Source organism: Equus asinus, chromosome 8 (genome assembly GCF_041296235.1).
Source record: "Equus asinus isolate D_3611 breed Donkey chromosome 8, EquAss-T2T_v2, whole genome shotgun sequence".
In the NCBI taxonomy this organism is placed as follows: domain Eukaryota; kingdom Metazoa; phylum Chordata; class Mammalia; order Perissodactyla; family Equidae; genus Equus; species Equus asinus.
Window position 1 is genome coordinate 16564961 of NC_091797.1, and position 72089 is coordinate 16637049.

A 72089-nucleotide genomic window follows, 5' to 3' on the forward strand; every position below is an offset into this window, starting at 1 on the left:
GCACTTTGTACAAAGGGACATGGCATTGTTCTCCTGTAGTGTACCGTTTAGAATGATGCTGAGTGCTCCTGGAAATTTTTTAGAATGCAAAAGTAGTACCAAAAGGGAGATTTATCATTTCATAAATGATTTAAAAATATTCTTTAAAGGAGAGATTGGTTTATTTTTAATTCATAAAGATTGGTGACTAAAATGATTTGCATGACTATAGATTACGGGTCATCTCAGCAAGCGGAACTCTGTGTATAGCACAGCAGAATGTATATTTTTTATTCATTGTCAACAGAAAGATAAAGTGAAGCTAAACTGCTCAAATTTTTCAAAGGCTTCCTAATAGAAATAATAGTAGATTATACTTCTGTGTCAATTTTGACATGATTTTTTTAATATCTCCGAAATTTAATAATCTGTAACAAGATCTTCCCACCACAGAGTTCAATCACCGTTATGGCGAAATACACCCAGGCTATCGGCCGTTAAGGACTTCCTAGAAAAACAGGATATTTGCATAAGCAAAACTGAAAAAGCTCGCCTAAGGACAGCAGGAGGATTCAGAGGTGTGTAAACATAGACGAAAACTGGATATAGGTAAGAAGACATTTCAGGGTGACGTACACGTGAGGCGATCCAAGGCATCAGGATTTTTAATTTGGGGAGACACATCCTCAGGGCTTGATCCTGCTAGTGAGGAAAGAGAGACACAAAAAGCCCTTGTGGTTTAGGTCAGTGCAGGGACCACTGCAAGCTTTCTCTATGGAAAGATGCCAGAGTAGAACACTGTATTTCATTTTTTGGGCTTTCATATCTAATAATTATAACTCTTGACTAATAATACTTTGAATACTCAGAACCTATTTATTACTATAATGATTGACTTTGATCAGTTATTTTATTGACCCATACGACCCTGAGGTAAGAATTATCTCTGTTATATAGATGATGCATGTGACAGTCCACATTTTCCAGTAATTTTTCAAATGAACGTATACCAAGGAATGTAGTTTGCATAATTAAAAAAAAACTTTCCAGGGGCCGGCCTGGTGGTGCAGCGGTTGAGTTGGCACGTTCCACTTTGGCGGCCCAGGGTTAGATCTCCGGTATGGACCTACTCATTGCTCATCAAGACTTGCTGTGGCAGGCATCCCACATATAAGGTAGAGGAAGATGGGCACAGATGTTAGCTCAGGGCCAGTCTTCCTCAGCAAAAAGAGGAGGATTGGCAGCAGATGTTAGCCCAGGGCTAATTTTCCTAAAAAATAATAATAAAAAAATAACTTTCCAAAATTAAGTTTTGCATTGAAGTGGTTTGACAGACATAATCAAGTTTCATTACGGAGAGAAGTTTAGAAAGTAATTTGGGGGACTGGAGAAGAGAAGCACTGTGTGAGATAGAGGGAATGAAAGTGGCAGGAAAGCTTCCCCGTGCGTCTCCTACACACGCTGGCTGGACTTTCCTCCGATGCAAACAGCTGTTAAATTTAATTCTTGCCTCTAAAGGTGTAAACTTCTTGCTACGTACTCTTAACATCTACCACAAATAAAATATGGACAATTCAAATGTTTCTAGTATAGGCTAAGGAAGCATGGTAACCTTGGCGGGAATATCAGTGGTCCATTGGATTTCATGTAATATAAGATTCACTATTTTATAAGCCACTAAAAAGAAAACAAAAATCTATGACATGCTAACAATGCCAGAACCATACTGATTTAAAAGAAGTTAAATGATGAACAAATAGAATGCATCTAAGTGTCAAATACAATAAAATCTATCCATTTTCTGGCACAAAATTTCTGCTATTCATTCATAGCAGCTATTCATATTTAGCAATGTTTGACTTTCCTTATAAACACATCACTCCAAGAAAACGGTTGGTTCTGTCTTCACTTTTTACTGCTTCCCTCTCTTTTGACCACTCCAGCAATAGAGCTCATGCCTGTTGCTCCAAACCTTTCGAACGAAAACATTCTTTGAGTTCCAGTTGAAAATAGATAATGCATTAGTAAATGTATCAAATCCACTCTCTGCTCTGAAACTGTTTAATGAGCACCAACTATGTGTTTATTGTAAAACCACAAAAATAAATATATTTGACTGTGCAAATTTTCCATGCTTACACCTGAAATTTAAGTGTAGCTGTAGAAAATTACATAACATACACAATTTTGTGTCATATAAATTACATATAGAAATTATATAAAGCATAACATAGAAAAGTGCTATTATAAATTCTAAAATATATTATGAGCAACCTCAAGTGACACCTCAAGATGTATGGTATTTTTTCACATTACTTTTTTCTGGTCCTGTTCTTTACCATGTAAATGTAAATATTTAATAAATTCAGAAAAAATTACCAGTAAAATAACCAATGTTAAGATGTTATTTTTTTAAATCACAAAACATTACAGAAAATGCCCACATACACAGCATTTAGATTTATCATTAACATTTTACTACATTTGTTTTTTCATATATCCATCCTTCCACCCATGCATTACTCCAAGTTATTTTTGATACATTTCAAAGTATTCTGCAGGTTTTTGTGGGCCTTTACAGTACATCCACGTAAAGCAAACTTTTTTTAACATATAGAAAAGAATTATCACTCCAAAAAACTTCCCTCATGTCCCTTCTAAGTCTCTCTCTACTTCTACTCCTACAGAGGCAACCACTGTCCTAATATTTGTTCATCATAGGTTAATTTGTCTCTTTAACTTCATACAAATGGAATCACACAATATGCACTCTTTTATGGAAGGTTCTTTTAGCACTATAACTTTTTGTCTTAAAGTCATGTTATTTGTGTATCAGAGTTTGTAAATTTTCTTTCTAAGCAGTATTCCATTTTATGCCCATACCTGGAAAGTTTCAAATTTTTTGGCTACTATGAATAAAGCTGCCATAAACATTCCTATACAAACCTTTTTGTCAAAATACATTTTCAATGTGGGGGGATAAATATGTAAAGATTGGAATTGATCAGTCATAGGGTAGATGTATTTAGTTTTATAAGAAACCGCCAATCTTTTTCTGAAGTGATTGTACTCCACTGACAATGTGAGAACCCCAGTTTCTCCACAATCTCACCAATGTTTGGTGTTAATAATCTTTTTCAATTTTACATTCTCATGTATATGTAATAGTTTCTCGTTGTAGTGTTAATTTTCACTTCCTTGACAATTATTGAAGTTAAGCACTTTTTCATGTGCTGACTGGCTGTATAAATATATATATATATAAAATATTTTCTCCTATTCTGTGGGTTACCTTTTTACTCTGTTGATAGCATTGTTTGATGCACAAACTTGTTTAATTCTCTTGAAGTCCAATTCGTCTATTTTTTTCTGCCTGTACCTTTGGTGTTGTATCCAAGAAATCACTGCAAAGTTCAATGTCATGAAATGTTTGCCCTATGTTGTCTTCTAAGAGTTTGTAGTCGTAGGTCTTACATTTAGGTCTTTAATGTATCATGAAGTAATTTTTGTACTATGATGTTAGGTAAGGGTCCAACTTCATTCTTTTGCATGTGGATATTCAGTTTTTCCAGGAGCATCTGTTGAAAAGACTGTCTTTTCTCCCATTGAATGGTCCTGGCATTCTTGTCAAAAATCATTTGACCATATCTGTGAGGGCTTATTTCTGGGCCCTCAGTTCTACTCCACTGGCCTATATGTCTGTTTTAATGTCAGTACTAGACTGTTTAGATAACTATAGATTTCTAGTAAGTTTGAAATAAGAAAGTGCAAGTCCTCCAGCTTTGTTCTTTTTCAAGATTGTTTTGGCTATCCAGGGTCCCTTGCAAGTCCGTATGAATTTTAGGATAGGTTTTTCTATTCGTGCAATAAATGTCATTGAAATTTTGATGGGTATTACGTTGAATCTCTAGATCATTTTGGATAGTACTGACATCTTAATAATAATACATTTGCTAATCCAAGAACACACGTGTTTCCATTTATTTATGTCTTTAATTTCTTTCAGCAATTTTTTTGTAGTTTTCATTGTACAAGTCTTTTACCTTCTTAGTTAAGTTAATCCTTAAGTATTTTATTCTTTTTTGGTGCTATTGTAAATACGATTTTTTGTAATTTCCTTTTCAGATTGCTCATTATTAGTATATAGAAATGCACTAGTTTTTGAGTTTTGACTTTGTATCCTGCTAATTTGCTGAATTCATTTATTTGTTCCAACAGGTTATTTTGTGTCTGGAATATTTAAGGTTTTTCTTTACATACAAGATGAGATATCATTTTTGACCAGAGATAATTATATTTCTTCCTTCCCAATTTGAATACATTTTGTTTCTTTTTCTTGCCTACTTTCTGCAGCTGAAACTTCCAGAACTGTGTTGTATAGAAGTGGTGAAAGCAGGCATCTTTGCCTTGCTCCTGATCTTAGAGGAAAAGCATTCAACCTTTCACTATTGAGTATGATGTTTGCCGTGTATTTTTCACGTGTTTTGTTTATTTTCAGGTAATTTCTTTCTATTCCTAGTTTGTTGAATGTTTTTATCCTGAAAGAGTAGTGACTTTTGTTAAATGCTTTTTCTGCCTCAATTAATATGATCATATATTTTTGTTTCCTTCATTCTGTTAATGTGGTGTTACAATGATCAATTTTCATATGTTGAACCATCCTTGCATTTCAGGAATAAATCTCACTTGGTCATGGTGTATAATCCTTTAAATATGCTTCTGAATTCTGTTTGCTAGTATTTTGTTGAGGATTTTTCCTCCAGTGCTCATAAGAGATATTAATCTGCAGTTTTTTTTTCTTATAATGTCTTTGTCTGGCTTTGGTATCATGGTAATGCTGACACGATAGAGTGAGTTAGAAAGTGTTCCCTCCTTTTCATTTTTTTGGAAAAGTTAGAGAAGAATTAGTGTTAGTCCTCCTGGAAATGTTCGGTAGAATTAACCAGTGAAGCCATCAGGTCTAGGGCTTTTCTTTGTCAGGAGATTTTTTGATTACTGATTCTATCTCCTTGCTAGTTATGTCTATTCATATTTTCTATTTCTTCATGATTCTGTATTGGTAGGTTTTGTGTTTCTTGGAATTTCTCCATTTCATCTGGGACATCCAATTTTTGGGCATACGATTATTCATAGTACTTTCTTACAATTATTTTTATTTCTGTAGCATCAGTAATAATGTCCCTACTTTCATTTCTGATCTTAGTAATTTTTCTTCTCTCTTTTTTCTTAGTCCATTTAGCTAAAAGTTTTTCAATTGTGTTGATCTTTTCAAAGAACCAAATTTTGATTTTATTGATATTCTCTATTGTGTTTCTATTCTCTGTTTCATTTATCTCTGTCCCAATCTTTATTATTTCTTCTTTCTACTACTTATGAGTTTAGTTTTTTTCTTCTTTTTTTAGTTCCTTGAGTTGTAAAGGTAGGCTGTCAATTTGAGATATTTCTTATTTTTTAATGTAAACATTTATAGCTATAAATTTCCTTCTTAGCACTGCATTTTCTGTGTCCCAAGAATTTGGACTTTTTAAAATTTATCTCTAAATATTTTCTAATTTCCCTGTGATTTCTTCTTTAATTTATTGATTAAGAGTGTGTTGCTTAATTTCCAAAAACTTGTGAATTTTCCAGCTTTCCTTCTATTTTTGATTTCTACCTTCATCTCATTGTGGTCAAAGAGAACTTCATATGATACCTATCTTTTCAATCTGTTGAGACTTAATTTGTGACCTAATATGTGGTCCATCTGGAAAACGTACCCTGCATACTTGAGAAGAATGTGCATGCTGTGGTTGTTGGGTAGAGTGTTCTGTACATCTGTTAGATCTAATTGGTGTACTGTGTTGTTTAAGGCCTCTCTTTCCTTACTTGTCTTCTGTCTGCTGGTTCTATCCATTATCAAGAATGGGTTATTGAAATCTCTAACTATTACTGTAGAACTATGTCTCCCTTCAATGCTGCCAGTTTTTGATTCATATATTTTGGTGGTCTGTTATTATATGTGTAAATGTTTATAATTACTATATCTTCTTGCTGTATTAAGCCTTATATTACTATATAATGTTCTTCTTTGTTGCTTGTAATCTTTGTGATTTGAAGTGATATTTGTCTGATATTAGTATAGCCACTCCTGCTCTCTTTTGGTTACTATTTGCATGGAGTATCTTTTTCCATCCTTTCATCTTCAGTCTATATTTGTCTTTGGAGCTAAGTTGAGTCTCTTGTTGACAGTATATAGTTGGATAATCATTTTTTATCTATCTGCCAATCTCTGTCTTTTAGAGTTTAATTCATTTACATTTAAATTAATTATTGATAAAGAGAAACTTAAACTTCTGTCATTTTGCTATTTGTTTCCTATATGTCTTATAGCTTTTTTGCCCCTTATTTCCTGCATTGCTGTTTTCTTTCGTGCTTAATTTTTTGTAGTGAAATTCCTTATTCACTTCCTTTTGTGCATATTTTATCGCTATTTATTTTGGTTACCAAGGGGAATAATTTAACATCCTAAAATTATAACACTCTAATTTGAATTAATAGCAGCTTAACTTCAATAGCATACAAAAATCTGTCCCTTCATAGCTCTGTCCCTACCTCTTTCAATTGCTGATGTCACAAAATTACATCTTAATGCATTGTATACCCAAAAACATAAACTAATATTTTTTTAAATGCATATATCTCTTAATTTATGTATAAAACAAAAGTGGAGTTACAAACCATTTTACAAAAAAAATTGCTTTTATAATTACCCATGTATTGACCTTTTTTGAGACCCTTATTTCTTTATACAGCTTCAAGTTACTTCCAGTGTACTTTCACTCTGTAGAACTCCCTCGAGCACTTCTTACAGGGCAGGTCTACTGGTAGGGAAATTCCTCAGCTTTTATTTATCTGGAAATGTCTTAATTTCCCCTCATGTTTGAAGGACAGTTTTTCCAGGTGTAGGATTCTTGGTTAACATTTTTTTTCCTAGTATGTTGAACATCCTAGCCCACTGCCTTCTAACCTCTAAAGTTTCTAGTAAGAAATTTGTTGATAATCTTATTGAGGATCCCTTGTATATGGAGAGTCACTTCTCTCTTGCTGCTTTCAAGACTCTCTTTTTGTCTTCATCTTTTGAAAGTTTGATTATAATGTGTCTCTGTGTGGGTCTCTTTGAGTTCATCTTACTGGGAGTTCATGCAGCTTCTTGTATGTTTATATTCATGTCTTTCATCAAATTTGGGATGTTTTCAGCCATTATTTCTTCAAATACTCCTTCTGCCTCCTGCTTTCTCTATTCTCCTTCTGGACTGATAACAACACGTTTTCTGGTCCACTTGATGTTGTCCCACTGATTTTGTAGGCTCTGTTCACCTTTATTTAATCTTTTTCTTTTCTTGTCCTCAGACTCAGTAATTTCCATTGTCTTATCTTTGAGATCACTTATTCTTTCTTCCAACTGTTCAAATCTGCCTTTGAATCTCTCTGGTGAGTTTTTAATCTAGACTACTGTACTTTTCAGCTCCAGAACTGCTTTTTGGTTTATTTTTAGGTTTTCTACCTCTTTATTGATATTTCTATTTTGTTCATTCATTATTTTCTTGACTTTCTCCACATATTCCTTTAGTTCTTTGTATGCCTTTTCTTTGTATGTTTCTTTGTATGCCTTGTGATTTTTGTTGAATACTGGGCATTTGAGTCTAATAATATAGTAACTCTGGAAATCAGATTCTCCCTCTTTCCAAAGGTTTGATGTTTTTTGCTATTGCTTTTGTTTATTGTTTTGGATTATATATATATATATGCATATATATATATATATATGCATATATATATATATATATAGTCATAGGCTGTCTCTGTGCCGAGGATCAGCCTACGGTGTAACCTTAAGTTCTTCTCAAATATTTTCTTAGCCTACACTTTTCCCTAGGCATTCATGGTCACTTTCTAATTTTCCCTGTATTGCAGTTGCTTTTGAATGTCATATTCTTTACTGCCTGGCTCCCAAAAGGGAAAAAGAAAACAATGAAGAGGATGAGAGGAGAAAAAGGGCACTAGCCTTTTAAGTTTTCTGGAGGTCATTTTAGCTGGAGAAGGAGGAGCATGCAACAACAGGATGGGTGCAACAACAATAGCCAACCTGCCTCTTTGTCTGTACTCTGTGATCAGTAGCACCAATCAGTGATCAGAGCACAGATCCCTGATATTTGGAGGACAGTATGCTTTTTGCCCACCCAGGGTCCCACAATCTGCGTATGGAAGCTGCTCCTGGAAAGCTTGCAGAGCTATGTGCCACAGGGCTAGGAATGGGGAATAGATAGCTGCTACTGTGCTAAGAGAAGAAATTGATGGAAATTAACCACAACTTACTGTCCAAACCTGTGTCTTGAAGTTTCAAGCCTTCAATAGACTCCAGAGCTCCAAAATAATTATGAGACAGATTCTATCAGTGCAGGTAATTCTTGAAATCAATCAGCGTAAGACTTTCAAATTTATTCCTTTTTAAGATGGATTTGACTATTCTAGGCCCTTTGCATTTCCATATCATTTTTAGAATTAGCTCATCATTTTTTATGTAAAGAAGATTTTTGGGCTTGTGTTTGGTTTTGTGTCGAATCTATAGATCAATTTGGGAAGAATTGACATCATAACAACAGTGAATCTTTCAATCAATAAAAATGGTAAATACCTCCAATTATTTAGATACTCATTAGGTTTTCTCACAAATATTTTATAGTTTTAATTGTAGAGATATGCAGACCTTTTGTTAAATTTATTATTTAATACTTTGTGATACTATTGTAAATAAAAGTGATTTTTTTATTAATAAACTTTTTATTTGGGAGTAATTTTGAGATTTATTTTAGATAGAACAGAGAGCTCTCATATCTCTTTCACTCATTTTCCCCTAGTATTAATATCTTACATAACCATATTACATTTATCAAAACTAAGAAGTTAACATCGGTATGTTACTATTAACCAAGCTCCAAATTCTATTCAACTTTCACATTTTACTATCGACGTCCTTTTTTTCAGATCCAGAGCCAAATCTAGAATACCGTATTGAATGTAGTTATTATGTCCCCTTGATCTCCTCTGATCTATGATAGCTTTTTAACATTTTCTTGTTTTTCATAGCCTTGACAATTTTAAAGAATACCAATCAGGTATTATGTAGAAGGTCCCTAACTTTGATTTGTCTGATATTTTCTCATGATTATACTGGGGTTATGGATTTTAAGGGAGAATATCACAGAGGTAAAATATCCTTCACATTGCATCATATCAAGGCATTCATGATATTACAGGACATCACTGGTGATGTTGACCTTGATCATTTGGCTATGTTGGTGTTTGCCAAAATTCTCCATTGTAAAGTTACCATTAGTCACATTTCCATCCTCTATCCCTTGGGTGAAAGTCACCAAGTTAAGACAATATTCAAGCAGTGGATCAATTAATCTCCATCTCCAGGAGGGGAGACTATCTACACATATTATCTGAAATTCTTCTATAAGGAAGATTTGTTTCTTCTCCCCAACTTATTTATTTATTTAATTATTCATATCTGTGTGGAGTCATGTATATCATTTTATACTTTGGGTAATAATCTGATACTATTTATTTTGTTGCTTAAGTTGTGCCAGCTTTACTTTTGTACTTTCTGGCACTATAAAATGCTCTGGACTCATCATGAGTTTCCTTTCCCCTAGTCTTAGAATCAGCCATTTGTCCAAGGAGTTCTGATTTCTTTTATCAGAGGATACTATTTAGAAACCAAGGTCTCAGTCAGGGTATGTTCTCTCACCTGGGATGTCACTGCTTCTAGGCCTTCTTGTAGATGGATTGGAAATATTTGTACGTATACAAATCATGTTGTGGTAGGCAGATTAAGTACCCATCAAAGATGGCTATGCCCTATTCTCTAGAACATGTCAACATACTATATCACATAGTAAAAGGGCCACTGCAGATATAATTAAGTGACAGAATTTAAGATAGGGAATTCACCCTGGATTATCCAGGTACGTCCAAATTAATCACCTGAGTCCTTAACTGCTGAGAATTTTCTCTGGCTGAAAGTAGAAGAGACATGCAGCTGAAGTGAAAATCAGAGACATTCCAAGTGTAAGAAGGATTCAATGCATCATTGCTGGCACAGAAATACGCACCTATATGCAAGGATCTGAGAGGGCCTTTTTGGGCTTGTTAACAGCCAGCAAAGAAGCAGAGACCTCAGTTCTATAACTGCAAGTAAGTGGATTCTGCCAGAACCTAAATGAGCTTAGAAGAAAATTCTACCCAGAATCTCCCAGTAAGAACCCAGTCACCAACACCTTGATCTCAGCCTTGTGAAACCCAGAGCAGAGAAACCAGTCAAGCAAACCTGGATTTCTGACCTACAGAACTGTGAGAGAACAAAATTGTGATGTTTTAAGTAGATACATTTTTCTTTAACAGCAAGAATAAAAAACTGGTACGTATGTATATACACATATCTATAATTGTTTTGTATTTATGTGTGTGTGTATTTTGAACTTAATATGAGCTCATGCTTTTATCTCTGACTAATACAGTGCTACAGAGTTCATTCTAGTCTTCCTCTTTGTTATTTGTAACTTCTTTTGCTGAGAGTGAGAAACCAATCTACCATCATTTATTTGTTTTACTCTGGTACACATGTAAAATAGTTTCAAAATTGTTAACCTATATGCCTGTGATAAACAAATTTACCAATTACAGGATTACATTTATGTACTTGTCTTTTAGTCTTAACCTTACCAAGTGGAAACCTCTTTTCCAAGGTTACTTATCTTTTTTTTCTCCATCTTCAGTGAGATTTGTCATATATCGTACTACAGTTTGGTTCATTTGTCTGAGTCTGCATTCCCTCCTGAGATTCCCCAACATCCTGGTTCATTTTTTCATTTGCATTTATTAAAGTTCAGTCTCTATAATGTACAAATCTACAGATTTTGACAAATGCGTAACATCTTGTATTCACCACTCCAGTCCCGTGCAGAAAAGTTCTATCTTACTCAAAATCTCCCATTGCATCCCCATAATAGTTGACCACCTCCATCTTCCTCTAACGTCTGGTAACCACTGACATGTTTTCCAGATCTTTAGTTTGATCATTTTTCAAAAGTCATATGAATGGAATTATACAATATCTGCAAACTTTTAGTAAATACATTTAAGTTTCATTCATGATTTTGTATAAGTAAATGGCTTATTTCTTTTTATTTTAGAACATTCCATTGTATAGACGTATCCACTGTTGTATGGATGTCATCAGCTGAAGACTATCCAGTTTGGGGCAATTATGAATAAAGTTGCTCTAAACATTTGTATAGAGAATTTTGAGAGAATATAGGTTTTCTGTGTACTTGGATAAACACCTAGGAGTAGGATTTATGGCTCATTTTGTAAGTCTGTGTTTACATTTACAAGAAATTGCCAAATTGTTTTCCAAGTGGCTATAGCATACCTCATTCTCAACAGCAATAACCAAAACTTTCTATGGCTATGCATCTTTGACAGCATTTGTTATTGTCGGATTTTTGGATTTTAGCCATTAGAAGAATGTAGTGATGTCACTGTAGTAAATATTTAGGAGAGGAACTGCTGGGTCATGTGGTAACTCCATGTTTAATATTTTGAGGAAACGTCAACTGTTTCTTAAAGTGTCTGCACCACTTTCCACTTCTACTGGCAATATGTGAAGTACCAATTTCTCATCATCATTGTCAACACTTGTTATTGTCTGTCTTCTTTTATTATAGCCGTCCTAGTGGGTGACACCTCAAATAAACTTTTGTCAAAGTCTTGATGCTACATATTTAGTTCATTCCACTTATGGAAACTGCCATATAAACTAATTGCAAAGCCAGTTTTCATTACTAAACCAATCAGCCATAAATACTTTATCCAAAAATAAAATCTCTCACTCATTTTCAATTCAAAAAGACATTTTCATCCTCGTGAAACCATGCCTCTTTTCAGCTCATTTTCTAACTTATACAAGTAGTGAAACAAAGAGAGAGAAAAAGGAAGGGGCCTCATCATAAATTTGTAGCCTGAAAGAAATGTTACCATTATCTTCAGCGCCTTCCTGATATTCTCTTTACTGTGATCTTAGAGGATTCTCCTGAAGAAGTGACCAAGCTTTCTCTCACAGTAGTCTGAGGATGGAAGAAGCAAGGTAATGAAGACCATATAATTCTCACCCCACCCTAGAATACGTGTAAGGGCAAAGGCTAACTCCAAGCTATGCTCTTTACAGAAATATTTACCGAGACAAGGAAAACACAGAAGCATACCATGTTACCTTGAATAAACAAGTCTTCATAGAACAATTACTTCAAATTTTTCCTTTATTTGGCACTGCAGGAGTTTTTACACCTCAGTATAATTAGGATTTGACACGCCCGAGGGGGTATGTTTGTTTGTTTCTAAGAATAAGAGTAATTGTTAAAAGGAATACAGAAAAAACCAGGAGGAGGATTAGACCTCATGACCATTCTCTTTTTCTTATTTTTTTTTTTTTTTTTTTTTTATGTATGTGCCTGCAGTCTTCTGGCAACTCAGCTGGGGCCGGATGGTCTAAGATGCCCACTCACATGTGCGGTGGTTGGCGCCGGCTATTGGCGGGGCCTTTCTCTCCGCGGGATTTCTCTTCCTCCACGAGGATAGCCCAAGCTTCTTCACATGCAGGTCTCAGGGGGTTTTGTAACTTGCTGCCCAGGACTGGTAGCCACAGTAGGCAGTGCTGCGCAGGATCCACTCCTTGATAAACGTGAGTCCCATGGGCCCGCTGGTAAGTCCTCCACCGAGTGCCACCATTTCAGATCTTCCTTAATCCCTGGGGCCTCGTCCACCAAGGATATGAGCTGCAGGAACTGGGGACTGATGTCGGACAGTCTCCCGGGGCTGACGTCCGGTGATGTCCTCATGCCAGTGGTGATGCTTTTGCCCCTGGGTGCGCCGCCGGAAAGGTTGAATCCTCATAGGTAACGGCAGAGTGGGGCCCAGAGCTCCTAGACTCGAGGTGGAGGGACGGCGGCCGAGCTGCCAGCAGCCACCGACCGGGGGAAAGTGGGCGCACTACCCACCTGGGGTCAGCGCAGTGCCAGTCGCCCAGCGCTGCCTCGCAGGACCATTCCTATTCCAGTTTCTTCCTCTCCCTAACTGTCACCCTAAACTAAGTACCACTACTCCAGGTTAGCCTTCTGCCCTGACGGTTTGAGTATGCCTCGGACAACGTATTCCAAATCCAGATTGACAGGACCATTGACCAATCACAGAGCCAGATTTCCTTTCCCTAGTCTAATCACGGCTGTGTGTGGGATGCTTAGTGCTGAGAAGAAAGGGGCGGGCCAAAGGGACGGGAGTTAGAACACACCACCTGCCCCAACGACCAGCAGCAGTAAAGTGGTTCTTCAGTCCTGGGGATCCGGGTGTCAGCCTATGTCTTTGTATTGCCAAGATGTCTCTTTCTAAGAAGTTAACTTTGGACAAACTAGATGTTAAAGGGAAACGAGTCATCATGAGAGTAGACTTCAACGTTCCCATGAAGAAGAACCAGATTACAAACAACCAGAGAATCAAGGCTTCCATCCCAAGCATCAAGTACTGCCTGGATAATGGAGCCAGGTCAGTAGTTCTTATGAGTCATTTAGGTCGACCTGATGGTGTTCCCATGCCTGATAAATACTCTTTAGAACCTGTTGCTGCTGAGCTCAAATCCTTGCTGGGCAAGGATGTTCTGTTCCTGAAGGACTGTGTGGGCTCAGAAGTGGAGAAAGCCTGTGCCAACCCAGCTACTGGTTCAGTTATCCTGCTGGAGAACCTGCGCTTTCATGTGGAGGAAGAAGGGAAGGGCCAAGATCCTTCTGGAAATAAGCTTAAAGCTGAGCCAGGTAAAATAGAAGCCTTCCAGGCATCACTGTCAAAGCTCGGGGATGTCTATGTCAATGATGCTTTTGGCACTGCTCACCGAGCCCACAGTTCCATGGTGGGAATAAATCTGCCCCAGAAGGCATCTGGATTTCTGATGAAGAAGGAGCTGGAGTACTTTGCCAAAGCCTTGGAAAACCCAGAGAGACCCTTTCTGGCTATACTTGGTGGAGCCAAAGTGGCAGACAAGATCCAACTCATCAAAAATATGCTGGACAAGGTCAATGAGATGATTATTGGTGGTGGAATGGCTTATACCTTCCTTAAGGTACTTAACAACATGGAGATTGGTGCTTCCCTGTTTGATGAAGAGGGAGCCAAGATTGTCAAAGATATCATGGCCAAAGCCAATAAGAATGGTGTGCGCATTACCTTTCCTGTTGATTTTGTTACTGCTGACAAGTTTGAGGAGAATGCTAAGGTTGGCCAAGCCACTGTAGCATCAGGCATACCTGCTGGCTGGATGGGTTTGGACTGCGGTCCTGAGACTAATAAGAAGTATGCTCAAGTGGTGGCCCAAGCCAAACTAATTGTGTGGAATGGACCTGTAGGGGTATTTGAATGGGATGCCTTTGCTAAGGGAACCAAAGCCCTCATGGATGAAATTGTGAAAGCCACTTCCAGGGGCTGTATCACCATTATAGGAGGTGGAGACACTGCTACTTGCTGTGCTAAATGGAACACCGAAGATAAAGTCAGTCATGTGAGCACTGGAGGAGGTGCCAGTCTAGAGCTTCTGGAAGGTAAAATCCTTCCTGGAGTGGATGCTCTCAGCAACCTGTAGTTGATAAAGTGTTCCTTCCTACAGCTTCCTGTCCGCAGCCTTTAAGTCAACTTGATGCTTTTACATCTCAACTTGACTTCTGTTAAAATCTACCCCTGTATTAAGACCCAGGGAGTGGCCAAGGGCTGGGCTATCAGGAACTCTTAACATCAGCACAGCCAGGCAACTCATTTTAGTTCTGTCATGCATTTGCCCAACTCCCTTTAAGATCTCACTTGAACTTTACCACGAATTGTGATTCGTGGGAAGTGAGTTGCCTATTAAAGTGAGTTGAATAAGCTGAATCTCTCTCTCTCTTTATTTTAGTCCAGCTTTGTTATTGTTTCACTACTTGAAACATGGAAATAAGACAAATCCCAAGTTGTTGAGGAAGGGTGCGGTGAAGCTAACAAACTATTAAACAATAAACGTGCCCAAATAAACTGAGAAAAGTAAGTGCATGTAAGAACTCATGGGGTACCGCTGAAGCTCTGCTAAGAGGAAATTTCTTACTAAATGTGAAAGAAGAGGAATAAAGGATACTTATTAAATCCAGGAAATTAAAAAAGGAAAGAAATTAAACCCAAGGAAGGAATTACGTGTGTGCGTGTGAATGCACAAGAGTGAATGCATTAGATTGGGAGCTACACATTAAATCCAGGTTTGAAATAAAGAAGTAATTGTTTTATTTTTAAAGCAGATTGTTTAATGAATAGATAATATAACAGCTAAATCTTATAACTGGGTTTTTGAGATAAATAAAAATATGTATGTAAATAGTTTTGTCATGGGAAAAATAGAAGTATAATACTCTTCCATATTGGAAAATAGAATAAGAGAATACTAAGAATTGAAAATGCTTATTGAAGAATACTTTGCCTAGTTTGGTAGCTAGAGCTAGTCCAGGACAATGCTGTTACTATATTAAGTGTAAAAATGCAGAGTCACTTATCCCAGCTGTAATGGCCTGTGTCCCATAGCCCGAGATCAATTCTATATATCCAACATCCTGAATAATTGAGCTTAAAAATGTAACTTTAATATACCTGGAGCCTCAGCATATTTCGAAGGACAATATTAATAATGCTGTGGTAATCCCAAGGAAGATGTAGGAGTTAAGATATAGACTTAAAAACAAGTAAAAAAGAAAACCAAAATTACAGTAGTTGAAATAGGATGATAGCATATTACTCTCTTGCATAAAATTCTGGGGCAGATAGGTTGCTCTTCTATTTAGGGAACCAAACTTTTGAAACAAATCTGTTACTCTCAAGAAGTGGCTTCCATCTCTGTGTCTGAGGTGTCTGTCCGACTTTCTTCTATTTGATAGCCAACCCAAAGAGAAAGTTAGTGAAAGGTAATGTATTTCTTTTAAATACATGACCCACAAAGTTAAGGAATTCTTTTTCACTTATTCTATTGGCTATTAGTTGCATGAGAAGCCCCATTTTGCAAAGGAGGCTTGGGAATATATTCTATCTAGCTGGATACCTTGTACTCAACTAAAAATCAATAGATTCTATTACTGAAAGGAAGTAGGGAGGGATAAATACTGGGATAAAAGTAATGGTTTCTGGCAGACTGTCACTCTGGACACCCGAGTATCCATGTACAAGTATCCATATAGCCTTCTTTCCACATAGAGAAACATCTCTTCCTCAAGAAGTACAATCAAATGTGTTGTCCAGTTACTGCATCCCACTCAAAATTGGGTATCTCTGGGTGATGCACAATCTTTTCTGTGTGATCCAGTGGAGAGCCCAACAGTCTGGTGAACTCAAAATTACAGTCATGTAATTTTCTCTTACCTCCAACACCCTGTCCATACACACCAAATATGTAATGGTGGAAAAGAAATAGGATAACTGCAATAAAAATCCCCACCTAAAAAAGCCATTGGTCCATTACAATTGTGAAACAAATCATGCTGGATTGGAATTTCAAGAACTCCCTGACCTGTCAGTGGAGGATTGTCTTGGTGAGACTCTGGTTTTGTTCTCTGGGAGGAAGTTCCTAATTCATTGTCTTTTTTTGGCCCCAAGGTTGGTTATCTGGGAAATTTTTCTATTTGTAATCTCCCACACCATCTTCTGAAGCAGAGGTTGGAGAGCTGGGCTACATTAGGCCACTACATAGCTTTCCTAGTTTCTTCCATGCTGGTGCAGTTTTGAGAAACCAAGCATTTCTTTATACATCACACAATTAAAAGCCTTTCAAGGCCAGACTAGTGATTTTCAACTTTTTCAAGAATCAAGATTTCTCGTCTATTTAGTTCCATGTGAAAGAACCTCATCCAAAAATCTCTTGCACTTATAGTCCTTCCTGCTCTGACTCCTGCTTTTAATTAATTGACTTCTTTGCTGGGCCTGCTTTCCTCTTCCTCATTTTAAGAGTGGTTAAAACTCTGCAGACCTCTGAAAAAGCAGGCAGGAGTTTGAAGGCACCACATGTAGTCTGATCTTTACCTGTGATGTCCTCATATTTTTGTCTGGAAAGTCCAAGTGAGAGGCCTTTGAGGAAAACTGTGAGCAATGGTCTTTCTCTTGCTGTTTGTGGTGTTGAGACAGTTAACTTTTTCAATTCTGAGAGAACTCACTTTCCTGACCTATTAGTCAATTTAGGTTGCAGACATAAGCAGCTTGTCCAATATTTCCTGGATGTGTTCATTCTTTGCTGTAATATTTTGCCTAAAACAGCATGGAACAACCAAAACATACGATATTCTGCCTCTGTCTAAACACTTGCTCTGTAGCTTTAGGCTCTGTGGGAATGTGTTCTACCTACTACAGTTTTACAGGCAACAGTTTTACCAAATGCTACAGCAAAAAACTGATGATCACCTTCCAGTCTTCCATGTCTCTTTACTCACCTCTTCCGACCTGACCCCTAAGTGAATGTCGTATTTTATAAGTTTTATTAAGGCAGTATCTCACTTACTGGTACCAATTCCTACATTAGTTAGTCTATAGACTGGTGGTTTTCAACTAGGGACAATTTTCCCCTGTAGGGGATATTTCCCAAAGAATGGACACATTTTTATTTGTCATAACCAGGACAAGGAAGAGGTGTTGTAGGCATCTAGCAATTGTGGCCAAGGATGCTACTAAATAATCTAAAATGCATAAGCCAGCCATCACAGCAAGAACTATCTAGCCCAATGTGTCAACATAGAAATTTCTTTCTCTCTCATGTGACATTTGAGGATGGTTATGGGTAACTACTTTTCCTGAGCTCCTCCCAGGACCCAGGCTAGCAAAATGGTTCTGCTGTCATCCGTACATGGCTTCCATCTCTAGGAGAAAGAGGGTCAATTCAGTTGTTGACGTTTTCCAGACAACTGGATAGGGAAAGAGGAATCCAGAGCAAGCATCATATCTTGAAGGAAGAGAGTGAGAAGTCACACACACCCAATTGCTTACATCTCTTTGGCCTGAACTCAGTAATATGATCATAACCTAGCTCATAAGGAACAAGGGAAATGTAGTCTCTGGCTCGGTAATCATGGGTCTAGTTAAAACCATTACTAAAAGGAAGAATAATAAAAGGTGAATTTAATACAACATAAAAAAAGGAACCTATTAAAAATTTTACAATACACTGGAAGATCCATGAATATCATGCTTTTGTTCATGGTTATCTCCAAGATAAAGAGGAACAGCTAGAGAATAACTACACTTCACGGAAAAAAGTATGAAAGAAGTTAAAATGAGTTAAGAAGACAATAACATGAGATTGAAAATAAGCTGGCAAAACGTACAAAAAGGAATGACAAATTCAAGTATTACTAGTACAAAATATTAAATGGGGTTAGAACAAGTAAATAAAAGACTTGAAACTACAGAAAAAAGAATCAATGACCTGAATTAGAAGATTGGGGAAAAAAGAGAATTCAATGCAGACTTAGAAAGTAAAAGATATTACTTTGATAAAAATATCTGTATTGAAGTAGCTTATTCCTAGTAACATTGGTTAACAAAACTGTGATGAAATAATTTTTTTAAAGAGTAGGTCCTATATTTCATGGCCTTATGCTTCCCTTAACTTTGCTTTTAAGTCATTTCACATCTTAATTAGTTATTAGAAGTCTCCTAGGGATTGTGTCAAAGTTTGTATTCCTTAAATCAATGTGTGTTAATAATAACATGAAAGGTGGGGATATAAGATAAAAAGTAAGTGTAAAATAATTGGAAAATGACAAATTAGAAAAGCATATGAGCTTATAAAAAAAAGGATGTTTCAGTTGGCATCTCCTCACCTTGGAGACTCTGGAATTCCTCTCCCTGCATTGTGGCCTGGGATCTTTCTCCAGGCAGTAGACAGGGCACCTGTGGGCTTGCCTTCTCGGTTTCCTCTCCCTCAAATGTTGTTTCACAAATTTCACCTGGTTTTTCAGTTGTTTCGGATGAGAGGGTCTATCTAGCCCCTGCTATTCCAGCTTAATCAGAAGTAAAGGCTCAAATCTTTATTTTCAAAGTTTTACACCAATACTCTTTTTAAGATCCAGTTGAGCTGTGGATATGTGAACGTTTTCTAATTTCCCCTCCCTTCTTTTCTAATATTGGCAAAGAAAATATTTTTTTTTCTGGATCAGGGTCACTTGTTTTTAATATATTTTATTTTTTAGATTCATAGTAAAATTGAACAGAAAGTATGGAGAGTTTCCATATACTCCATTTCCACACACACACAACCTCCCAGACTATCAACATCCAGCACCAAAGTGGTAGATTTGCACATCATTGTCTCCAAAGTCCATAGGTTAGATGAGCGTTCACTCAGTGTTGTTCATTCTAAGGGTTTTGACAAATGTATAATGACATGTATCCACTATTAGAGTTTCATACAGAATAGTTTCACTGTCCTAAAAATTCTCTGTGCTCTGACTATTCACCCTTCCCTCACCCCAGCAACCACTGACCTTTTTACTGTCTCCATGATTTTGTTTTCTCCAGAATGTCATATAGGTGGAATCATAAAGTATGTAACATTTTCAGATTGGCTTCCTTCACTTACTAATACGCATTTAAATTTCCTCCATATCTTTTCATGGCTTGATAGCTCCTTTCTTATTATCTCTAAATAATATTCCATTGTCTGGACATATCACAGTTTATTTAACCATTCACGTACTGAAGGACACCTTGATTGCTTCCAAGTTTCGGCAATCATGAAAAAAGCTACTATAAACATCTGTGTGCAGGTTTTTGTGTGGACGTAAATTCTTAATCCTTTGGGTAAATACCAAGTAGTGTGATTGCTGGAGCCTATAGTAAGAGCATGTTTAGTTTTGTAAGAAACTGCCAAACTGTCTTCCAAAGTGGCTGTATCATTTTTCATTTCCACCAGCAATGAACGAGAGTTCCTGTAGCTCCACATCCTCACCAACTGTTGTCAGGTTTTTTTTTTGTCATTCTAATGGGGTATAGTGGTATCTCCTTATTGTTTTAATTTGCAATTCCCTGATAACTTAAGATGTTCAATATCTGAGGGTTTTTTTGTTTTTGTGTTTTTTTGGTGAGGAAGATTCACCCTGAGCTAACATCCGCTGCCAATCTTCTTCTTTTTGCATGTGAGCTGCTGCCACAGCATTGTCACAGATGAATGGTGTAGGTCTGTGCCCAGGACGCCATCCCAGGCTGCTGAAGTGGACTGTGTCAAACTTAACCACTAGGCCACTGGGGCTGGTCCTCAATATCTTTTCATATTTTTATTTGAAATCTTTATATCTATTTTGGTGAGATGTCTATTAAGATCATTTATCCATTTTTTTAAAGCAGGTTTTTCATTTTCTTACTGTTGAATTTAAGAGTTTTCTGCATATTTTGAATAACAGTCCTTTATCAGACATATCTTTTGCAAATATTATTCTCCTGGCTGCTGCCTTGTCTTCTCATTCTCTTCACGTTGTTTTTCTCAGAACCCAAGTTTTTAATTTTAATGAAATCCAGCTTAGTGATTATTTATTTCATAGATCATACCTTTGGTATTGTACCTGAACAGTCATCCACATACCCAAGGTCATAAGGTTTTTCCTACGTTACCTTCTAGGAGTTTTATAGTTTTGCATTTTACATAGGTCAGTGATCTATTTAGAGTTAATTTTTTGAAGAGTGTAAGCTCTGTGTCTAGATTCACCTTTTGCAAGTGGATGTCCAATCGTTCCAGCATGATTTGTTGGAAAGGCCATCTTTACTCCATTGTATTGCCTTGCTCCTTTGTCTTAAACATCAGTTGACTGCATTTATGTGGTTCTATTTCTGGGCTTTCTATTCTGTCCCATCAATCTGTCTCTTTTTCTTGCCAGTACCACAGTGCCTTGATTACTGCAGCTTTTTAGTAAGTCTTGATATATGGCAGTGTCAGTTCTCTCACTTTGTTCTCCTCTTTCCATATGGAGTAGGCTATTCTGGGTCTTTTGACTCTCCACTTAGAATTAGTTTGTTGATACCCACAAAATAACTTTCTGTGATTTTGTCTGGGATTGTGTTGGATCTATAGATCATGTTGGGAAGAACCGACATTGAGTCTTCCTATAGGTGAACATGGAATATCTCTCCATTTATTCAGTTCTAGTTTGATATCTTTTATCAGAGTTTTGTATTTTCCCTGATATAGATCTTATCTGTATTTTGTTAGATTTATACCTATGAATTTCCTTGTAGGGGGTTCTAATGTAAATGATAATATGTTTTTAATTTCAAATTTCACATGTTCTTTGCTGGTATATAGGAAAGCAATTGAATTTAGTACATTAACCTTGTTGCCCACAACCTTACTATAATTGCTTATTAGTTCCAAGAGGGTTTTTTGTCATTTTTTTCAGATTTTCTAAATAGATGATCTTATCATCTGTGATTTTACTTATTTCTTCTGAATATGTATATCTTTGTTTCTTTTTCTTGTCTTATTGCATTAGTGGACTTCTAGTACAATGTTGAAAAGAAGCAGTGACAGAGGATATCCCTGCCTTTTTCCTGATATTAGCTGGAAAGCTTCAAATATCTTAGCATCAAGTTAGCTGTAGGCAGTTTTGTAGATGTTCTTTATCAGGTTGAAGAAGTTCCCCGCTATTCCTAGTTTACCAAGAGTTTTTATCATGAATGGGTGTTGGATTTGTCAAGTACTTTTTGTGCATGTATTGATATGATTGTGTGATTTTTCTTCTTTAGCCTGTTGAAATGATGGATTACATTGATTTGTGAATGTTGAACTAGGCTTGCACATCTGGAATAAATCATAGTTGGCCATGATGTTTAAATCTTTTTACACATTGTTGAATTTAATTTTCTATTATTTTGTCGAGGAATTTTGCATCCTCTGTTTATGACAGATATTACTCTGTAGTTTTCTTTAATTTTAGTATCTTTGCTTTTGGTTTGTGGGTAATACTAGCCTCATTGAATGAGTTAGGAAGTATTCCCTCTGCTTCTATCCTCTGAAAGACATTGTAGATGATTGCTATAATTTCTTCTTTAAATGTTTGGTAGAATTCACCAGTGAACCCACGTGGGCCTAGTGTTTCTGTTTTGAAAGGTTATTAATTATCAATTTATTTTCTTTAATAGATACAAGACTATTCAGTTCATCTATTTCTTCTTTTGTGAGTTTTGGCAGATTGTGTCTTTCAAGGAATTGGTCCATTTCATCTAAAGTTATCAATATTGTGGGCATTGATTTGTTCAGAGTATTCCTTTATTATCCTTTTAATGTCCATGAGATCTGTAGTGATGCTCCTTCTTTCATTTCTGATATGAGCAATTTGTGTCTTCTTTTCTTTTTTCTTAATCAGCTTGGCTAAAGGCTTATAGATTTTATTAACATTTTCAAAGAACTAGCTTTTGTTTTGTTGATTTTCTATTGTTTTTTTTTTTTTGTCTTATTGCTTTCTGCTCTAGTTTTTATTTTTGTTTTCTTATGCTTCCTTTGGATTTAATTTATTTTTCTTTTTCTAGTTTTCTAAGGTGGAAGCTTAGATTACTTTAGTTTTAACTAAACATTCTATGTGATTCTATATTCTCTCCTTTCTTTGCATATCAATTGTATTTCCTTTTTTTACTTTTCTTAGTGGTTGCCCTCGAGTTTGCAATATACATTTGCAACTTATTCAAATCCACATTTCAATAACTCCATACCACTTTACTGGTAGTACAAGCAACTCATAACAAAATATATTATATATAATAACAAATATATAATAACAAATATATTCCTAGTTATTGATAATGGTTGTTTTAAATTCATAGTCTGATGATTTCATTATCTCTGCCATATCAGGGTCTGGTTGTGATGCTTGCTCTGTCTCTTCAAACTGGGGGATGGTGTTTGCCTTTAGTATGCCTTGTAATTTTTTGGTGAAAGACAGACATGATGTAGTGAGCAAAAGCAACTGTGGTAAATAGGTCTTTAGTAATGCAGTGGTAAGATGTGGGGGTAAAGGAATTATTCTACAGTCCTATGATTAGGTGCCAGTCTTTTAGGGAGCCTATGTCCCTTGGCTGTGAACTTCACTAGTGCCTTTCTGTTTTGTTTTGTTTTCAACCTCTTTGTTGGTACAGGATGGATAGAAAGGGCTGGAGTTGGGTATATGCCTGCCCCCTTAAAGCTAGAACAGAATGAGTTGGATGTTTCCCTTCCACCAGGTCAGTTAGTGTCTGATAAATCCCCAATAGGTTAGGCTTTGGTAAAATTGTTTCTCTGTAAGACAGGCTTTGTTAAGTAGATCAGAATGCTCTGTCATATCTGGAAATGGCTACTTTCTCCCAACCTCCTGCCAGAAGGCTGAGTGGATTTTTCTCCAATCTCTACTAACAATCTGGTAGAGCTCCTGGAGGTAAAACTCACAAAAGTGAGTGTGGGCCCCTCCCTGCCCCCAACGACTGGGTCCCACTGGAGTTTTCATCTCTGAGGCTGGTCAACACTGAGCTTCCCACAGTTCCTCAATTACAGTCCCAGTTCTGCTACACTCGTACTGCTTTCTGTGGAGTTTTTTGTTGGTGGTTTTCTGCTCTGGTAAATTGTGATTCTCTGTATCTGCCTGTCTGTCTCTCCAATTTAAGGGGGCTGCAATTTGCTCTGTGACTTGACTTCTCTGACAGATCTAAGAAGACTATTTTATTTTTCAGTTTGTTCAGCTTTTTACTGGTTAGGACAGAGTGGCGACTTCTAAGCTCCTTACGTGCTGGACAAAAAGCTGAAAGTCTGGTTTTGCTTTTATTTTTGTTTTCAGATTCAAACATATTTTTGATTTCTTAACATTTCTTCAGATATTATATGATGGAATATATTGCCAGTAGGAAAATGAGATAATAGATTTTACGTCTGCTAAAAGTGTCTGTTCTTCAAACAAACCCCATCCACTATTAATTTCATGCATAGGATAATTTCCCTTAGGAGAAAGCTGTTTCTCAGTCTAACATATAACTCAGCTCTAAAACCTTTCTGTAATGCCAGGCTGTAATGCCTTACACCTTGAATTTGAGTTGAAATCTCATGATTTTCCCCGATATTTTATCTGATGTCACGGGCTATATGAGCTTTCTCATATGGAAACAAATCAATGTATGTCCAAATATTCATGTCGATTCTTCCTTGATTAAAATGATAGGCCAATAATTTATTTTTTTGAGGATTCCAAACCACTGGGTTTGTTTTCGTTTTCACTTTGTTTTCTGATTGTTGCTGTTTTTAGTTTTGATAAACAAATTTATTATTTTGTGTTAGAATAACAAAACATTCTTAAAACTAAATTGAAAAGTAAGGGAAGGAAAAGAAAAAACATGGTTATACCAGGGTTTACAGAGTATGAGCAAATAATGGTGGTGGATTTCCACCAGTTTTTCTAAAGCAGTTTGAATTTATAAAAGCAATAAGTTTCAAGCATTTCATCACAGTTTTTGTGAAACCAGATTGAGGCATAGATAAGCAAACTGAGAAACAGTGGATTTGACCCATTGCCTACAAAATCAGTTACATAAAAGCCAGCATCACAGTTATTATTTGCAAGCCAATGAGAATAGCAATATAAACACTTTCCTTTGCTTCTCATATTATAGTGCCATCAAGATTCCCAAAGGCTGTAGTGTAATTTTAAATCACTACATGGATAAACTTTGCAAATTAACTTTTACTTTTAATTTCCATTATTTCTTTCAAGGGCCACATGTAAAGTTCTGATGAGTTGTGCTAGGCCCTGGGGAGGCGGTCTTAGGTAACACACAGGTGACTCAGATGGAATGAGAGATCGAGCCACATTATGAATGCTCCCAGTCATGCAAGAGGGAATTAGGTTTGAATTCAAGGGACATTAACAATTGAGTTGCTAATTTTTAAATTTCTTTTCCTTCTCAAAGCCCCCCAGTACATAGTTGTGGGTCCTTCTGGTTTTGCTACGTGGGACGCTGCCTCAGCATGGCTTGATGGCAGTGCTAGGTCTGCGCCCAGGATTCGAATGAAACCCTGGGCCACAGAAGTGGAGCCTGCAAACTTAACCACTTGGCCATGGGGCTGGCCCCTGCATTGCTTATTAAAAGGAGACATTACTGGTCTGTCGTCATTCACGTCAGTGTACCATGTGTGAGGTAACAAATGAAAAAGTGACAGTTTTTCTTCTGAAGAGTAAAACTATTTGCTCATTGAATCATATGTGTCCTATAAATAATAACCTTGTTCTGAGAGTGGGTTAATTTAGTCACTCACACATTCAAGTATTCATTCCACAAATTTTCTTGAGCAGCCACTCTGTAGCAGACCCACTGCTAGTCCCTCACGTTACAATAAGATAGTCAATTCTCCCCAAGAGTTCACGGACCTGTGAGTAAGAGAGAAAATAGCAAATCCTTTTATTTCATTATGATACGTACTACATAACATAGATAATACTACATAACATACATTACATAGCTAACAGTGTATTATTTGAGATGCCAAAAAATGTGCTGATGAAATATGACCCCCTTCTTTGTGGGAAACTATAGGAAATATGGTTTCCAAAAGACTTTATAAGATTTTATTTAATAGAATCACACTTTATTTCAGTTATTCTGCAAAGATTTATCTGAGTTTTCTAATGGAAAAAAACTTTTACTACCAAGTTACTTCTCACCCATACCATATATATTATTTAACATGTTTGATTTACTGAAAGGCAAAAATACATGTTCCAAACACATGTAAACACCAGCCTCTTCTCCTACGCAGATAAACTGAGCTTTACAACCTATAAGGAAACCTAAGGGCAGGGTCGGTTTCATGGATATGTGACCTGTGCAGTCAGTCACACGGGCCTTACTCTCAGAAGAGCCCTTGGTTTGCTTTAATGCTCTATCATCTTGTAATCCTCAATAATTTTGAACATAGAGCACAGTATTTTCATTTTGTACTGGGCCCTCCCTGAAAATTAGGCAGACGATCCTGCTGAAGGCTTCTCCACTGAGTCCAGAGTTAAGGAGGCTAAGCTGCATCCTCAGTTTCCCTCTTCAGATGCCCCCAGGCCTCTCTAACTCTTCAGAATCATACAGAAGCTCTCCTAAAGACTCTGAAGAATTAAGACTCATAAAATGCTTCAGAAGATGCAATCTCGCATCCTCCCAAAATAAACTTCATTTGGAAACATATCTCCCATCAAATATGGCCTCCAAATGTATTAGTTTAAATGCTCAAGAAAAAAAAAATCAATGTTAGCTTTCATAATGGCTCTACTCTTGCTCTAAAATGTGTTCCTGTGGTTGCTTGCTATCTTTACCAAAAAAGAAAAAAAGGAGAGATTAAAGAGAACGTGATGCCCTTCAATGTCCCCAAGATCGGGTATTATTATTGTCTCATAATAATTCTTCATTTTCTATGAGGACCCTCGTATCTGTCCAGAGTTGAGCAGAACAGATGGTTGACTGAGAATACTTCTGTCAAAAATTCTAGCTAAATTCGGTCTAAAGCTTGTTTTTTTTTCTCTGAAAACATATATAATTTCGTTAACAAAAAGCAATTAGTGGGGCTGGCCTGGTGGTGTAGTTGTTAAGTTTGCATGCTTCACTTCAGCGGCCTGGGGTTTGCAGGTTCGGATCCTGGGTGCAGACCTAGCGCTGCTCATCAAGCCGTGCTGTGACAGCATCCCACATAAAACAGAGGAAGATTGGCACAGATGTTAGCTCAGCAACAATCTTCTTGAAGCAAAAAGAGGAGGGTTGGCAACAGATGTTAGCTCAGGGCCAATCTTCCTTACACACCAAAAAGCAATTAGTATAAATTAAATGTGTTATTCATGGGGGGTTGATTAGAAAATTGCATTTTTAGGGGCTGGCCCCATGACCAAATGGTTAAGTTCGCATGTTCTGCTTCGGTGGCCCAGGCTTTCGCCAGTTGGAATCCTGAGTGCAGACATGGCCCCACTCATCAAGCCATGCTGAGGCGGCGTCCCGCATGCCACAACTAGAAGGACCCACAACTAAAAATACACAACTATGTACTGGGGGGCTTTGGGAGAAAAATAAAAAATAAAATCTTTAAAAAACATTGCATTTTTAGGAAAGCAATAATGACCTAATAATGGTAAAAAAATTTTTTTTTGAATAAGGCAGTTTCGTTTGTTCATAGCATTTAATTTTTGTGTTTTCTTATTATATTCATAAAACCTTGGAACTACTTAGGCAGTATGCTTTCTTTGGAAGAAGGGTAATTTTTGTTAGTTTGTATGTGAAACAGGAGAAAAGAACAGGTATAATCATTGCAGGTTAACAGGACACTTCTGGCACGGCTGCTGAGCTCAGGTAGGGAAAGAGGAAGGGAAAGGAAGATGAAAGCAGTGGAAAGAGGTCAGAGGGAGCTTAGAAATTGTGACAGAATAATTTGAAGACTTTGCTGACCACTTACACAGAGATGGGGAATTAAGAATGAATGGTGATGGAGAATAATTTTGATCAATAAAATGAGGGGGATACGATAAACAGCATTTTACTATCCAGTACTTTAAGAAGCATGCCTACATTACCTGGCTTTAAATTGCATATATAAATCATTGGTCAGAAAATCTTCAGGTCTTAGACCAAGCCATTAGCAAATAAAGGCTTTGGGTGCACTGTGGAGAGATGGTTTGTCTTATCAGGAGGGAGAAGATAATATAACCTTGCCTGGTGGAGAAATGCCTAGTAGTTGAGTTCTGAGAAGCTGGGGATTAAGAATATTTACATCACACAGACTAGAGGCCTCAAGATGATGCCGTAGAACAAGGTTCTCAATGTGTCCTCAAGAGGGATGCCGTAGAACAAGGTTCTCAATGTCTTCTTCCCAGACCAGCACCACCCAGACTTGTTAGAAATGCAGATTGTTGGGCCATGCACATGACCTGCTGAACCACAAACGCTGGGGGTGCAACCCAGCAATCTGTGTTTTAACAAGCTCTCTGGTGTTTCTATTTCAGTTAAAATTTGGGAAGCACTGGTACAGAATAAGACCACTTTGAAGGGAAACAGGAATTAGTTCTGGTGACAGTCATGTCACTATCTATATGTTTTCACAGAAGCAAATCATTTCACTTCTCTGAGCTCCTTATCTGAAAAATGATATATTATCCATATGTTATCCGAGGTTCCTTCTAGCTCTTGAGTATATGGCTCTGAAACCCTGATGGGTATACTTGAGACTACTAGCTGCAATTTCCATCTAAGACTTGACAAATAGGAAAAAATGACCAAGAACTAATAGGCACATGGCATAGTGATGTAAATTGAAAGAAGGAAAAAACATCAGAACTTTGGCTCTCCAGCTATAAATTCCTTTTGTAATCTGGACTCTTACTTCTTATATTTGAAAGTAAATTTCTCCCTAATTACAATGTCTGAGGATGTAATGAAATATAAATAGAATAAAATATAATGAAATAGATTCAATTACTCTTTGCCTTATTTGAGTCATTTATATAAGAAGAAGTGAGTCTGACGTTCGTATCTCTAAGAGAAAATTGATAGTTCAGAAAATACCTGTACATGTAAGGTTTTGGTTTGTTTTTGTTTGCTGTTTAAAGCCATGATTTGGTTGTTCGTACAGACAGCAAATATTAGAGTGAGAAAGAGGCTTAGTTTTCATTGTAGACTCTCTTACATAGTTTAAATTGGTGCATTGATCATCTTTTCAATTAGGAAAAATCATCTAAAACTGGGAAGAAAATGGATTTAATTGGATAGGCTCAGAGATGACCCTTGGGAGAAGCTGAACTTGAACTTCCCCCTGCGCAATCCACATGCCCAGATGAATGGATCACACCTTGGGGTGTTTTGTTGTTTATGCAAACCTCTTGTTTTACTCTTGAAGATTATTGGGACTTTTTGTTTACCTACCCATCTCCCCTGGCTCCTGAAGGTCAGAAACTATATCTTACTCAATGCCCTACTCCAGGGCCTAGCACAGTATTTCGCATATAGGAGGTTTTGTTGATGATGCTGTGTTTTATAAACTGAAAGTATAATGCACACGATATTCAAAGGTCGATGGCAAAATGCAAGCTACACAATGAGAGCAGGAATGTAACAATGTCCACGGTGCTGCATAACAGGAACTTCATTCTCACAACCAGGAAGTCTCTTTTCCTGTCAAAAGAAACTGAATATTCCATTTAACATAGTATGTTATGGAAAAGAAATCAAGCTGGCTAGGATACAGGATAATCAATCATTAACGAAAAGCAGAAAGCTGAATTCCTACATAACCAGAGAGAAGTCATTACTGAAAGTTACAAGAAGTTCATAATAAATATTCTGCATACTTTTGCAGAGAGAAGACAAATGCATCTTCAATTTCTTGTCTACAAAATGGAAAAGATACAGTAGGGATGTGTGTGTGAGTGTGTGTGTGTGTATGTGTGTGTGTGAAACCATAGGAAACAGTCTTTCTAAAGGGCTCACCACAATGTTTGGCTGTGAAACTTCTAAATATGTAAGCACTTATACTAGGAGAATAGTTTATCTATACTACCACTCTGAAGGGTTAAGAATATTTTCAAAAGATCAGAGTTCCCTTGGAAAGATCAAGTATTTATAGGAAACTGTATATATTAAGCAAATATATGGACCAAATTCATAAACTGCCTGTCAATCCCCTGTTCACCTGCAGACTTTCACCGTCCTCGGCAAAGTTAGGTTGGATATATTCTGAAAGACTGAAGCATGCTCTCCTTGAGCTCGAGTCATTTCCTCTGTGTTTAAAGCCTGCTTGGAATGTAGAAGTTTTAATGTGTCTCGTTATTTAATGACAAAACAGACCAATCACTACTGAAGTTTTGACATGCACGATTTTCCTGTCTTTTACATGCTATCTTGTAGGAACAGTACAAGTTTCATTATTCTGTAGCCATGGAAGAGCAAGGCAACTCTTGTTCAGTACACAGCCGCTTAAGTGATATCTTGCTGTGCACTTAGTCTGTTTTTATCTGATTTTGTATATATTCCACACTGCACTTTTTGAAGAGGAGAACTATGTCTTATTCCTTTTGGCATCTGCAACAAATAAAAAAAAATTATCTTGGGGGCCGGCCCCGTGGCCGAGTGGTTAAGTTCACGTGCTCTGCTTCAGTGGCCCAGGGTTTCACTGGTTTGGATTGTGGGCGCGGACATGGCACCACTCATCAGGCCATGTTGAGGTGGCGTCCCACATGCCGTAACTAGAAGGACCCACAACTAAAAGTATACAACTATCTACTGGGGGGGTATTTGGGGAGAAAAGGCAAAAAAAAAAAAAAAGAAGAAGAGAGAGAGATTGGCAAGTTGTCAGCTCAGGTGCCAATCTTTAAAAAACAAAAAAAAACTCATCTGACACATTATAGGAGCTCAAAAAGTTTTTATTAAATGAATCAACTAATTAAATGAAAAATTATAGCTGCTGTTCCTTTTCACATGGGATAGAAACAGATGCCATTTATTAAGAATTTACTTTAACCCCTGGACTAAGCATTTTACCACTGGTATGTCATTTAATCCTTAGAGCTATGCTATAAGGTAGAGTTACCCTATTTTACAAATAAAACACCTAAAGCAGAGAGAGAATGAGCACCTTGTCCAAGGTTGAGTAATGGAGTTTCTTTACAGTGTGTTCTAACCATTAGAGAGCACTGTCCCGTTGGATCCTTTCTGAATTCAGGCAGACTAGAACAATACTTCAGAAAGTATTTCAAAGACGTCATCAGAGAAAAATTAAGAAGCTGTTTTCTTAGATGTGCATACTTTGGTTTTCCAATACTGTGCTTTTAGTTTTAGTAATAATTGATCACTTTTGTTTGTATGGATCCATTGAAAGAAAGATTTTATTTTTTATTCTGGAAGAAAAAAGGGAAAACACCACCTAGAGATTGCTGGTACATTAATAATTTTTGAGGATGGAAGCTTTGTCTATGAAAAATATGTTGCCTATTAAAAAAAACTTCACAGACTCATCCCCTTTAGGCTAACAATTTTTTTTTTATATGACTACATAACTGTGGTCAAGAAACTTATGCCTGAAATTTTTGAAAATGTAATGATGAGGATCAAGGCTGCTCCAGGGAGAGAAGTCCAAGGCATCCTGCCCTACATACCGATCTATATCATCCTGGGGCAGGGAGGTGGGGGGGGAAGCACAGGACGTCCTGACTTAATCCGATCTGATTCCTATCTAAAGTTATAGGACCACCCGATAACCAGACCTCACCTATACTACTACCATTTTAATGATTTTTTCATGATCTTTCCTTTGTTTTGTAAAGAAATAACTCACATACCTATGCCCTATAAATTTAGCTCTAACCCTCAACACATTGCAGCTCTTCACTGTCCATGGGTCCTGTCCCCATGCCAGCAGCTCTTACTGCCCTTAAGGCCTGTCCCCATGCTACTCCATGCTATTCTCTGAATAAAAGAGCACTACTGTCAGACCTTGAGAGTCCATGAAATATTTCTTTCTACTCTTTGACTCACTGAGCCCACATTATTTCTTCTGATGGCCTGTACGGAGATCTTGCTTCATTGGCTTGTGAGCTTAAAGTTCTGGTAAGTGCTCTTTTCTTCCTTGTGCCTTCCTCTTTTTCAAGGATAGATCTAAAGTCATTTCTCCATCGGGAACTTTCTCAGACAGCTGTATGAATCCACCTTTGCTATCCATGGCTACTCTATGGGGCAAATCATGGCATTCAGCTTGAAGAAAATCAGTACCTTAAGCCTCAGGGTGATGAAGAATGAATTAATCCATTCCTTCCTGACTCTGTCTCTAATATATAAATTTTACATGGGCGCAGGTCGACCACTTAAGTCATTAGGACAGTCGCCAATATCCAAAACTCCCGTGGCAGGTTTCTTTTCCTAAGGCTGGATTGGTATCCCTCCCTATGGCTCCTGACCACGCTCTGAACCTCGGGAAAGTCCCAATTGGGACTCTGGTTCAAGAAAAGTACCAAACTCTAACTTTTGGTTGAGTATGGGAACCCCTTCTTGGGAGAATGGCTCCAGGATGCAATTGAATAGAATGTCCCCCAGACCGGTGGAAAAGTCCTCACTGTTTTTCTCTATTCTTTTACCTCTGGGGCCAGTCACCAGGCACCTATTACTGCCAGGCATAATAGGGAAGGTATACAAGGGATGCACTGCAGGGGGATGCCCCCATCACCCCTTGCTATAGGAACCCCACAGGAGGAACAAAGGGTAGGATGCTGCCCTAGATTCAGGGGGGATTTTCAAGGTAATGGACCCTTTTCTTTCATCTCTCTTAGAGTTACAGTGGTCATTTTGATCTCCTTTCCAGCTTTGCAACGGAGAAACAAAGAAATCTTTAAAGAGTCAAAGGCTCCAGCCCTGGGAGCCCCAGCTTTGTGTTTCTGGGCCTGATCACCATGACAACCCCAATTGGGATGCCCTCTCTTGGCGGTTGACTCGTTGAGTATTTTAGTCACCTACTGAGTCAGTTATGAAGATAGGAGACCTGTACTCATTCTGTGAACTGTCCTACTGGGGTTGTGTGCCCTGGCATGGGAACTGTTGTGTGACTCTTATCTTGATAACCCTCTGGATGAGACGAGGGTGATGCCTGATCTCTTCTTTTCCTTTCTTTGTCTGTTTCATTCATCACCTTTTCTGTTGTCACTAAGTTGAAGTTAAGGTCAGGCTGGACCTGAGCAAAACCTGGACCTTCTGTAAAATCAAAAACTTGAAAACCTTTTGCCAGGGACTTAACTCTCAACCCCAGTGCTGGGAGTCTCAGCCACCAGCCAGTTCCAGGCCTTTGCTTCCTGCTTCCCTGGCTCTCCTTGTGCTGGCTCAGGGACTAAGTGTCCCAGGCTGAGCAGGACTTGACTACATCTTATAACCATATTGACACCTGCAATAGGGCTCTGTACCCTTCTCTGGTCCACTATCAGTTGGACACTGGATTTACTGCCATGGGGAACACCCTAAGCATCCCCAGAGACTCACTGCTTGGGTGCATTCTAACTAATTAGAAACATTTTCAATTGGATGGGCTATGTCCTAGAAACTCCATCTTGTAGAAATCTTGAGGGGTTTCTTTGTGCCTTTATGATGCAGTTGGACAGGTAGATCAACTTATAATGTCATTTGAGTTACAACCCAGTTTCTGAGAAATCAAGAGCAACTGTCCTTGGAAAATCCTTGTAAGGCTAGGAAAGCAGCTCTAGAGGCATTCAGGTTCCACCCATTCCCCTTATCTCAAAGAGCTTGCAAGTCCTCTGGGGACTATCCAGCACATCACTAATTCCTAGACTGAAGAAAAAAAAAGAGAGAAAAAGAGAAAAACGGCCATAAGTGTGCCCTTGCCAAAAAGTCTAGCATCTTGAGTGTTTTCTCCACAAATATTGGTAAAAAAGGCTCAAAACAAAATTTGGATTCATAACTGGTGAGTTTTGACAGCAATTTTTAGAACAACAGCTGTGGAGATTCTGTGTATGTGTGTCTATATGTATGTTATATGTGTGTGGTATTTTACCTCCAGATGGTATGGCCAAAATGAAGAGCTCTGTTTAATTGGCTTAAAGTAAGCACTTACACAAATTCTAAATGTAGTATAAATTAACCCAGTGTCTTTCAAAGTTAATGTGATATGAGTTAGCCTTTGGTAAGTGAACGCTTGTTTAAGTTTGTTGGTTTGATTAAAATAGTCTTGTTGTCAGAGTTGTCGGTACTTGGATATGATGCATGGAGCCTGGGTTTTCGAGTCAAATAAACTCATGTTATCTGTTAGAAATTCATCAGCAAAATGATAGCCTTACATGATAGCTAATTTTGTCTAATATCTCATGAGGCTTTCGTGGGTAATCTGAGCGTAGTTGTTGGAAACAAATGCTTTAAATAGATAAAAATGGATAAGAGTCTGTGGGTGCAATAACTGTTTTATGGTCTGTATAGTTGGGAAAAAACAGCTTCCAAATTCTTTTTGGTAACAATCTTGAGTTTTGCCAAGTTAAGTTAAATGATAAAAATCTGAGTATCTGGGTCATTTTTGGGTTGGATAGAACACTGAAACATTATTGCTAAACATATCTCAGTTATCTCCTTTTGGCTTCTTATTGCAGCAAGGCTAAAAGTGTTTGGATCTATTGCTGTAAAGTGGCATGTTTCTAGAAATTATGAAGTGTTTAGAATGCTGAGATAAAAGACAATTTATAATTGTTTACCTTTTTAGTATTTACTAGGGTGTGTTAAGGGTTAAAAGTTCTAATTAACATATATAATTAAAGTCACCGGAAATTAATAAAGAAAACAGCTCTGTATACAAGGAATTAAAATGTATAGTCTTCAGTAAAGAGAGTATAAAGAATGGAAGTACTTTTGTTCTTTGGGCTAAGAAAGACAAATTTGTCCTAATGTACTAGAAGGGAAGAAAGCAAGCATGGGACAAATTCTGAATATAAAAAGAAAGTTGTAGAAGGTTTGTGTAAGAAAATCAGAAAGGAGTTTTATGCCTGGTCAAGTAGACTAAGATTAAAGTAAATGAGTTTTAATATTAAAAATAAGCTGGTGTAGAATTAAAATTTAGTTTTCTCTCAAAGGATAATTTTCTTGAACTTTTGGCCTGCTCTAACTCTACCTAAAAGACAGAAAATCTATGTTTTGTTAAAATAATTTTCTATATTCAGAAAGAAAGAAGTCTCTTCTAAAATTTTTTGACTGTTTCTGCAGTCACTTTGAATGGATACCTAAGCATTGTTTCACAGTGAGTGTTGTTTCCTATATGAACAAGTGTTTTAAAAACTTTTGATATTTTTGACAAGCTTCTCCCTCAAAAATATTCAAATCCTGAATGAAGGCATTCTTTTGACCTGGTAGAAGGAAGAAAAATTTCTCTGAGGATTTTCAGAGGGCCCCTGAGACTTCTCAAAGAATTTGCTCTCTCTTCCTATAAGGAGGAAAATACTAAACTAATTAGGCTTATTCGGTCTATTAAACTATATGGGAAGCATTGTCAAATAAGTGGTGATAAACTTTATTATGTAGGTAAATGATATAGGTGTCTTAAAATTATATAACATCCCTAAAATTTTTATCTGTCCTGGTTATCAGTCATAATTCTAGTTATTATCTAGAAGTGTTGTATGTTACAGAAGTAGCCAAGTTTCTTTGTCAATTGCCCTTTTGAGTCTTTTGTCCATTTGCAGATAGTTGCTATTTTACTCTGATGCTTTTTGCTTTTGCAAATATATTTTGTCTTCAGAGAAATTTCTGGAAAGGATTCTGACACAGGATTCTAGAATACAGGTTTCTGACAAACTTTCAGATTGTAAAACTGAACTGGATAAGAAATTACAGGATTCTAACAGAGAAACTGAGCTCATAAAACTGCTAACAGAAGATTAAGATCAAGAATCGATTATACAAGACTGTGTGAACTGATGAGGATGATTACAATTTTTATGACTTTTGTTTGAAATATTATTGAGTTTTTGGTGTTTTGCTTTGTTTTGTCAGAATTAAGGAAATCTTTTTCTCTTTTCTCTTTTGCTAACTATGACCTATAGCAATTTGGTGAAATTATATCTTTATGAGCAAAACTGAAACATTTATCTTTTTCTCCCTACCTGATCCGTCCAGAATTTGGAAATTCTTTGTGAGTGAGTATGGTTATTTCATGGCAATATAGTTATTTGGATAAGTTCAATAAGAATCTGTTCTCCTTATAACAGGACACATTGGTTATATTACCAAGGGTTTGATTGGAATGTCATATTTGAGAGAAACATACAGGCTCAGATGTGACAAGACAGCTTTTCAGGAACAAAGATTGGACTTTCTAGAATAAAGCCACTTGGAAATACTGGCCTGGTACCCTGTTTACAGAGATTCTGGCAATCTTACCCAGTAAGTAAGGAAGCTTGCTTATCTTGCGGGTGCAAGAAACCTTGAAATATTTTGGGGGGCCTCTAGAAGAAAGGAATCTACCCAAATCTGTAGGTATTGCAGGCAAAATCTGATGGCAAGTCCTTGGTTTGGCTTTTCTGGCCTCAAGAGGCTGTAAAGTTCAATCTGAGATTCCTCACAAAAATTCCAGCAAAGCAGATTGAAGAGCCTGTATGATCAATTGCTATTCTTGTTGCGCTTATGTTGGACCAAGTTTTATTGAAACTACACTTATTTTGCAAACCAGTTAATCTTAATTTGGCTATCTTTTGTAAAAATGAGGGTGATTTTAGAGAGAAAAGTTGTTTCCGCAGAAACTATAGTACACATTCATGGATATTAGATTCTAACTTTTCTCTTCTATGAGATACATCTCTTACTAATCATAATGTCTCCTTGTGGCCATCCGTCTCTGATACCTCAGAGCTCCCTGGCCACACCAAACCTTTTCCTTCAACTCTACTGCCCAAATACTAACTAGATTTGCCTTGTCACAGGTGGATCATAAACAGCGAGTTCCTAAGGTGAAGTCCCCAACCTACCAATACACACAGGATGGACTATAGCAAATTTGGGATGAATATATTTGGCTCACTCCTACTAGTGCTCAACTCAGTCAAAAGGCCACCCGATATTGGGTAACAAATCGATCATACCTGTGATACTTGGCCTAATAGCACCTGACCTATGGGACAAATTCCCTGTAACATGTGTTCTCATATCATAGCCTTAAGAAATACTGATTGGTTTGGGACTGCCTGGGATAGACAGCTCAGCATACGTTGGTTAGCCCCTAACAGCACTCAATGGCTATATGGCTCCAACTTAGGGCCTTGGCTGCCACCTGGATGGCTTGGACGATGCACCCTAGGCTTTGAATACAAGGTAGAACTACATTTACTATATCTCCTCACACTAACCTACCCGACCTAAGACAACGCTGAACCCGTTCTGTCTTCCACTGGTATGATCACCTTGCCCCAATTTTCCTTCCCCAATTAGGAATCGAAAGTGTCATCTGGCACATAGAAGTCCTAAACAAATTTACCATATGGCATTAAATGATATAAAACATAGCCTTTCACTCCTCGATTTAGAAGTATCCCAAATGCATAAGGCAGTCCTCGAAAACCGAATGTTGTGTCTATATTCCTGACTACCATCAAAATATCTCTGGCTTCCTATCTGATATGAACTATCAAATTAAATCTGACCCTACCCCATCCCTAAATGATTGGTTGGACTCCTGGTCAGGTCTTGATCTCCTGAGTGCTATCAAAGCCTTATTCATTGGGTTAATCATGTTGCTTATATTTCTTATTATAACTTATTTATTTTGTTGTTTGTCTTCTGCATGTCAACAAAGTTTCACCTCCGAATCACTTCTCATCAAATGATTCTCTCATCTCCAGAGGGTCTGTGTACCTTGTCAGTCTTGGGTTTTGTGGGCACAAGCTTTCAGTCCACTGAACTTCCTACTTGTACCCTTATGGCCCCATTTAGGGACAGCTCTATGACCTTGTATAGCCAGAAGTAGTTACAGAAGATTGACCAGCGTCCAAAAGATTGACTCAAAGATTGACCCAAAAGATTTCAGGGCTAAATGGGTTGGGGGTGGGGTTATGATTAGGATCAAGGTTTCCTCAGGGAGAGAAGCCCAAGGTGTTCTGCCCTACATGCTGATATATATCATCCTCCGGGAGGCATAGGACGTCCTGACTTAATCCGATCTGATTTCTTATCTAAAGTTATAGGACCACACAATAACCAGACCCCACCTATACTACTACCATTTTAATGATTTTTTTTTCATGATCTTTCCTTTGTTTTGTAAAGAAATAACTCACATACCTATGCCTTATAAATTTAGCTCTAACCCTCAACACATTGCAGCTCTTCACTGCCCATGGATCCTGTCCCAATGCCAGCAACTCTTCACTGCCCATGGGTCCTGTCCCCATACCAGCAGCTCTTACTGCCCGTGGGTCCTGTTCCCATGCTACTCCATGCTATTCTCTGAATAAAAGAACACTACTGCCAGACCTTGAGAGTCCAAGAAATCTTTCTTTCCACTCCTTGACTCACTGAGCTCGCATCATGTAGTATTTTTAAACAATATTTACAAGTATTTAATACTTGAGTATAAATATTTAAGAATATATAAAACTCTACTTCCATATAGATTTCCTTTACTCTAAGATATATAGATCTTTTTACCTCTTCCTAATTGAAACCATGCAAAACACGCTATTGAGACATCAATGAATGAGCATGCCCCCAAACCTCTTCCCTGTGAAAGTGGTAAAAATGGAGAAGGGACAAATTCATTGCAAATCAGTAATTCACAGCAGGATTTTCTATGAATATTTTTTCTTTAATTCTAAGATCACCATGTAGATGAGTAGAGAAATCTAGGAGACTTGCTGTACTTTTTCACCTAGATTTCAATATTTCTTACCAAAACTTTCTTTCATTGTTCTTCAAGGACTCTCCTACAACAGCAATGCATTTTTTGACAATAGCTGAAGGATAGAAGTCACAAAAGATTGTTGGAAAATTGCCATCATTCTCACTACCTCCACTCCACAATATATCAGAATTCAGAACACTGCAACATAGCTTAAATAGCTGTTTCTAGTACTATGGTTTACTCTCAACAGAATATGTATATGACAAGGACAGATTTAAACACCTACATAGGATTTTGGTGCCTTCTTTAAAGAAAGCTTCCCCTGATACCTTTAATTCAGATTGACCCTTCATTGAGGCCTTAAAAGTTTTACATCCTGAGGCAACACATCATTCAAGATATGCAAGAGGTGCTTTTCTTTCATAAGGGGAAGGATGCAGCGGTAAATGGAAAGTCAAGAAAGAAAAATCAGCGTGAAGTTTCAGTCAACACAAACTCAAACTATAGATACATTTTCTGAAAGACCATTTTCAGGAAAGAGTACACACATGAAATTGGAGGATTCCCATAAAACTACCCGGCTCACATTTCCCTCAAAATTATTTATGTAGTCTTGTTACGTTTAATGCAGTTGAGAAAACACCACTGTAATGAAACGAATTGATCTATTTCTATTTAATTCATATGATTATATTCATGTGTATCAGTGAATGTTAATAAACTGCTTATTTAGTTTTAAGAATTTAGATGCAGAAATGACTGCGAAATGGTAGAGGAAAAACTATTAAACAGAAGAGTCTTGGACTTAGCACTTAGTGAGGAAGCTGAAAATCTATAGAGCACTTCTAAGTGGAACTAACCAAACAAAACATTGTGTTCCTCCCTCAAAGTAAATAAAGCAAAGGATTGCAGGAAGTACTGTTAGAACTAGCCTAAAAGTGGTAATCATAGAAAAAGCACAACTCTTCTCAGGAGAAGGTGAAGATCGCCTGATAAATTAGAATTATTCCCTGAAAACTGAAATAAGCTATTGCTACTTAAAGTTTTTGGAGAGTGATAAAGTGCCTAACGTAAATAATTAGTTGTACCCTAAGTGTACCTCCTGTGGTCTTGAGAATTTTATGGTGATTGAGGTTTCCAAGGTAGGAAAGAACACTAGTGCTAATACAGGCTAGATTAGAGGTTTAAGAGGACTGAGAATTTTAAATCTGGAGGTAAGACTTCCTAGAAAACCTTGCCAACAAGACGGAAATAGTTTGAAGGAATGTGATCTAGAATTATTGTTTTGCAAAAATCCATACTTATCCCTTACCCCACACAGGGAGAGTGGTCAAACTGAGAAGGTGAATCAAACTTCATTAGATATACTGGGGCACTGCAGACAGAGCAAAGATGTCAGTGGAGAAAACATAAAAAATATCTAGGAAACTGGAACAATATGTCTAAGAATGAAATCAGAGCATTTACTCCTAACTTTTCAATATTTGGGTTGTGAACGCCCAGTAGTATTTCGGAAACTATTCTTGCAGTGGCTTATAATAATATAAGCAATTGCTTCTTAGTTTGTATTCCAACTCTTGATACATGCATATCCATTACACTGTAATGACAGTAATACACACATATAAAGTCATTAATGCTGGCACCATTTCATCCCATTTCTTAGGTATGGAGATAGTCTACATTTCAGCAGTAGAATCCAAGCGGAACTATCTAAAGAAAACACTGTTCCTTCCTGAATCAACCACACTGGTTAAGTACTTGCACAATGATTTTACAGAACCACAATATTACTCAAATCTGAAAATATGGTTATGCTAAACAAAGAAACGCCACGTGTACTTCCTTTCCTTCCTTCCATATGATCTGCATTACATACCCAAGGCTGGAATGAACTAGATGGCGTAATGTCAGTTCCATAGTTTGAGCTAACATTTCTGTCTGCAGAAATGCAGCTTACTTAGAATTGTAGGTATTTTCACCCGCTTTACTTCTATCTCAACAGAAACAAAATAATCTACAGAAGGAATCCCAATAGTTATTTAGAGAGGACATCAAACTTGAACAGTCCCAAAACACCTGTAAAATTCAGCCAGATTCACTAACACATGGGAAAAGCCAGAAGGATTTATAAAATTGTATTTTTGCAAGAATAACACAAACTGTTATGCATGGCCAATAATTAATGCTTGTGATCCAAGAAATCACGAGGATGCCAGGCTGAAGGACATCCTCAACAAGTGGAACATGAATGAGGCTAGGGCCCTATTTACCCTAAATAGAGACACAAATCAGGCAATTTGTCCAGGTCTTTAGATTGACATACACCAACTACCCTTTATTTCATTTATTTCCCCACAGAACTTTCAATAACTAGAAATTACATTTATCCAATAAGTAAAATAATTAATGTCATGAAGATAACTATGTCCTGAAGAAAAAAATATCTTCATTTCTCTTTTGTGCTCTCCCACTGGTTCTTAAGATATTTTCATTTGGATGAGAACAAATCATGCAAACAAAAGCAGCTTTTTTCTCATTATAAAAATAATGCGTGTTCTTTTCAAAATGTGGAATGAGCACTATACCTTAATAACATGCTACTTATTAAACAGTACCCAGGAAAGCTCAGGATTTAACAGCAAAATATAGAATGGTTTAGTAAACTAACTCTGCGTTGGGCATTTCTTCACTAAATCTCTGATTCTACTATCCAAAAATGACAGACTGATCAAGAAAATTGGAGATATTTGTAACTTTGTGCCATACTACTGTAACCGAAAGTTTGGTGTCTGAACCCGGTGCTGCTCCAAACAACAAGAATAGAGTCTTGAGTGGAGAGGAAAGACAGCTTTACTTTCTTTGCCAGGCAGAGGGAGCAAAGCAACGGCTAGTGCCTAAAAAGAATTGCTAGCTCCCCATTAAGAAATGACTAAAGGTTTTAAGGGTTTGTGAGGAATGTGGAGAGGGGGAGATAAGGAATTTCTTCCTTGGCTGTTTGTCTCTGTGGTAGACTCTGGCGTCAGGAAGCCGAGGAGTGGGGCCTGGAAAGCTTCAGCTTTCTGGTAGTCTCTGCACATCAATTTCCCTGTAGTAGACTTCAAGGATGTGAACTAAAGCTAAAACTTTAATGTGAGCCCAGCACAAGACCACTTGGGCTTTGACAATTTGTAACTTCTATTTGGTTGTAAAGCTCAGGGAGTCAAAGGTTAAAGAAACAGATATTTACATAGGAGTGTAGCTAAAGAAGCAGGAAACTGGGAATGCCTGCTTTTAGCTTTTAACCCCATATATGCTGGGTTCACTGTAGGGGAACCGATATCAGGGCTGATATTAATTAAGAGCTGGTAACACTACCTCGACTTTGAAATTATCAGCCCCTTCCAACTTCCTTATCCCACAGCACAAGCAGTCTTCTGGGGTCAGGGGTCATATTCAACCTGATTTGGGTACTGTGTTAAGCAGTGTATCACACGAGTCTTCTATAGCCTCCTGAATAACTGTTTATTTTTTTGGCCTGTCCTATAGTCCCCATCACCTCTTCAAGAATATGGTCTCCATGGTTGTTTTAATTACCAGAGACTAAAAACATGCCTGGATATGTGCTGGGATTTCAAGATAAAGTATATACTTACTGTGATTATTCATTAATTCCACTCCATATGTAGAGGATTGGAGAGCAACCCAAAGAATTCAAATGAGTACTGGGACCCATGGAGGTCTGGCTTAAGCACTTTTCCTGGATGGCACTGTGGACTCTAGTTCATCCCAGACACAGGAAGGGGTCTTAGAAATCTTCATTCCAAAGCACAAGGACCCTGTGAGACCCATATGATAACAGGAGGAATTATTTTGACAATGAATTTATAAATATTGCCGAGCTCATTTACAAAAAGTTCTTACTTCCTTATTCCTTCAATTCATCAGTCTTTAATTTGCCTTACCATGTAATGCTAAATTCCTTTAAGCTTATTTTCCGCTTTCTCTTATTATACACAAATATGTCAGGTCCCTAATTAACTATCCTAATCTTATTTTTTTCTAGTGTCCATCTGTACCTCTGTTCTTTCACTTTCCTGTACTTCCTTTACAGAATGGCTTATGATTTTCATATTCTTTTATTTAGTTTTTTCTACCCATATGAGCCCTTTATTTTTTTTATTCTTCTATTCTTTTATTCTTAATGAATACAAATGTACTCATTAAAAGAGGCTGCAATCATCTGACAATTTCATTGAGTCTTCTGGCATAGTCATGCACCAAAATTTTTGTATTGAAATATATGTACTTTATTACGAATCACTTTCATTTTATTTCCTTATTACATTATACATAGGCTTTATAAATATCAATCTTTTAAAAACTATGTGTACATATAAGCTATGTTCGATACTGTCCTTAAACATGGGCAAGCAGTGTCCCAGTCCTTTTCCTGAGTCTCAAGAGACTCCTGTGTTTTGGAGTAAGATCCTTGAAAATATCTAAGACCCCCAAAAGCCTACCCCAACCCTATGTGTGTGGGCCTGAGTCCCTGCTACTCTTCTATGGGCTGCTCTCCAACCCTCTGCCCCATACATGGGGTCTAGATGCCCCTAAAAGCATCCCAATTGAACCTATAGGGTGCCTCAGGCTTTGTGGCAAGGCCTCAATTCCAGGTGGGCTGCCTCATGAATGGATTGCTTTCACTGGTCTGTGTTTTTTTCTTTTTTTTTTTTTTTTGATGAAGACTGGCCCTGAGCTAACATCCATGCCCATCTTCCTCTATTTTGTACAAGGGACACCTACCACAGCATGGCTTTTTGTCAAGCGGTGCCATGTCCACACCCAGGATCTGAACCCATGAACCCTGGGCCACCAGGAAGTGGAACGTGCAAACTTAACTGCTGCACCACTGGGCCAGCCCCTCTTTTTTTTTTACAGAATCAAATGATATTGGGCCACCAGAATGGTGTTTACATGCTGATTTTAGGTGACCTAAATGTTTTACACAGAAAGGGGTCCAACCAAAAGTATTTTCTCAGGGCTTTGCAAATTATTCCCTGAATTTCTTTTCAGAATAGTAATGGAGGTGTTAAAAACTTTTACGATAAAAAGTAAGCATTAGGTATAAAAGGTACAAACTTCTAATCATAAAATAAATAAATCTTGGGGATATAATGTAGAAAAAAAAGAAGCATTGGGTTTGATAGGGTTGAGAACCACTATACCAGACGAAGGGTTGCTGAAATTTTTGTAGGGAGGCATTGCTTCTTATTTCTGCAAGCTTATTAAGGATTTCAGGAGAGGTCAGAGAGTGAGGAAGAAGTTTCTGAGTGTAAAGTCTCTAAAGAAAACATAATCACTACTCTTCCCTTCACACCAGGAATCCTAGTAATTCTTTTACAAATGGGGCTGAGTCTTGGAAACAGACCAAGAGTTCTCTCTACTAAGTACAACATTGACATCTGCCAGTAGACTTTAATATCCTGGTTGGGGACCACAATATTCAAAATATAATTTGCATGTTAGTAAAATCCATGAGCGAGATCTACTTTGGAGCAATATGAAGAGAGAAAAGTAAACACATCCCTACCAAAATAAATTATGAGGAGTTACAAAGCCCACACTGTATCAAATAATTCCAAATGCAGAATCTTTCTCAAGTTTCTGTGATTACTGTAAAGGAATACAAAGGACTGTGTGTTTACCCATGCTAATGGATTGCGCTAGAAATCAGATCATATTTAATGTCCTTCCAATCATTGAAATATTATGATTCTAGTTAAGTTCTAACGTATTTCACAGTGAGGCCTTATTCTTTTGTAATTTATAGTTTCATATCAAATCCAAGATCAATTAGATACATCCATACTTGGAATTCCTGTTTAGGGCTGGCTGGAACCTCAGAAGAAAAGTGCCAAGGATGAAGCCACATTCAACCAGAGGTCTAAAGATTAAAAATAAGGAAGAACCCTCCCTCCGTGCAATTAATGATGGAAGTCCTAAAAAATTATTTACAAATAAAAGTCATGTATTTTATGCTTTTAGTATTCTCTTGAGGAGAGAGAAGTTCTTTAGTAAACATGTAAAATAATGATACTGGCCCTGATATCATTTCCCCCACATTAAACCCAGCATATTTGGGGTTAAAACCAAAACACTCTTTCCCGGCTTCCTCTCTGGCTCCCTGGCTCCAGAATCCATTATCTGCCATGGAGACAAACAGCCAAGGACAACCACCTGGATTCCATATCATCTCCTCCTCCTTCCTGCGAGCAGTGCCCCAAGGCCTAATGCAGGCTTGGTAGGAAAGCTCCGACCAGCAAGGCCACTGACTCCCCCTGCCTCTCTACAAGCAGCCACATTCCTCACAAACCTTTAAAACTCTTCACTGCCCCTGTTTCCTGGAGACGAGATGAAACGAGACAAATTTGAGGGCTCACTCTCATCTCCCAGCTGATATCACCCGAAATAAAACCTCTTTCCTTGTCATAAACCTGGCGTTCCAGTTTTTATTTGACCCCTCTTGTGTGGTGAGTAAAGAATCTATGTTTGTAGGTGGTAACAATAACACTAACAGCAACAATGACAATGATCATGATGACAGTTTTCATGTATTAACCATTACTCTGTGATGGGCAGTATTCTAAAGCTTTACACATATAAATTACTTTAATTCTCACTACAACCCTATGGAATATATACTATAATTATCCTCATTTATAGGAGAGAAAATTAAAGCATAGAGTTGTCAGCTGGTGATACAACTAGGAAAAAGAAGGTAAGCCAGAGCCAGCACATAAAGCTGTACATAAGGGTTTTTTTTGCAGCAGGAAGGATATTTGAATATTCACAAAAGTGTTCTACTTGTGATAATTGTTATTCACATAATGTTGCTGATATTTCACCTAGAAACTTTCTCTCAAATCTCAAATTTAAGTCAGGGGACTCCAACATGTCATGGAGGACAAAACATTAAATTTGGAGATGAGAATATAGTTTAACTTCAAACTTCTCCTATTTACTAGCAGTGTGATCTTGAGATATTATTTTACTTTTCTAAGCCTCCATTCTTGCAAAATGGAGATAGTAATAGTTTTCTATAACAGAATTCAAAAATTCAAGTGATATGCGAAGTTGCTTTTTACTATAAAGTGCTAAACAAATATGGATAGCCAATATCTATTTCTGGCCCTCTCATCTCATCTGTACATTTCCAATACTGTCAGAATCTTTTCATTTCTTCAAATATGACATGTGCAATATCAGATTCATCTAGCTATTTATTTAACAAATTTGTATTGAGTCTATATGTGCAGCACAGTCTAAGGGAGTGAAGAAAGGCCTATTTAAAAAAAATATATATTTGAGCTAAAATCTGAAAGATGTGAGAAAGCTAGCCATGAAGCTATTAGGGTGGGGGTGTGGAATAGAGCAATCCAGACAGAGTCCAGAAATACAAAGTCCCTAGAGTGGGAATGAGATGTCAATGAGAAGTGGTAGAATTCCCGTGTGGCTGGAGCACCAACATCCAAGTTTGGAGCTGGTACAGGGAAAGCCTAAAAGAAATTGGCAAGAAAGTGAAGGGGAGCAATGGGTGAGTTGAAAGCTCTCTCAGAACTAATCTTGAGACCCATACATATAAAACTAGTATTCTACTTTCAAATATGTCCCTAGGCTGAGGGGGAGCGTACCCTTCTAGCAGCAGAAACACTTGGATAAATAACCGAGAATAGCTAGAGACTCAACTCAAGACAGAGAAAAATTTTGAAAACTGGAGGACAGCATGTGGTAAGTACATCTGAAAATTTTCCAGCAGGCAGAAGAGAAGTTTCTTGACCCCATATAAGAAAGAAATTTGCCAAGGACAATATCACTTGAGTAAATAACATGATCTGACACCACACAAAGAGATCAGCACTAGTTATTCACATGGACTAATCTATAATTCTAATCTGTTTTCTATCCCAAGCAGGGATCCCAATATCAGAAAAACTTTACTTTTGCTTTAGATTACAATAAAGTGAACATAGGTCATTTTCAATTTTGTGTAACCTGGAAGAAATAATAAAACCCCACGCTATAATTTAACCTGATGATGGCTAGATTGCTTTCCCCCTATAAGTTTTCTAGAGATAACTGTTAACCTTAAAAAGGTAGAAATAGTAATAGACAACTTTCAGTTAATCTGCAAATTTCATATTAAAGGCAGATGAAATGTTTTCCTGAGTGAGAGGCAAGAAATACAGTTTTATAGCCACAAGGATTGGCTTCTATGGAGTCACAGATGACCTTTGAATGCCAGTGAATTATTAAAACTCACATAAAAAGGTCACATACCAAAAAGCAAGGAACCCCTGGTGCCAGGTGTAGCAACATCCACAGAAATCACTAAATGGATTTCTTTATTCCTTTGGCCTTAATTTAAGGGGGATTAACATTAGAAAAAGAGCCACATGCGTTAAGGACAATGAGCCAGCAGGCCCAAGCAGCCATCAGTTGACCTTTGAGAGAAGAACATGATGAGCTCAGGGAAGGTACATGCACAGGAAGATTAGTGAATGCTTAACATAGATTTGCATCTTTCTGAGACACAGATAGTGATATTGTATGAAGTTGGAACCAAGCCCCAGGGAAGAACAAACTGCCAATTGTTACAAACCCAAGGCTATTGTGAGGAGGTAAAGCTCTGGATTTACTGGTTCCAGTAGCATAGCTCTAAACCCCTCAAACTGGCATGATATGTGTTTAATTCCCTTCCTTCTATATCATTCACTTACTAATCCAATATTGCCATTCTTCATTCACCTATGCTCTCCTTTCTCTTCCTGTGCTTTGTTTTTGTTATTGGTTTCATTAGGAATGTGAATCGCTCTATTTTCAGTCCACCAGGCCCATTATTCCTTCAAAGTTCAGCTCAAAACTATCACATTCTTTAACCCCTGACAAATAAAAATGGCAAGCAATAGGATATATTGGAGTATATGAGGAAGCCATTTGGTATAAATCTAATTCGGCCTGACTTTTTTTTTCAAAAGGGCCTGACTGTGGCTATTGAGCACGCATTGCATATCTACTTAGACATTTCCTATGGCCAGAACAAAGGCCCTTGAGATAAAGGTGCAACTTTCCCCCACATTAGCATTTCCTTAGGGATAAGCATTTTTCCTTAGGCTAGGAACTGATTGCTGCACTCACCTCCCAGCTCACCTGTGACCACCCAGCTGGAGACAACAGACTGCCACCCTGCTGTGTTCACAGAGACAGAAGACCTACCTGCTATTTCCAACAATCGCTGTGCCGACAGAGCAGTCTCGCGACTATTGTAAAAGGGACATTTCAATCCTATGTGAAACATCCTCTTTGAGGGTATATAACCACCCTTATACCCCCACTTCTTTGGAGTGCTCTGTTCCTTTGTGGAAAGACTCTCCCGGGTTATAATCCTCAGATTTAAGCTCAGAATAAACTCACCCAAATTTTCATTTATAGATTGGTTATGGATTATTTTCGTCGACACCCCTCTCTGGCTAATTTCAACCAACTTTCTAAAAAAATTTATTTACTCTTTCAAATAAACATCCTTTATTCATTTTATTCTTTATTTGTCTCATGTCAATATACAATGACATATACTACACACAGGAAAAATGCTAAGGACTGGGGATGAATATACGTGAAAATCTAGGAATCAAGAATATTAGTGTTTAGAAGTGCTAAAAAAACAAAATTTAACTGAGCAAATATAAAGGTATAATTGGCTTTATTCAATGATTCATGAGTCTGGCAACATTCCATCTAGCAAAAAGAAAGGAGCTCCGAGGAGCTGTGCAAAATGGAAGACTTTAATAAGCAGAGGAGGCAAGAGAAGGAAGTTATTCTAGCAAAGAGCGGATTGTTTCAGACAAGATCACCTTCCTTTGTGGGACAGCAGAAGGCTTTCAGGCAGCTTTCCTTGCTAGTGTTTATCAGGAAATTCCAGACTGATCAGTTAAGATTACGCTCCTGGGAGACACTGAAACTGCGGTTACGTTAGGTATTAAGCCTTGATTTGGCAACGTGGGCCTTAGCACAAGTGACTCCATTTGGGGCCTGTTGTCTCTTTTTTTAAACAATTCCTTCTGTTTGATCAGACTCCAAGCTTATCTGAGAAATGTGAACAAAAATTGAGGCATTAGCAGTACTCCCAGCTACCACTCTGAAGTTCTCCAGTTTTTGCTGATCCTCTGTGTGGTCATGGGACTTTAGGTTTATAATTTTTAATTTGATTATTCTCTTCATTCCTTTTCTGATGTTCTAGTCTAAGGGAGATCATTTGCTTGGTGGTTAGCAGCTGCAAACTTGCATTTAGAGCCTCTGAGAGAATACAGTGTGCCAAGGAGACTACTATGATTATTACAAGTGGGATAATTCCCAATGTTTAAAGTATACTTCTGAGGCATGGTTCCCAAGACCCAAACCAATCAAATTAAATCAGGGTCAAAGAAAAACCCATTGAAGGATTCACTTTCTTAAGCCAACCAGCTTATTCAGTGATTTTATGTAGCTGAGTTTCAACCACCCTGGAAGTGTTAATCCAGGTACAGCGAATGGTGTTGACCACAGCACAGACACTTCCTTGTTTGGCTAAAGATAATCAAGGGCTATCCTGTTATCAAGAAAAATATTTGCTAGAGAGTCGAAGGATTTTTCTTTTCTAACTCAATGATGTAAATTCAGAGGAGTTGACCAATGAGGTGTCACAGTTTGTGAACACTTAGGGGTACAGTTACGTAACCTAAGAGACATTGCCTTGATATGCACCAGCCATCTAGGCATTCACAGGCCCAAGAGAATGATAACCACCGCAGGGAAAGATAAACCCTGTTGAGGCACAAACCGCTCCCACTAAGATGGCACTGTTGATGGATTCATTCACAGGAATTGTTGCATTTGCCCATTTAAGCCAGAGGTCAGTTAGGTTTTTAGCACACTTGGGAAGTAAAGCTCCTATCCTGAAATAAAAAGTTGTTCTAAATTCCTTGCAAAGATAGGTGCTCCTGGTGAGATCTTTTTGTGACTGAGGGCAGATCTGATTTAAATAATTATAATTGGGCAAGTACAGTTATAATCAGAGAAAGGTAAGAAAAAAGAAACTCAATGTTCTGGCCATAAAAGTTGGCCTCTGTAAGTGACTTCTAAGGGGAGCTGATTGTAGTTTATGGTGACATTGGGAATAGAATAAAAATTGATTATAGGGAGGACAAGAGGTTTTCTAACATCATGGACCGATCAGAGTTTTTGATGACAAATCCAGCAATCTGAACGGTTACCATTCTTAGCAATGGCCTGGGAGACACAGATGATAGTATTATCTTTGCAGGCCAGTGCTAGAATAAAGGAAAGAAAGAGAAGAAGAAACAGTTTCATTTCAGTTAAAGTTTGAAGTCTTGATCTGGCATCTTGGGTGGAAGCTCTCCACATCAATATCAGCTACTTCTCTTCATCATCAATTTAATTTGAAGGTCTCCAGCATCTGGACAGGACCAAATCTTAGCTGGCGCGTTCTTTAGCTGTGAGATGTGTACCAAGGCTCAATGCCTTCTAACTCTGCAGCAGTGTCAGTGGTCAGGAGAACTTGGTAAGCTCTCTTAAACGGGCTTTGAGGACTGTCTTCTGCTGATAACGTTTCCAGAATACTCAGTTACCACACTCCAGGGTGTGACCAACAGGATCCTTTGAATTGGGATCTGGGAAAGCTTTCTTAACCTGTTGATGATAGGCTTTAGCGTAAGACATTAAAGAATTAGAGTAGCTGGTTATATTAGTGTGAGATAACAAGGAAGGCATCAGCAGAAAGTTTTATACCAATAAACATTGGTCTACTGGTGACTATCTCACGTGGAGTGAGTTTATGTTTCCCAAAGCGGGTGCTGCAAATAGTCAGCAAGACCAGAGGCAATACTTTAGGACAGGGAAGTCCAGTAGTTTCAGCAAGTTTAGATATTTAAGTTCAAGGGTCCAATTGTCCTTTCAACCTTGCCTGTTGATTGAGGGTGATAGGGACAGGAATAATTCCAGGAAGTTTGAAAAGCTTTTATTAAGGTTTGTATGATTTTCCCGGTGAAGGGGGTGCCTCAACCACTGTAGATTGTGAAAGGTATACTCCAAGTGGGAAACACGTTTTCCAACAATTTCTTTGTCACTATGAGGGCATCAGCCTTGCAGCAGGGGAAGTCTTCAACCTCTCCAGAAAACACACACAACAGCAAAAACATATTGATAACCTATGCTAGGTGGTAGTTGAATGAAGTTCAGTTGCAGGTGCTCAAAGGGTCCAGCGGGAGGAGCTTTGAGGCTTCTGGGGACAAAAATAATTTTTCTAGGATTATAGACCTGACAGGTCAGACAGTGGTGGTAAACTGTTTTTGCAATTTTATAGAAATCTCTCCATCGATGTTTATTCATAATTTGAGTCATCTTAAATGCACCATGATGAGTGAAAGAATGCAAAAACTGAAAAAGGGTTTGTCAGGGAGCTGGGAAGAACCAATTAGCCATCTTGAGTTTTCTGTAGCCCTGTTTATTGAATTGGCACCCACTGTTTGCCCATCTTAATTTCTCTGATTCAGGAGAAGACTGCTGCCATGTAGCAAGGACATCGGGATGGCAAAAGTCTGGCAAGAGAGGACCATTTTTTGTTGAAGCAAAATGAACTTCATTCACATGCCACAACCTTGATAGATTTTGCTGTTTCTGCCTTTGCATGAAAATCAGCTGGGGAATTCCCTCATTTTCGGATTCAATCTTTTGGCTGTGAGGCTCAGTTTTGATGACAGCAATTTCAGAAGGTAAGAGAAGAGCAGTAAGAAGGCCATTTACTCGTCCATTTTTCATTGGGGTCCCAGTGGATGTAAGAAAACCCCTTTTTTTTCCACAATATCCCTGAGTCATGGATGATCCCAAAGACATACTGGCTTTCAGTATAAATATTGACAATTTGTTCTTTTCATAACTGGTATGCTCTGGTACAGAGCTTAGAGTTATGCTTATTGGGCTGATTTAGCATCGGGGAGATTTCCCCTCTCAAATAGTTCATATTTGGTAGCAACAGCATAGCCAGCTTAGAAATTTCCTTTTCATCTTTATAGTATGACCTATCAACAGACAAAATTAGATCAGGATTAGTCAAAGGGGTGTCTCATAAATCAGGATGCCATGTTACAACATGGGACATTATTACCTCATAGTCATGGGGCTCGCCTTTGTCAGTCAGGAGCAGTAACGTAGCAGGATTAAGAATGTTGCAATGTTTAAGATGTAGATTAGTTGGTGACAGCAGAAGGATCTCATAAGAGGTTAGTCTGCTTGCAGAGAAATGTTGAGTCAGTTTAGAGATAAGACAACTTTGGACAGCATGTAGTCTGTAAACTTTGTGGAGCTTGCTAATTTTGCAGCTGCAGCTATAACCTTAAGACAGTTGGATAGGCACAAGTTACTGAATCGACATGTAGGCTATAATAGGCAATAGGCCTATGTTTATTGCCATATTCCTGTGTGAGCATTCCCAGGGCTTAGGGCTCTTTCATGCACAGTGTATTCCTAGAAATTCTTTCATGCACAAGTAAGGTGAAAGGTTCTGAATAGCTAGGTAGCCCTAAGGCACGCATTTTTTTCAGCACTTGTTTTAGTCTTAGAATGCCTGCTCACGTTTATTTTCTCAAGGAAGGAGTTCAGAAACTGAAATTTTGTAAGTTCATAGAGTGGGGAAGCCAAGAGAGAAAAATTAGGAACCCATAGTCCACAACAACCAGCCAGGCCTAGGAATCCACAAATCTATCACTTATTTGCGGGCCTAGGAAATTCTTGGATTAGCTTAATTCTTTTTGGAGATAGCTGGATTTCTGAAGAGCTTAGATTATGATGTAGGTAATGAACAGTGTCTAAAGATAATTGTAATTTTTCCTTAGAGACGTACTGTCCTTTTCCAGCTAACTATTGCAGCAAATGAATGGAATCTTTTATGGATGCTACTTTGGTAACCAAGCACTGCACAGGTTGTCTACATATTGTAAGAGGTTGATTGCCCAGGGAACTGGAGGATGCTTGAATCTTGGTGGAGTACTTAAAGAAATTAAGAAGGGCCCTCAGTGAACCCCCGAGGCATGGCTATCCAGGTATATTGTTGATAAACATTGGCTGTTGGGGTCTACAGAGATGCTGAAAAAGGCTGAACAAAGATCTACAACAATGAACCATTTTAAGTGTGATAGAAGTTGTTTCAAAACAGTGTTCAAGTTTGGAACACCTGGAAATGGGGAATAACTATCTTGTTAATAGCTCTCAAGTCCTGGACAAATCGCCATCCTTGCCCATTAGGAGTTACATCAGTCTCAGTGTTTTTTGTTTTAGGTACATCTTGTGTCTTTAATTTTTCATCAGCTTTTTGTAACAAATTTTTTTTGTAACAAATTTTTTAATGAAGTAATTTTGTAATCTTGAAGCCTTTTAGAAGCTTCTGTATACCAATTAAAATAGGTGTCCCATTCCAGTTGTTCAATTTGGGAACGTTTAAGTGCACTTCTTAAATAAACAATCTTGTCTAACTGGAATGTTCCCCATAATGGCCATTGTAATTCTAGGTAGTTTTTAGTAGGATTTTGCCATTTTTATACATATTTATAGCTTCTGGGACCATAGTTCTTAGACATAAAATAAGCAGATATGCAGGAAGGTGCTACTCTCAACTCTTTGGAATTTAAGAATCCTGTTCTTTTTTATTAACTAAGCCTTCGTATCTCTTGGAGTTAAACTAATACCTAAGGGGTATGTGCCACTGGATTGGAGATTGTGTGGTGTTTTACAGTGTACCTTGTTGCACAGAAATTTTCCTGAGGTTGGCAGGTGGCTAGTGTCAATCTAACCCATTCCATGACCAACTTATCTTAACACAGGAGTTTTAGAGTTAGGTGGAGAGTACTCGAACAGCTTTTAAGTGCTCAACTCAAGCCCACCAGTTTTTTTGGCTTTTTGGCTTCCAAGGTTCCCATTCACAAAAGCCTTTACTTCATGTGCACCTTAATACACCAGCAGTAACCAAAGATATGTTACCTCAGACTGGCCAAGACAAGGCGCTGTGCACAGCACTAGCAATTCTTGTGGAACTGAGGACTGGGGAAAGGACTGAACCAGCGACCTCAACAAATGAGGAGTATGAAATGTGGTTCCATACCAGTGGGGAACTTCAGACCAAACTACCAACAGTTCTGAATGTGGAATCTGTGGATTAAACTAAGGGTTGAGGTTCCCAGTTAAATGGGGAATTGCAAACTGGAAAGCTTATTAGATCAGGAGCTCGCCACAAAGAGAGTGGAGCTCAGACTGAGAGGAACTTAGCCACAGCCCTCAGAAATGGCAAGAATGACAGAAAACTCAAAGGTACCATGCCTGTTTCTCATTGTCTCCGAAGGCATCAGAAGTCTACTTTGGTCCCGCCACTGCCACCAAATCTGTTGAAAATATAAAATTCACCTGAGTAAATTTAAAGATCTAATTGACTTTATTGAATGATTTGTGAATCCAGCAGCATCCCATCTAGCAAATATAAAGGAGCTCCAAGGAGCTGTACAAACTGGAGGACTTTTATAGGCAGAAGGGGGTGGGGCAAGGAAGTTATTCTAGCAAAAAGTGCATTGGTTCATGTAAAGTCATCTTTCTTTGGGGAATGGTGTGGGTCTGTTATGCAAATTTCCTTGCTAGTGTTGATCAGGAAATTCCAGACTGACCACTTAAGATCACATTCCTGAGAGAGGCTGAAACTCCAATTAGGTTAGGTATCAGGTAACTCCTGGTCTGGGGACATGGGCCTTAGCAAAAGTGACTCCATTTTGGGCCTATTTTCTTTCTTTTTAACAAAGGCAAATGAATACAGATATAAAAGGCCACGTTTTAAAGTTACTGAGTTAGAGATATGTACCAAATAAAATGTGAGCATAGGAAAAGTATTCAAATCTACCTACAGGGAATAAGGAAGATCATCATGAAAAAAATATATTAATTCAGCCGAGATATAAACAATAGTTAAGAGTCTAGGAGGAAGGAAAGTAGGGAAAGAGAGTAGTCAGGGAAGCAGGTACAAAAGCATGAAGACGTGGGAGAAGAAGTCATTTTTCAGATCCATGAAGCATAGAGTGGGAGGAGTCAGACCAAGGAACAGATGACATATGAAAGAGCCAAATAAAGAAAAATCTTGTATACCCTGAAAAGCAGATTATTTATTCCAAGGGTGTATACCAAAAGTATCTCATAACCAGTACAACACAGGACTGACCTATTAGAACATTTTCAAGTGATACCACTGGTGCTGGGTCCAGGATGACACTGCCACGCCAGGCTTAGCTTTGTTTGTTGTTGGATTGTGGGAATGTCCATGCCAGTCCTGAAGGCAGGGGCCAGGGTGGTTCTGCACTGAGGCAAAGAGCCCTTGAAAGGGTAGGAGCGGTGGCAATTTGCCAACTGGTTTTTTAATCTACCAATGCACACCAAATAAATAAGAACTCTGTTCTTTTTATCACTATTTTCTTGTTTATATCAATATTATCATGATAGGCATTTATTCTGTTGTTTATTCTGTTCATTACAGAGTTTAAATCATATAGAAACATTAAATTTCAAGCATGGTAATAGAGTAATAACTTATGCATCATTCCTCTGGCATCAGTAGGGAAGAAAGACAAAAATGGAGAGAGCAAGAGCAATTATAAGGACAGCATTATAATCCAGAAGATTTATGATGAGGGTTCCATCTAGGACAATAGTGCTAGGAATGTAAAAACTGAGTTGATGGGGGACCAACCCGTGGCTGAGTGGCTAAGTACACGTGCTTCCCTTTGGTGGCCCCAGGTTTTGCCAGTTGGGATCCTGGGCGCAGACCCAGCATCTCTCATCAAGCCATGCTGAGACAGCATCCCACACAGCACAACCAGAAGGACCTCCAACTTGAATATACAACTATGTACTGGGGGGCTTTGGGGAGAAGAAAAACAAAAAAGATTGGCAATAGATGTTAGGTAAGGGCCAATGTTAAAAAAAAAAAAGATGAGTTGGTGTTAGCCGTAACTTGGAGGGATAATCTGCGGTACTAATTGGATATGAGTAGGGATAATATGGAGCCAAAAGTCTAGGATACATCCCAAAACTTTTAGTCTGTCCTGGATTTTGTATTCAAAAGATGTGTCCTAGTATTCTGCTCTTACTAAAATAACAATACTTTTTGGATTATCTGGGAAGTCCCTGATATACATAGGTTATCCTTAGCAATAATTTTTTAATAGTGTCCTGTTTCACTTTCAAAGTATCACAAATTAGTTGGTCATTCTAACCAGCTTCAGAAAACTTTTGAAGTGTCTCCACACATGCATGGCTTTCAAAAGAGTTCCCAAAATGTAGGAATCACTTGGGAAGCTTAATGAAAATGCTGAAGTCTGAGCTCCACTTCTAGAGTTTCTAGTTCAGTATGTTTAGGATGAGACAACACAAATAACATAAAAACAGTACAAAAAATAATTACGTTTTTTAAAAAAAATCAAGTATCCTTGCTGATTAAATCATTAAATATTATATCATTAGGAGTACTATACGAAAATATCCAAAGGAATCGTATACCACCTCTTCTCTTTCTCTCCACAAGAGACAGAGTAATTTATATGTACAATAAGTGCTCACTAAATCATATATTGCTTCTGTGTGTATGTGTGTGTGTGTGCATGTTCAGCAAAATAACCTAGAGTTGAACAAATACTCGAGAGTGTCCCAAGGGAAACTGCTAAGACCTGACCCACCATATAACTCCACACAGAAAACCTCAAGGACATTGCAATCATTCTCTTCTTACAGCCTGGGAAGATACATTGGGACAGCAGAAACAATACAAGATGGGGTGGGGAAAACTCTAGGAGATGGGGAAATTTATAGACAAAGTTTGAATTACAGGCAATTCCACATGCACATCTCTTCTAGCTGACTTGGAGAAATTGGCTAAAAAAAGAAGTTCCCCTTGGGAAACTATTAGAAATTATTTTCATGTAATTGTTGTTATAGAAATCTCCGTGGCTATAATTGTTCGTTGATCTTTGTGAACAGACTAAATCATTGGAAGAACCCAACATGTCAGGTCACCTGAGGGTATGCTGACCATGACCACTCTTCTCCAGGAAATATAATCAAGTAATGTACATCAGAGTGGAAGGACCCAAGCAGAGGAAAAGAGGAACATAAGAGTGTCCTTGACTGAAATCATGGAGGAGGCACTAACGCAACTGAGGCAGTCTGAGAGTTTAAACAGCATTAGAGAGACCCTGGGAACTCTTACTCATTGCTGTCTAAACCTCTCTATCTTAACCTAGAATGACTAGGATCTAACTGCATCTAAGAAGGATAAAATGTGGATAAATGTGGGGCCATTCAGCCAGAAGTAACCGAAAGAGGAAACACTCTCATGTCAGGATTCCACATTATTTTAATATAAATAAAGAGAATCACCTCTAGACAAAAGAGTACTCTCTGTAGGGTTTGCCTTTGATGCTTCTTTTCTCCTTTTAGGAAAAATTAATTATTTGTAATTTTTACTCTGATGGAATAGTTTCTTCTTGTGTAATATTTCCCTGAGGTGTCTACATTTTCTGACTTGAAATTACATTTTTTTGAAACATCTCTTTTCAAACATCTTTTTTCTTAGTCTGATGATAACCTGTGAAATTAGTAATACGATTCATAAACAAGTGACTTAACTACTCAAGATCAAAGGACGAGCATGGACTTAAATCCAAAAATTTGACCCACTCACCATTCAACGCATTTTTGCCATCCATGCTACACTAGTCTGAACCCAGTAGGATGATGAACAGTTTTGCTCTCTCTTAAGGGAATTTGAAACATAAGGCATGTCAAGCATCAATAAGTCAAGTTAGCTTTTATGAGTACTCCTGAAATCTCAACATATAAGAGGTTTACTACAGAATTAGGAATGGACAATCATGAAAGTCTTTACAAAGAGTTTGATTATTATGACCTACAAATTTTTAAAGATTTTATTTTTTTCCTTTTTCTCCCCAAGGTCCCCCGGTACATAGTTGTATATTCTTAGTTGTGGGTCCTTCTAGTTGTGGCATGTGGGATACTGCCTCAGCATGGCTTGATGAGCGGTGCCATGTCTGCACCCAAGATTCGAACCGACAAAACACTGGGTCGCTGCAGCGGAGCGGGCAAACTTAACCACTCGGCCACGGGGCTGGCCCCAACCTATGAATTTTTATTAAGAGAAGTATGCACTCAGCAATAGGGAACCCAGATATGCTAGTGAAGGGAGAGAGGATGAACAAGCTATTTTCCTTCCCCCCTTCACTCTCTTTCTCTTCCTGGACACATAGAAATCCTCCCTCGGTATTCAGCTTGTTTATCTCTGTCTTCCTCAATATCTTCTAAAATAAGGAAAAGAGTCACTATGTTAGAAATAGATAATTATCTGGTTCCTATTTGCAACACGTCTTTATTTGTGAGATATTAAAAGCATTTTCCTAACTAGAACTAGAGAAATTCTAGTAGCTTGAAGCCCAGAAAATTAATCGCAATAATTATGTCACGGGATTTCTGCTGAGGTCTACCTTGATAACATTATTATGACCATAACTATTAATTGAACAAAATTATGTTATTTTAAAAAAGCAAATGTCTGGTGGCATATATGTGTATGTATTCCTACATAAATAAATAATCTATATTCTTTTTCAGCATTAATCATCTTCATATTGGTCCTCACCAAACTTCAAGATGAAAGGATTAGGGAGATGAAGTAAATGAAACATATTTGAGCAACCAGGAAATGGAGTGTAATTTGTGGTTTAAGGGACAGAAAGAAATCATGGAGATAAAGAACTGAAAGGAATTCAATGAGTTTAAAAGGAAACAGTCTTGACTCAGATGTATCTATCCCTCATCAAAAGAAATAATTTAGCTTTTCACAATTGTTCTTAATAGAAAACATATTAGCTTGTGTCATCAAGGGTGACTATCTAAAAATCTTACCTATTCCTATTCACATAAAACCAGACTTAATAATTAAGGACTTGCAGTATAACTGTTTAAAAATGTTTGCAATGATATGTAACGGCTCAAGAAAGTGCTCAACATTTTCAACATAATATAGGTTCTTTTCATTTGATATATTTTTTTTCCCAGTGGGAGATTCTCCCTAAGGTAATATCTGTTGCCAATCTTCCTCCTTTTCTTGCCCCCCCCACCCCCGCACAAAGCCCCATTACATAGTTGTGTATAGTTGTAAATTCCTCTAGTTCTCCTATGTGAGCCACCACCACGGCATGGCTCCTGACAGACAAGTGGTGTGGTTCCACTCCTGGGACCAAACCTGGGCTGCCAAAGGGGAGCACACTGAACTTTAACCACTAGGCCATCAGGGCTGGCTTGGTATTTAATTTTTTTGATGGAATTAGTCATGAGCAATTAAGATGTGTGCAATGACATACATCCAGACACATTTTATCAAATCTTCTACCTTACAGGTACAACTCTCATGACAATAAAATTATAGCATGTAAGGTTTCCTGTGACAGTTTTTTCTTATATCATAGTAATAGGGTCTGGTTGATAAAATATAAAACAATCCTTATAAATAATTCACTATAGCAACCATGTTATCCTGTTCCTACTAATTTTTCTGTAACTGATAATGCATATTAGTCATAATTTTCAACGCTCTCGTGAATTAAGCAGCATGTACCATTCAGTTCCACTTCATATTCTACACCCCTCCCACTGAAAACCAACCTTAAGTTCCAAACAATCTACTAAAATCAAATATCTGAACAGCAAATTCCCTGAAAAGGAAGAGGCAGGAGGTAAAGAAATGGCATGGCAGTACTTCCCACTGTTTTCAAGTATATTAACTCACTAATTTTTTATGGAGAAACAGAATATGAAGTTTCATATCCAGCATCTTTACGCTAAGAATGTGGTCTTTAAGGACATACTTAAATCTATTAGGATATTTCCATGTTTTTCCTATGAGCATAGGTTTTTGCAAACTCCCTGTTTCAGTTAAACCTGATAAGAGATTCACAATAGCTTAACATGTGTCAAATCCTCCCCACTTCAGGATGTGTGGGACAAGCCTCTCATGAATTTGCCAGTAATTAAAGAAACTTTCCCATGCCTTGACACTTGAAGAACAGGAAACGTATCACTTTTAAGAAAAAAGCATGCAAGATTTTGCTATCATAAAAGATTTATTTGTTTCCATCTATCCACCCACACTTCCCAAAAATACCAGAAAACCAAAAGGAGCCTCCTTACAAATTGACCACTTGATGGATGGAAGGCCCAGCTCCACAGCAGCTCTGCTCATGTTTTGAGGCTGCTCAGGCTCCTGATGCAAGTATCTTTGTCCTCCAGTATTGAAGGAACTTGCGTGCTCTAAAATGGACAGTCGTGGCAGCGTTGGCATAAACAGGGCCAGTATCCTTTGTTTACACTGAAGTTTGTCTGTGAGATTAAAATGGCCTTCTTTTGTTTGAAGATTTTGATGATTCCATTTCTAATGTAATTTATGCCATAGATTGAGCAAGCCACGTGGATTCCAGTGTGGCAATGAGATTTTAGACTTTGGAATAATCTTTTCTCTTGCTTGGACGATGAATTTTGTTTTACATATTAATGATGAACATGAAATACTTTACAATAATTTGGTTTTATTTTCCTGACATTTATATACCTAAGATGGTCATTGCTATTAAATTTCATTCATTGCTACTCCTTGGAATTTATTATTTTTCTTAACCAGATTTAAATTTTTGAGTACTCTGATTACCTCTATGGAGTTCATTAAAATTTATTAAATCTTGGGGCCAGCCCCGTCGCTGAGTGGTTGAGTGTACATGTTCCGCTTCAGTGCCCCAGGGTTTCGTCAGTTCAGATCCTGGGCGTGGACCTAGCAGTGCTCGTCCAGCCATTCTGAGGTGGTGTCCCACATAGCAGAGCCAGAAGGATCTACAACTAGAATATACAACTATGTACTGGGGGCTTTGAGGAGAAGAAGAAAAGAAAAAATTATTAAATCTTGCTACTCTCCTTGTACAAATGTTTTCCAATATATTTACATTGTCTGACTATACAAGTTGGTCATGTATAATTACACATGTATAAGTTGATTCAATTTAGTTTAGATTGTCCTGCTTTTTCATTACTAGTGATCCCTGAAATACACTAGTAGTAATTGTTTCTACAATACCATCTGTGTGACGTGGCCTTTACCAGTAAATTTTCCATGATGATTTTTGACAGCTCAACACCAAGTACTCAGTGATATCAACATATTTGCTTTTTTTAATGTGATTTTAATATAATTTTTCAGGGTTAATAGAATGTTAACTATATAATTGTGATTTCTGAATCCCTATTGGTTACAAAGACAAGCTAGGTGTGCCATCACAGGTATTTAGAAGGGCAGAGGGAAAGAAAGGGCACCATTACAATGACAGCTAAAAGGATAAAATTGGAAATAAACTCAGTCAGAAAAATTCAAAGCTACTTGAGGAAAAGTTTTAAATACTCCTGGAGAATCTAAGTACTTCAGCAGAACTAAACAAATTGGAAAACATAACATGGCCTTGTATAGGAAAACTCAATAGTATAAATCTGTTAATATTTCCAAAGTTAATTTACTCTTATAATATGATCTCAATAAACAGCTCAACAGTTTCCCCTCCCCACCAGGAAAAAGCTGATTCAGAAGCTCTTATTGAAATATATTGTAAAAGATATATAAGACATATAAAAAGACATATAAGACAAGATATAGTTTATTAATTCTTCTGACAGAAAATTGCCAAATGAAGTAAATTAATCATCTATATCAATTTAAATTTTATTTATTCTTCTTTTTAAAAAATGTAGTAGCAAAAGATATTGTGACTTTCAATGAAAATAAAAGAGGATAATGCACCATACCATTTTTTGTCATTAATATGGTAAATCTCTCAAAGAAAAAGTTATCACCACTTGAATGGATAGAACAAGTACTTTAAACCTCAGTAAAGAATTGAATACGCGGGAGAACACAAAACATACTACTGATAACTATAAAAATTTCAATTTATGGAAATCAACTAGCCACGAGTTAAACTCATGCTACAAATACGAAAGTTGAGAGTGAAAACTAACTTTTCTTTCATGATAAGTGTATCCTGAAATGTTGAATGAAGAAGGAAAGATGGATGAGAACAGAAAGTAACCACTATTTAATTGTAAAGCATTCTCATCACTTGTAGGATACAAAGCTTTTTCAAGGTCAAGGATACTCAGCATTTCTTGTTAGGTAACATTACTCAAGACGGCATTAATAAGTTTAAACACGGCCTTAGGGAGAATAGCATTACTACAAACATCTGTACAAGTTGGCTGTACAGATACAGTCATCTTTATTGGAAAATATTGCTTAGATTCATAGAAAAACATCACCAAAAAGTTTGTTTGCAAAATATTTGCCCTGAATTTCTGATTTTTTTCTTGCTTTCTTCATTTGTAATCACTGCTCTGTTTATCCGCCAAAGGTGAACTATGTCATCCTTACAAATTATGCCACTCATCTTTTAACTACTCATAAGATTCCCAATCTATAAGCTTCCTCCTCAAGTAACAAAAGATATACCTTCCTTCCTCATAGTTTTTCAGCAACGATGAAGAGTTCAAACTCTATTCATAATTTGTTTATATACACAAATATAATGATCCCAGATATTTGAAGATAACACCATGGACGGTATTAATTTTCATATATCTAACCATTTGCTGCAAAACTAATCCTAGTGACACGTATATCCATACCCAGATTATGGGCACAGTCCCATCACATGTGTCCAGATTTACAAAGGAATGATCAAATTAGTCTTTATTTATCATAAATTAGGGCTTCAGTTTAGTATTGCCCTTCAGATGACTTAGTTCCTAAGCCTCCATTATTTCTAGCAACGATTCACTGCTCAGATTTAAAAACTTTGATCTACAGCAGTGAGCATAAACATAGCTCTAGTTTTAAAAATTTATGAAATGATGGTGTTATGCATAGTCCTATACAAAATAGGTTATATGAATATTTTATTTAAGAAGGAAATTGTCACAGACTGATTAAACCAAATAAACATATAGACTGAATGACTTAATCCTAAAAATAAGCCAAGAGATATGGTGTTTCTAAATAAACATATAGACTGAATGACTTAATCCTAAAAATAAGCCAAGAGATATGGTGTTTCTATTAGCTTAAGGTACATTGAAATTAATTAATAATGTAAGCAATGTCATAATTTGTCATCTCAACTAATTTACCATTTAACAGATAGATAGAATAAGCCTCCAAGCTCTAGAAACTGTCTCTCCTCTGAGTATACCTATAAAGAAACTGGAAGCAGAGAGTATATTTTCTATAGTAATAAAGACACATCTCTCCAGAGGAAATTAAATATAAAATCCAAGGTGTTTTGTTTTTTGGGGAGAGGGGTCAGATATATCTATTATCTTGATTGTGGTGACGGTATCATGGGTATTTGCATATGTCCCAACTCATCAAACTGGACATCAACTCATCAAATTGGACATCAAATTGCATTAAATATATGCACCTCTTTGTGTAGCAACTATATCCCAATAAAGCTATTTCTAAAAAATTCCAGTCGGATTTGGTAATTTCATTAGGGCCCAAAAGCTTATTCATTCTTTAATAATAATTCACCTTTAACTTTCTGTATGTATACATATTCTATTTACCCACAAACTGTATTCCTTTTCTTGAATTCTTAAAACCATTGCAAGGGACACTGCACATATTGTCATGAATCATGTGCACTAGTATATTGTTCTATATTTGTTTCACATGCCAGTCATACTCCTTTAACAACTCAGCGACAGAATTTTTCACATTCCTCACAGAGCTCAGTGCTATGTACTGGGTGTGTCATGGATACTCAACAAATACTCGCTGAGTAACTGATTCAGTTCTCCAGTGATTCTATTCTTTAGAACAATGGTTCTCATCCTTGACTTCAACTATAACAATCTGGGGAGATTTTAAAAAACCACTAAATCCAGGACACACCTCAGATAGTTTAAATCATAATCTCTGTGGATAGGACCCAGGTATCAGCATTTTTTCAAGCTGAAAATTCAGTTTAACTATTTTTTAAAAACCACAACAATAAATTCCAACGTCTACAGAATTTTTAGGGAAGAAAGAGTGTATTTGAAGAATTTTATTTCAAGTTATAGTATTTTTAGTGTTCAAAGGCCATAGAAAAATAGCTTGAGGTATGCAAGGCATGGTATACCACTCATTTTTATCCTTTCAAAACTTCTTTGGTACTGAACTCAAGCCACCTAAAAGAAGAATAAGATTAAGAAATTGAGTAAACAGAAATCACGGTATATTCTCATTTGTGAAGTTCTCTTTCTCACTGTGAATTCCCAAATTTGTAAATTCAATTATACGGATTTTGCAGATTCTTATCTTAGCTTTTCTTCTCCTGCTTGTATTTCTTGCCAGGATATGTGTTTCTTGAACCAAATTCTTCAGACCTAGAGCTCATGAGATAACTACCACTGTATCTGTACTTTAATTCTCTAAAAATACTAAAACAATTTTCCTATTTTGGACACTGCTGGGAGATTACTAACGAAAGCTTCTCTTTTTTCCTCCTAAGCCTCAAATGCAGAACTACAAGGAGCACATAATGATCTTTATTATTACTAGATAAATTTGAATCATGAGTTTCTACATCTTTAAAACTTATTCTGAACAACTTGAGTAGCTGTTACTTTTTTTAAAAAAAGAAGAAACTCATTTTAAAAATCATTCAGTGGCAGCTGCTTTTCAAACTCTTGCTCTTTTTATCATCTTCCAAATAGGTTATGTACTAATTGTATTAACTTTAGAGAAAAAGTCTAAGTCTATTTTGCAGCAAAAAAATAAAATATAAAATACACAAAAGAGACTGTAATAAACTGCTCCAAAAAATGTCTACTATTTTTATTTATGGGTGGTAAGATCTTAGGTGATTTTTTTGTAAAGTGTTCTTTCAAATGCATTTTCAGATTGTGGTCTCTGTGATCATAATTACAACCACAATGTTAACTTATAACTTTATAAGTGAGGATCTTGAGCAATTTTAAGGAGTACTGGCCTAGAGGAAATGTACTTCCATCTCTTCTATTGATCCTACTTTTTACTTAGAAATTTTTCAACAAATATTTGTTAAATACTTATTGTATCTCTACAATTATGAGTTGACATACAGGATTCAGCCCTTGCCATAAAAAAAAAAAAAAACTAGTTTTCTCTTTGTGAAAAATTTGTCCTGTATGTATATATTATTTGCTGACACTGAATTTGAGAACATCAAAGATAAGGCTTGCTTAGTAAAATACAGCAATTCTCCCCAGTTTTGGAAACTTCTTCACTAACTTCCTTTCTGCAGAACTGCCATTTCAGCTAAATACCAGGGAATCTGCACTTAACTATGTAATCCCTAACAAGTTATTAACAAGTTCTTTGTACTTTATAATGATGAATAACAATTTTGCTACACTTAAAATGAATTTTACAAAATCAAAAATCCTGCGCTGAATAGATCTTTTAATACTATTTATCGTAATCTGGCTGTCACCAATGAATTGCCCCCAGGAACTCAAGGGTGGGTTTGGAAGCATTTAAGTGTTTCTCCAAATTTTTTTTCCCTTTTGTTATGTTAAGGAGATGCAATCATCAACCTCCCTGAACCAGACCTAGCCTCGCCAGAAGAGCTAGGCCCATGACCTTTGTCTTATTTTTAATGCTAAGATCTCTCCAGGAGATTAGGCTTCATTACCATCGCCTGCAGTGTATGTGGAAGCAAGTTTTCCAACTGAGCCTGCACAAGCGAATACCACCTCTCCCTTTTGAATATTCATTGCCCATCCAAAATAAATGTCCCGGTTTCCCTTTGTTCAGGGACTCCATGACTCTGAAAATGATTCCGCTGGTCTCCTACTTGCTGCAAATATACTTTGTGAGACAACTTACTTCTGCTGGAGAGTCTGATTTAACTTGCCAGGAGGGAACTCACTTTGGTTTTGGTAACATCACCACTTTACATATACTCATAATTGCTAATATTTATGGGACACATCACGTGTAAGATGCTGTTACAAAATGTTTTCCATACATTAAATTTATTTAATCCTCACAACACTAGGTATTGTTTTTTTTTTTTTTTTTTTTTTTTTTTAAGAATAGTCTTTTTTTTTTTTTTTTTTTTTAAAGATTTTTATTTTTTCCTTTTTCTCCCCAAAGCCCCCCGGTACATAGTTGTGTATTCTTCATTGTGGGTTCCTCTAGTTGTGGCATGTGGGACGCTGCCTCAGCGTGGTCTGACGAGCAGTGCCATGTCCGCGCCCAGGATTCGAACCGACGAAACACTGGGCCGCCTGCAGCGGAGCACGCGAACTTAACCACTCGGCCACGGGGCCAGCCCCAACACTAGGTATTGTTTTTATCCTTATTCTACAGGTAAGGAAACTGAGAACTGGATTAACACCAAGACAGGCAAAAGTTAGTGATTTAGCAAATAAATACATCCAGGTAGTGAAAGAGAGAAAATAGAACCTTGTTTTTTTCTTTTCCTAAAACAGAGACTCACAGAATTTGGAAGTGGGAGCTTTTTAATTTATTTAGTCTGTCCTCTCATTTTTCAGATGAGATAGCTGAGACATGGAGAAGATAAATGCCTTCACTATTGTAGGGGAGGAAGACATTCCCTCTACCCACTCTAGGTCCTTCTGGCCAGACAACGAATTAAATTCACATGAGACAGAATAAAGGAGAAAATTAAATAAAGCTTTATAACATGTATACATGGGAGAAACTCAGTAAAACTGAGCAACTTGCCAAAATGGCAGAGGTTCTCAGCTTAAATACCATCTTCAGCTACAAAGGAGGATGTTGGGAGATGGGGGGGGGTCAGTTATAGGAGATTACCAGAAAAGTACAATAAAACGAGAGTAAGGTTATTATGCAGATTTAAGTTCTTGCCTTCTTCATCGTTAAGAGTTTTTAGAGATAAGGTCAGCCCACTTCTTCCTGGTAGAAGGAGATGCCTTTACAGATGGAGATTTCTCTTACAAATGTAAATGTCTCTTACAAAGGGTAACTTCTACTTTTCAGTATTTCTCTCATGTCTGCAGTTTTTAAAAGTAACCAGCCCAAGATAACCCTCATGCCAAAGGGATCTATCTTGAGATGGCCAATTCCAATTCCCCACACTATTCTTCACATCACCTTTATAATATCCAGTAACTATAATAATGCAAATATTGTCCCGTAGAAGGTAGATGTTGTTTAGATATGTTGACCAAAATAATCCATAACCAATCTATAAATGAAAATTTTGGAGAGTTTATTCTGAGCTGAAATCTGAGGACCATGGCCCGGGGCCTCTCTTCCCAAATGAAGAAAGGGCACCAAAGAAGTGAGGTATACAGAATGGTTATATACCCCCATACAGGACGTTTCACATATGATTGAAATGTCCCTCCCACAATAGTCACAAGATTGCCCTGTCGGCACAGCGCTTGATGGACGCAGCAGGTAGTGGGTCTGCTCTCTTGGAGGGTGGAGCAGGAGGCAAGTCTATTGGCTTGAGCTGGTGGTCACAGGTGAGTGCAGCAATCGTTTCTAGGCTAAGGAAAGATGCTTAGTCCTTAAAGAAATGCCAACATTGGGAGCAGGAGGGAAGTTGCACCTTTATCTCAAGGGCCTTTGTTCTTGCCATAGGGAATATCTAAAGCAGATATACAATGCATGCTCAAGGGCCACAGTCAGGCCCTTTTGGAAAGACAAGGTCAGGCCGAATTAGGTTTACACAAAATGGCTTCCTCATATACCCCAATATATCCTATTACTTGCCATTTTTATTTGTCAGATATCACACAGAGATTCTGTCCCAGTGGCAGTGCCCTGACCCCTAGTTGCTGAGGGTGTTGGCTACTAAGTGCCCACAACTGCCCCGCTTCTCAAGAGAATTGCCTGTGGTTGTTGGGACCTTGCCAGGGAAGTTTCATCATCTCACCACAGCTAATGACTGACTGATTCACAGGTTAGAAAAGGCTGTCTAGAGCTCTGCCCCTGTTGACTGGGAAAAGGCTGGACTACCTGAGATTGCATCTTTTCTTAGCTCTTTGCCCTTCCCAGGCTTAGTTCACTCCATCCCTTACAGCTTTTTCCTGAAAGGCACTTCCTCAGTAAACCACAGGCAGTCTAATCTGTGTCTCAGGTTCTGTTTCTAGAGAACCTGACCTAAGATAAATATATGTATATATGTATGTGTATGCATAAATGGCTTATACACAAGGAAAGAACACACAAATAATATACAGATATTTTATTCACATAGTTAGATATGTGAGTGATAAGAAGGAATTGGAGAACATGTGGTGTATATATATACACGATGGAATATTGTTCAGTCATTAGAAAGGAGAATGTCCTGCCATTTGTGAAAACATGGATGGGTCTTGAGCACTTATGCTAAGTGAAATAAGACAGACGAAGAAAGACAAGTACTGTATGTCATCACTTATATGTGGAATCTAAAACAGCAAAACTTGCAAAAACAGAGAGCAAAATGGTAGTTACCAATGGATGGAGGTTCGGGGGATATGACAGGTGATGTTTAAGGGTACAAACTTGCAATGAGTGGTAAATATCTCCTAGAGATCTAATGCACAGTATAGTGAATAGAGACAATAACATTGTATTGTAATCATCAAACTTGCTAAGAGACTAGAACTTAACTATTCCAACCACTAAAAAGAAAGGATAATTACATAATGGGATAGAGGTGCTAGTTATCAGTACAATGGCCATCATATTGCAAGACATAAATGTATCAAATTAACATGTAAACCTTAAATTTACACCTCATTACATGTCAAATATATTTTAATAAGAAAAAAAAAGGAACTGGAGACTTACCTGTAGGGGTTGGAGAAAGGGGAGAACACCACAAAAAATTCAGCACTCAAACTGCCCTTTTCCCAGAAATTAATGTCATAAAATTAAATTATTATATTAAAGAATAATTTTTAAAAATTCATTTATAAACATGCTGTTTATGTATGAAGCCAAGGTTAAATCAATGCTAATTCTAAAATGTACCTAATGCCCCACAATTTCTTGATGAGGATACAGAGGACCAGAGATGATCAACATTTTACTAAGGTCACCCTGACAGTCTCTAATAGAACTGGGCCTGATGCTCAAACTTCTGATTAAAGTACACTGATTCTTTCCTATGACATCTAAAAGGAGAAAAAGATCTTGTAAATACTACTGCATTACCAATTCACTCAAACAAAATGTATTTATGGAAACATTTTATGTGCTTAGCAAACACCAGGCTTTGGAGAAGATAATAATAAAAATGTTAATTCCGTTTATTGAAAATCATGTGTCTTATTTTTAGCATTTTATTTACAATAAACTTTTCAATCAACAAAGCGAACCTACGATATGGAAAGCCACATTTTACAGAAGAGAAAACTGAAACTTGGAGAGGATTTCCCAGATCTGACAGTTCTCAAAGACTGGACTCCTAACCAGTAGGTACTGGGTACCTGGGAAGTAAAAGTCATAGAATACTGGGCCACGAGAGGTCAGCTATAAAGCAAGGATCCTATTTACCTTTGAATAACTACTTAGTTCTGGGTGGTCAGTATAGAAATGCCAAAAAGGTGGCATCTGGTTGGTACTGTGTCTAAGAAGAGAGAGATTCTAGTTAGGGAAGGAAGGAAGCTTTCCTTTATTTATTCATGTTGTAGCCAATCTGGCTAGAGTGTGCTGGTTAAAACCCAAGAATAGAAGATTACTTTCAAGGAGTAAGAAGAGCAACATTGCCTAAACAGGATGTAGTGATTAAAAGTAAAGGTCACCAAGATACTCAATTACAAGTTCCATTAGAGTAGTTGGAATTGATTAAAATATGTACACAGGAGGAAACTATTTTCCCTTTTAACATAAAATTTGGATAGACAAATAAGAATAAGCTAGAAGATACTTACTGATATAATTGGGAAGGATGGGTCATGAAGAACCAACAAAGACCACGGTAGACGTAAATTCAGAAAAAGACAAACTTATCATGAGAAGTGAGGGAGCAAAGGTGGTTGGAAACAACCATTTTGGAAGATTAAGGTCAATCTGTCAGTCCACTATGCGTCTGGTATTTTGCGAGCCAAAGGAGACACATATCTTTTATATTTGTTTAACTTAATAGTAGTGTTGATATTGACAAGCAAAATACCTTATCTATCATGGTGCACACAATGATCATTTAATCATCACTATGAATATAAAGTTAGAAGAAATCTATTAAATGTCAACAATGAGTCAAAAAAATTCTTTCCCTTTTTATACCATTTTACATACAATTCTTATGGTACTTTCTCATAGAACCACCTTTACCTTAGTAAGTCAAACAATCTCTCATAAAATTCAAGCGCAACCCCATAGCTTACAAATGTTAGGGGCAGGTTTATCCAGACACAAATGAAAAGAAGCCATGATATGGGAGGAAACTAACACTTTAGAAATTCTTACTACATGGCAGGCAACTTACACATATTATCTCATTTTATCACAGTTCAATAAAATAATATTATTCCCATTTATAGATGTGAAAACTTATGGACAGAAAAAATAATTTCCCAATATACATTGGTACAGAAATTTAACCCATATCCTTCAGACCACAAATTCCCAGCTCTTAACAATATCCTACATCATTAAGTAGAAAGGAGGATGGGCCCTGAGTGGTTCTGGATCTGATCTTGCCCATGAAACACATTTTCTCACAGCAAAATGATTGCATAGATGGAGATTCCAAGGTGATTTTCTCAAGGTGGCTGATTCAGCTTATTGAGAGCTCCCACGTCACATCTACATGGGGTAAATTACATTTTAGGAATTAACCAGAGACATGGTAGCTGAATGGTTAGCAGTTTTTTTATTTTATGGTAAAATCCATCTTGAGTTCTAAACTCTGTTATAAAGAACATTTAGAAGAATATCCAATTATTTAACTTATTGATTAACTATAATTAAATGATATATCTATCGAGCAGGCACTGGTCTGTTCTAGCAGATTTTTTGCCACATAACTCAATAATGGTAGAATACACATGAAAATGGATACTGTTGAATTATGCATCACGTTGTACAATCACTATGCCTACATGAATACCCAGAAATGCCCACCAGTGTTATGTATGTGCTGCTTATGATTTATTAATTTATACTCCCTCATTTATAAAAACTCAGTATTTGAAATCATTACATTTTAGAGGTAGAAAGAATCTGAAATCGTTAGTCCAAGCCTCTTCATTATCAAGAAGTGGAATGATTAAATAAAGCTTTCCATAGATGAACAGAATCAAATGATGATCATTGAGGAGAATCACAAGATACTGTCAAAACTGCAGTTAGACAACCCGCAATGAAATTTGAGACTATTGGTATGACAAATCCTGTTTCAGACCTGTTGACTTAGGCTTACTTGCACAACCAGAATTTGCCAAAACAGGAAATAGGTGTAATGTATATATACCTCTCTAACCTTCTCTCTCTCCACCTTTCCTCTTCCTACAGGTAAAGCAGACGCTTCACCTTGCTCTGAGAACCAACTGTAAGTGATAGCTCCTTTATTTTACCATGAACATTTCATTATGATAATCTATTTATGCTATGTCAGTGGTAAAATGATATGTAGTAAATGAATCTATGATTTTCAAAACTCTGTTAATAACTTTTTTGAGAGTAATAATCTTACGTAATTAGACTCTTTTTAAGCTAATAAAGTAATATATAACTCTATTATTCCAAAAGCACTTTTATTGAATTTAATATTTAAATGAATAAGTTTACCTTTCATTCTAACATAAGAAATATAATTAATTCCAATGTCTGTGACTTTTAGAAACAATTATACTAGAGCTTCCTTTAACAGAAAAATGGAAAACTGTAGTTATATGTGTGTGCATACTTCTATATTGGTAACTTTAATATTCACAAATGTGGATATGTGTTAATACAGACATTATTAAAATAAGGACAGGAAGTTGTTGCTAATAGGTTTAAATCCATCAAAACAAAATTATAGCACTGACCTTGAGATAAAAAATATTCTATTAAAGATTATCAACATAAGATACAATTCCCCGCATGAAACGTACTCAAATCAAAAAGAAAAAAAAGACTTTGAAAATGTTTCCAATCAAAAGTCAATCTACTCAGGCAGCTACATGCATATAAATAATTTAAGCATAATATACTGTGTATATTTTATATAAGGAAGCATTTCCACATAGAACTTCTACATTTTTAGCAATAAGAAGTGATTATGGATAAAAAAGATACTAAGAGACAACAGAACTATCTAATGACAACATATAAAGAGTTATTTACCTCGTAGAGGGACGATTTTACTTTCAAAGTATTTTATTAATGCTTTTCTCCTCTATGGCTGAATGCCATTCAGGGAACTTAGGCAGAACTTACAATATTGCCAGAGATCAAGCGTTG

At 37.3% G+C, this 72089-nt stretch overlaps 2 protein-coding genes across 2 annotated transcripts in view; both read left to right on the plus strand.

Moving 5' to 3' along the window:
• Window positions 1-13456: 13456 nt before the first annotated feature.
• Window positions 13457-14710, plus strand: PGK2 (phosphoglycerate kinase 2). The gene has a single exon (XM_014834697.3). It carries the CDS (start codon window positions 13457-13459, stop codon window positions 14708-14710), a length of 1254 nt encoding a protein of 417 aa, XP_014690183.1.
• Window positions 14711-71106: 56396 nt separating this feature from the next.
• The window catches only part of LOC106827057 (cysteine-rich secretory protein 3), a 24435-nt gene continuing 23452 nt past the window's right edge, over window positions 71107-72089 (plus strand). Inside the window, exon 1 of the mRNA XM_044776835.2 lies at window positions 71107-71193. The gene's annotated coding sequence lies outside the window, so the exon portion shown is untranslated. The remainder of the gene's footprint in view (window positions 71194-72089) is intronic.

What these genes read in the sequence shown, in the direction of transcription:
- PGK2 (XM_014834697.3), top strand. Translation starts at nt 13,457, where the DNA reads ATGTCTCTTTCTAAGAAGTTAACTTTGGACAAACTAGATGTTAAAGGG.